This window comes from Olea europaea, chromosome 18 (assembly GCF_002742605.1).
Source record: "Olea europaea var. sylvestris chromosome 18, O_europaea_v1, whole genome shotgun sequence".
NCBI lineage: Eukaryota > Viridiplantae > Streptophyta > Magnoliopsida > Lamiales > Oleaceae > Olea > Olea europaea.
This window is the reverse complement of record NC_036254.1, coordinates 14973453-15040306: the sequence shown is the minus strand read 5'-3', so window position 1 is coordinate 15040306 and position 66854 is coordinate 14973453. Positions and strand designations below refer to the sequence as shown.

General features: G+C 32.9%; 5 protein-coding genes across 12 annotated transcripts in view; all 5 read left to right on the top strand.

Moving 5' to 3' along the window:
- LOC111367587 (la protein 1-like) overlaps window positions 1-2486 on the top strand; it is a 20967-nt gene extending 18481 nt beyond the window's left edge. For 2 of the 8 annotated variants that reach the window (XR_002697850.1, XR_002697844.1), the window contains exon 5: window positions 694-1451. The gene's annotated coding sequence lies outside the window, so the exon portion shown is untranslated. Of the gene's footprint in view, window positions 1-693; window positions 1455-1741; window positions 1802-2246 lie in introns of those variants that run through there. The other 6 variants (XR_002697849.1, XR_002697848.1, XR_002697845.1 and 3 more) reach the window with 6 other exon arrangements.
- LOC111367586 lies at window positions 15-604 on the top strand. The gene is made up of 2 exons (XM_022988538.1): window positions 15-268; window positions 370-604. Exons 1-2 carry the CDS (start codon window positions 97-99, stop codon window positions 576-578), a joined length of 381 nt encoding a protein of 126 aa, XP_022844306.1. The 5' UTR covers window positions 15-96; the 3' UTR covers window positions 579-604.
- Window positions 2487-9105: 6619 nt separating the features above from the next.
- Window positions 9106-10831, top strand: LOC111366784. Its single transcript, XM_022987479.1, has 4 exons — window positions 9106-9230; window positions 9391-10295; window positions 10425-10662; window positions 10756-10831. Exons 1-4 carry the CDS (start codon window positions 9106-9108, stop codon window positions 10829-10831), a joined length of 1344 nt encoding a protein of 447 aa, XP_022843247.1.
- Window positions 10832-28607: 17776 nt separating this feature from the next.
- LOC111367585 lies at window positions 28608-38814 on the top strand. The gene is made up of 6 exons (XM_022988537.1): window positions 28608-29102; window positions 29203-29251; window positions 29391-29442; window positions 36292-36458; window positions 36924-37037; window positions 38326-38814. Exons 1-6 carry the CDS (start codon window positions 28741-28743, stop codon window positions 38479-38481), a joined length of 900 nt encoding a protein of 299 aa, XP_022844305.1. The 5' UTR covers window positions 28608-28740; the 3' UTR covers window positions 38482-38814.
- A 21512-nt stretch (window positions 38815-60326) lies between these two features.
- Window positions 60327-62161, top strand: LOC111367584 (thaumatin-like protein 1b). The gene is made up of 3 exons (XM_022988535.1): window positions 60327-60524; window positions 60687-61380; window positions 61547-62161. The coding sequence occupies exons 1-3, from the start codon at window positions 60461-60463 to the stop codon at window positions 61752-61754; spliced, it is 966 nt and encodes a 321-aa protein (XP_022844303.1). The 5' UTR covers window positions 60327-60460; the 3' UTR covers window positions 61755-62161.
- Window positions 62162-66854: the final 4693 nt, after the last annotated feature.

The window sequence follows — 66854 nt, the reverse complement described above, 5'->3', positions numbered from 1 at the left end:
CAAATTATTCAGAACCGATGGGATAGTCAATTGCGTAAGAATCTTCATGCTGCTTGATATTGGTTAAAGTCTTCTTTTCAATATAATAATCCTGATATGGAAAATCATAAACAAACTATTTCAGGACTTTTAGATATAATTGAGAGATATGCTTACGGTCAACCCGATTTAGGAAGTAAATTGACGGGTGAAATGAGACTATTTAGGCAAGCACAAGGTGATTTTGGACGTTTATCTGCTGTAGCTGATCGCCATAAAATGGCTCCTGGTAAAATTTTATCCTCATATTATGTACTTTGTTATATTATATAACTCAAATTTTTAGTTTATATAACGTACATCTATTTTATTTTTATTTTTTTAATACAGATGAATGGTGGATGTGTTATGGTAGTAGTGCACCAAACCTAAAAACGCTTGCAATTCGAGTATTAAGTCAAACATGTAGTTTTTCAGGATGCAAGAGAAATTGGAGCATGTTTGAACACATTCGTTCAAAAAAGAGAAATAGACTCGAGCATCAACGGCTTAATGATCTTGTTTATGTTCACTACAATTTACGATTGCAACAACAGTAATATTGTGTCAATAATTGTTTTCATCATATTGTGATTTATTTGATTTTAAGATTTTGCATTCTTCTGCTAGAATAATAATTGATTATTTATAAAATGGACTATATACTTTGTTCAGGAATTATTTCAAGAGTCAAAATTATGTTCCTATCGACTTTGAAAGGTTTGGCATTTATGGCAATTGGGTGTTAGAGGAAGAGCCACCAACTTTGGTAGATGATGAGTTGGAGGTATTTCGTCGTGAATTGAGTGCATGTACTATACAAAGTGACAAAAATGACGGTAATTGTTCGATTAATGCTAATGTTTCTTCTTCATATTAAAGTATATATGATGTAACAATGAATTTTAAAACTTTTTTTCTAGATGAATTATATTTTGATGATCTTGATCTTGATTGTTGTGAAAGTTTTGGCAACGGCAATGAAAATACAAGTGATACAAACAATGGAAATGAGGATTTTAGCATGATCGAGACTCCGTCATTTATACAAGACGAAAGAATTGAAGAATTTATGTCCGAGACCCTAGCATGGATGCGCTCCAACTCTTCTTAATTAAGAAAATATTGATTTATCTCAAATAATTTAATTCGTTGACATGTTCTTTATCCACAAATGACTTTTAAATGATGGCTTTAATTTTGTTAGATAAAGTTGTTTTTTTTTTAATTTTTATCATTGAATGTTATTTTAATCGTTTCAAATGCATATTTAATTAGACATGATTTAGAATTTGTGTTATTTGGGATACATATTGATCTTTAGTTAACAAAATGATATGAGGTTAATTTAGTTATCACTACTATATAAAAAGGACAATGTTAGTCATTGTAGAAAGAACAATAGATTCTTCCATTTTCACACACTGTAGCAATTTTTCATCTCTCGAGCAAAAACGACGCCGTCTGAAAAAAAAAAAAAAAAAAAAGCGCAGGCTACTGTGATACACCCACTTGCTCTCAATTTAGGTGGATCTTTCTTTCTTCTTCTCCATTTTTACATGCTACTACCTGTTCTCTCCATTTTACCACGCAAATTAGACCTAATTCCTTCTTCTCTCTGAGTTTCATTGGGTCCTTTCTTTTCTCCATGTATGTATAATATTTCTGTTTCCACTCTATTTTTTTGACGTATGGACTAATCTGTTTTATACTTATTTTTCAGTTGTTTGCTTGGTATCCAATGCTAGGATTTTGATGTTTTCGGGTTGCTTTTTTCTAACAAGTTAGTTTCTTCTTTTTCCTCACTTATAGTTTGTATTATTATTTCAAGTTGATTTCTGTGGAGATTCCAATCTGTTGTAGATTTTTGTGCTTATGTTCTTCGATTGCTTGATTTTATATTTTGGGTTTGAATGTTCTTTTCTTTCGTGATCCTAAGGCATCCTAAAGTTCGAAAATTCTTTTGCGATTTCTGTAAAACTCTTTTCCGTCCGTTGTGCCTGAGCGAAGTTTGGGCTTTGTGAAATTTTTTTGTTGTTAGTTTATGAGATGATAAATGAGAATTCCAATTATCGTATACAAAATATATATAGTTGGGATTTTTTTATTCTGTGCTCCAATCGTTGCGCTTATTGTATTTATTCTCTCAGTTTGTTTGATCGTTGACACATATGTTTTTTTGGCATTTACTAGATAGAATAACATTATTTCTACTGGCCTTATTGCAGTTTGCACGTAGTGGTGGAGAATATTTTCATTATGAGTTGGGCTTCTCTTTAGTTCGTGGTAGCAGTACTATCTAGAGGTTTTTCCTGCGATGGTTTCTGAGGGGAAAATCTACTTTCATATGATTTGATTTTTCATTTTTCTTGTACAGTGTTGAACTTCGATGTCGATGTTGATTTGTTGTACACAAACTCTGGAGTAAACTAGGATTGTTTGTTGTATATTTTGTATGGATTGATTGAGGTCTGGTTGTTCCGAATTTTAGTTCTTATTCTTGTTTTTATTGAAATTTGTGGGCGTTCTGCAACTCAATTTCATTTAACGGAGTTTGATTGATTTTTTTTCTTGCATTGTGTGCGAATTGGTTTCATTTCGAATTTTTGTTGTTAATGCTTTCTTCTTTCTTTTCTTTTTTTTTTTGTATGCAATGGATCCGTATCAAAATATTAAAAAATGAAATGAAATATACACCTATGGTGGTTTTTATATAAGCGAATATAAAACAAATGTTTTGGTGGAACAATGTATCTATTTGCATAATGTGTGTGCAAATTTCTTATGAACATTATATTTCAATTAAGGAGTTCCAATGAAGGAATGGTGTTGTATTGTTCAATTTTAAATATTTGGGAATTATTGAAATGTGGATGGAATAGGTTGGTAAATAAGAGAGTAAATAGAATTGGGTGTAGAAATAGCTAAATAGATTAACATGAAAGTCAAACATTTTCGATGTATACAAATTCATTTAGAAGAAAGTAAAGAGGTATCATAGACGTGTCAAACTTCCACCAATACGGTCTTTTTTTTGTATACGATGAACATTGAGGGTTCACTGTTCAAAAGTTCGAAAATACATGTATCGCCCATTTGTAGTTCTTTTTCTGTAAAAAAAACATGCCCAGCCTATAGTCATACGTCTTATTACACCGTTCGGTTGTAAATTTGTGGCGAGCTCCCAGTTGTGATGTAAAGAATCATGGATTTGAACACTTCGCATACCTCTTGGTATGTGGTATCTAGAGAACCGTCCTGGTATACACTGGAAAACCATGAATGAATAAATTATTGACCTTGGAATCAAATTTATGTGAATGAGATAAATGTAGAATGAGATATTAAAGATGACACCTACAATTTCTCGATGGCTGTTGTGATGAGGTGTTAGTGTTATTTCAAATGCAGGGTTATCTGCATGTGAAACATTGTATTCTTCAGAAACATCGGAGTCATATGTGGCATCTAATCCAGAATGGTCAAATATGGTCATATTGAATGTGGAGTTTCCGTTATATTCAAATACCAAAACATGAGCATCTTGTAAGTTATGATGGTCAAAAAATTATTCCCATCCATCGGAAAAATACATTCTCCCATCATCTCTTTCCAATCGTATTGTGACAATTATACCATCATATGCAGTTACTTGTACTGTGTCACCAAGTTGGTGTCTCCAACCGTTGACAAAAGATCTGGGAAGCATCTATACATATACATTAAAAAGTATAAAAGAGATATTAAGAATACATCTATTCAAATGTGAGAGGAGAAACTGTTGTGTCACTAACCAGACGGGTATTATGGTTTAGTGAAGGAGTAATGATTTTGAAGAAACGATGTGGCACCTACATTCTGTCTCGGTATACTACAATGAAAATTTTGTTAGAAAAACTCTATTTTTTACGTTGTGGAGGCCCTAATATAGATTTTAAGATAGATTTTGCAGTATAGGCGAGTTAGAAAGTTTGTTAATTGAAGTTCCATGTCTATAAAATAAACTTTGTATATGATTTAAAAAAGAAAATATCTTGTATGTCATTATAGAAAAATATCATGAAGTTTGACAAGAAATTCATGATTTGTGTTTAATAGAATTGAAGATTGAAATTTAGTCCATCTATATTCAATAAACAAGATGTAAGTTAAAACTGTAAAATTTAATCCTAAGAAAATAGCTAGGGTAATCAAAAAGAGTAGATAGACACCAGATTTTCTTTTGTTTGAGCACCTGCAAGAAAAGATATGTAAGCCCCCATTTGAGCCCCATTATTTGGAGATTTAATGTTTTGAATAGTGTTTTTTTTTTTTGAAAAATAAGTGTTTGAAAAGAAAAGAAGAGAAAAGTTTTTTGTTTATGTGTAATATTATTTTTATTAAAAATTGTGTGGTTAAAAATAGGAGAGAGAAAATTTTAATTTAATTTAATGAGAAATAATGGCGGCCAAACAGGGGCTAAATATTTTATGTGAGGAGTGATTTAAGATAAATTTTGAAAAGAAGAGAAGCTATTTAAGTTAGAGGATATGTACTTCCTCTATTTTTTTTTTCTTTTTCTTCAAATTTGACAGGAGGTTCACGAGTTGTAGAAATGGACAACATGTTATCGAAAAAGTCTGATCTTACTCTGTCCAAAAACAAAAGTGAGGAGAAAAAAATTATTGAACTATCGACTTGAATGACTATTTGATCTAACACGTTTCACACATTATTTAATTGCACTGAAAAGGTTCCGATTGGAAGTGTGATTAATATGTCTATCATTTATCTACATTTCTGCTCATTTAAAGGATTTATATAATCTCTGTTTATATATAAAAAAAATTGATCTATATTTTATTTATTTATTTTAGGAATCACGTCTATTAAAAAAACTAAGTTTATTAAATGAAATTAAATTGTTGTACTGAGAGCAAGAGAAGGAAAAAAGAAAGAAAATGAAATTTGTGCCTCCGTAAGTATGGAGGCGTCGCGCCTTTTGAGCCTCCATAATTACGGAGGCATTGCTTTTTTTTTTTTTTTTTTCTTAGCTCTTATTACGACAGTTCAATATTTTTTTTGGGGGGACATAATTTTATATGAAGTTATATTTTCGTTTAAAGATGAGTTTTTTCTGTTGTATGAAATTTAATCAACGTTCGTGTGTGTGGTAGTCGGACTTTCTTAATAGTATTTTTAAAATTTTGCAATTTCTATTTATGTGATGATAAAAAATTATAATATATAATATAGAAAAATGAATAAGTCTACTTAATTCTTTTTTTTTTATTCTTCCAACTATAGTACTTAGGTGAGTATAATTTATTCATTTCTCTATCTATTTCATTTTCATTTTACCTTTTGAACGGGAAAACGACGTTGTTTTCCTTTCATTCGTGCAAGCACCTTGTTTTTGTCCTTATTTTAATCATTATCCTTATTTTCGTCGTCTCTTTCCCATCCCTCACATCCTTCTGTTTTCTCTCTGTCTTCAAGTTACGTGTATATTTTGTTCGGCGATAGATCTGTTGTTGTTGGTAGGTTTCATTTTTACTTTTATTTTGTTTTTCGATATATTTCCTATTGTTCGAGTCATAGAAGTGTATGCATTTTTTGGCTTCTTTTGTCTAAGGATATTATTTTCAATGTCCATGCTCTTAGTTATGTTTCGAATTTTATTGAGTTGATTTTTGTGGTTTCTTTGTTTCAGCAATACAATAGATAAGCAATATTGGACGCCTACATCTACACAACTTCAAGTTCTCGAATCTATATTTAATCAAGAGAATACAACCCCAAGCAAGTCAATGACATGCAGATAATCTCTGAACTATCGTTGCATGGGCAAATCTCTGATATGAATATTTATAATTAGTTTAAGAGTAGACGTGCTTATTTAAGAAGGTTGGACTTATCCACACAAGCACACGATTTTGAACTTGTAACTCAGCCAAGGGTACAAAAAGACAAATTACGTAAGAGACATATAGGTATGATTTATTGTTTAAATGTGATTTCTTGTTGATTTAATGTTTTTTACTTTCTTTTTTACATAATTTTAACATAAATATTTGATATTACAGAAGTATCTACAAGTTCTACACATATGTCAGGAAGAAGGATGAGATGCTGTCCTGAGTTCACAGCAGGTTCGTAGATTGAATATTTTTTTATAATTTTTTTTTTTTGCATCTTGCTATTTATTTGGTCATGTTGTAGTGCACTTTCTTTTATCTTGTTTTGTAAAATTATTCTTTAATCCAATTTTTGCACTTCTGTTGTCTTTTAGCGATCTTATACTAATTTTATGATTCTAGGTTCTATTGATCAGTCTGTCGAATTAGATCTTCATGTTGATGAAAGCATTGGCATGGAAAAGCAATTTGAAAATGACAATATGCAATCTCAATGTGGTTCACATGTTTCTATCAATTTAGATCATTCTAAGAGAATTGATATACGAAATATTCCAGTTGAACCTTCTATTCTTCCATCTTGTACAATTTGTAAACATTGTGGTGCAAAAAGTTTTACAAAGAAAGTAAGGGTTTTTGTTGTTGTGATGGAAAGGTTAAATTACAGCTGAACAGTGTTTTTCTTGAATTGTATGAGCTATTTACTTCTACTTCATATGAAGCGAAAAAATTGCTCGTACTTATAACAACCATTTCATATTCACTTCATTTGTTGTTAAATATGATAAAAAAATTTACAAGAATAATAGAGGTGTATATACGTTCAAAATTCAAGGACAGGTATACCATTTTATAAATCCACTTCTACCAACTGATGGAAATCTTACGTATTTGCAGTTATAATGAAATTAGTAATAGACTACAAATTCCAGATAGGTTAAGTGAATCAACTTTGAAAAAGTTAATAGATATCTTAAAGATGAATCCATATTGTCATTTCTTTTGATCATTAAGTGAAATTTCTGATTTTAATTCATGTTGTATCGTGTTGAGGTCTGATCCGGGTCTCGACCAGAGAGTATATAACATGCCATCATGTGAACAGAGGTGGCTGCAGTGTGGGTTGATGAGGATCCATCTGCAAACATAAAGACTCGTGATATATTAATTTATGGACATTTCAATACTGCACATAGAGTAAATTACTACTATGGCTGTAATGATCTACTTCAATATCCATTAATATTTACCTATGGAGAACATAGATGGCATGAAGGTTTCGAAAAACTAAATTTGAATACTTCAATAATCCATGAATATTTCTTACAAATCAATCACATTGATTGGCCGAACAGCTTATAGAGATGAAAGATCGTGGTAAGCTTTATTACCATTGAAGTTCTTTAATCTTTTTAGAGTGCATAAATGTATTGTTATTTCTAGATCTGTCTTTGTGACTTTAATTTTTTTTCCTTTCAGTTATGAAAAGAGGTAAGAAACGAATTATTGTGTCGTGCCGTGAATATTATTACTACAAACTTCAAATCAAACTTTCAGATAAGTCTGTATTCCTTCATACAAGAAGACTTCTACAACAATATATAGTGGATATGTATATTAAGATTGAAACTGCGAGATTATATTATTTTCATAACAATCAAAAGACTATACGAGGTGAACTTTATCACGGAATTGTAGATAGTATACAAAATGCTGAGAATAGAGGCTATAAAATTGACAAATCAATTATGCTGCCTACAGGGTTTATTGTGGGTTCTAGAAATTTAACTAAAAGATATATAGATGCAATGTGTTTAGTTCAAAGGTATGGAAAACCTGATGTATTTTTAACAATGACATGCAATTCAAATTGGCCCGAAATTAAACACGAATTGAAGCACAATGATAAAATTCAAAATATGCCAGATTTGTTAGCCCGAATATTACGAGCAAACCTTGAAGAACTAAAAATAGATTTAATAAAGAGATAAATTCTAGGGCTTATAGTTGCCTATATGTAAGTAATTAAATTCCAAAAAAGAGGTTTACCTCATGTTCATTTTCTCCTGATATTTAAAACGAGTTTTAAGATTACTAATTTTACGCAAGTTGACGAAATTGTTTCTTTTGAAATACCAGATCCAAAGAGAGATCCTCATCTGCATACTACTATGGTCAAACACATATGTATGGTCATTGTGGACAATTAAATCCTACAAATATGTGCATGAAAATAACCATACTTGTAAAAAAAATATCCAAGAGAATACATTTTGCATACTTCATTATGTAGTGATTCATATCCACTTTATAGGTATCGTGACGATGGTGTTACTGTTAGGGTCAGAGGGTCTGTATTAGACAATAGATGGGTTGTACCATATAATCCTTATATTTTGGCTAAGTATGACTGTCACATTAATGTTGAAATATGTTCTTCTGTTAAAGCAGTCAAATACTTATACAAATATGTATACAAATGACATGATCGTGTTAATTTTACTGTGAATAAAGAAACCAAGAGCATTATATTGATAAGATTTTGAATTATCAAACTGCTAGATGAATATCTGCACCGAAAGCTATATGGAGAATTTTTAGTTTTGATTTATTCAACATATCTCCTTACGTAGTTTCTTTGCAGTTACATATTGAAGATACTCAGTTGGTTACATATAATGAAACAAATGATTTATTAGAAGTTATAAACAAAGACATCATTCAATGAACAATGTTAACTGAATTTTTTAGAGTGAATATTCCAAATGAAAAGGCACGAACTTTACTTTATAAGGATTTTCCTACATACTTTATATGGAATACATATTTTCGAGGTTGGAGTCCTAAAAAAAGTAAAATGTTATTGGTAGAATAGTTGTTGCTAATATGAGGGCGAGAGATACTTTCTAAAAGTTTTATTGAATCATGTTAAAGGGCCTAAGTCTTTTCAAGATTTAAGAACAGTAAATAATATTGTTGTGCCTACTTATCGCGAAACTCCATTTTTACATGGTCTAATAGGTGTGAATAATTATTGTGAAATGTGTTTAAATGATGTAATCACCTATCAAATGCCTATATCATTGCGTCGCCTATTTGCTAATGTGTTAATTTTTTGTAGCCCTGCAAATCCTAGAAATTTATAGGTTAATTTAAAGTGTACATGATAGAAGATTTTTTACATGCAAGCATGACAGTATGTAATGCCGAGCTAAGGGCTTTAAGATGCATAAATTCATTCTTGGAAATTTTTGGTACAAACATAAATGATTTTGGTCTGGTAGATTTTGACGTTATTATGAACGATACTAATGTGTTAGCAAACATGATTTTAGAAGAGACTACAAATATTAATGTTTAGTGTAACATGTATTTTACAGAGAATTTAAATAAGGAACAACAATATACCTATGATGTTATTTTAGACTGTGTTGTAAATAATAAAAATGGAGTTTTTTTTTTATTGATGGTCCAGGAGGTATTGGAAAAACTATTATGTACAAGGCATTACTTGTTGCAGTACGATCTCGACAACTTATTGCATTAGCAACAACACATTGGGAGAAGCTGCTTCTTTATTGTCGGCTAAGCGAACTAGTCATTTACGTTTTACAATCCCACTTCAAACAAGTTCTGATATGCAATGTTCAGTAAGTAAACAATCATCACTTGGTCAACTTTTACAGATGAAAAAGCTAATTATGTGGGATGAAGCACCAATGATTAATAGATGTGCTTTTGAAACTTTGGATAACATGTTAAAAGATATTACTGAATGTGAATTGTCATTTGGCGGAAATGTTGTTGTGTTCGGAGGAAATTTTCGACAAGTGTTACCAGTAGTAAAAAGAGGAACAAAAGATGATATCATGAAGGCTAGTTTAGTTTTTTCAGAATTATGGCAATATTTTACACAACTACCGTTGACCGAGAATATGAGAGCTAAATTAGATCATTTGTTCTATGAATATTTACTTAGAATTGGAAATGGAATTGAAAGAGAACATACATGTCACATGATTAAACTTCCTTCATATATAATAATAGATTTTGAGAGTGAATTTGAATCATTGAAAAAATTAATTGCTATTGTGTTTCCTGATTTTCACACATATGGTAACAATTTGAATACTATGATGAATAGAGTTATTTTGACTTCAAAAAATGAACATGTAGATGTAATAAACAATATGTTAGTCAAAGAAATTCCAAGAGAGATATTTACGTATTTTAGTTTTGATGAAGTAATTGATAAAACAGAAGGATTTATTCGTGAGGACTTTTTGAATAGTCTAACTCCAAATGACATCCCTCCACGTGAACTTGTACTAAAAAGAAATTGTCCTGTTATGTTTCTTAGAAACATTAATCTTTCAGAAGGTTTGTGTCATGGGACCAGACTTATTTGTCGAGAATTTAAATGAAATATTATTTTAGTCGAAATTGGAACAGGTGAATATTGTGGAAAGCAAGTATTTTTACCTAGAATTCTATTTATTCCACTTGAAGGAGATAAGCATTCGGTACCATTTAAGAGAACTCAATTTCCCATTCGTCCTTGTTTTGCAATGACCATTAACAAAGATCAAGGTCAAACTTTAGATTTTGTTGGACTATATTTGCCTGAACCTGCCTTCTCACATGGTCAGTTATATGTCACTTTATCTAGAGCAAGAACAAGGGAAAACATAAAAGTTCTAATAAAGCTAATGGATGAAAAAAATCACACAATTGTTGCACAAAAAATGTAGTCTCCCTTGAAATTTTGAATTTGATACATACTACTTAACAAGTCTATAATTAAAAGTTTTGCTTAATTGGACTGTCAATCTATTATTAGCCTAAAAGAGGATATTTTCTCTGCTAATCCATTTTGTGTCAAGGAGAATAACATTCAGCTATACAAAGTTAGTTAATCTTATATATTATTATGTGTTTCAATTATACTTCACTTGTTAATACGATTTATTCTTCAACGTGGTGCATACAAAATGGTCAGATCATTATCTTTAAACATGTCCTTCATAATATTCCATGTTCAACTTATGTTTATTTATTTGGGTCTAAGTAGTCTTATTTTATGTACACACAAACTGATGTGACAAGATACCAAAAGAAAGGATAAAAAATACAAACTTATTACATAATATTCCAATCAGTATATTCTAGTTATCTACTACAAATAGGACTTATGGGGATGAAGAAAGTATTCGTTATTACAAATATCTATTGCAATCTTTCGTCTATAGATGCTCATCCTATCCGACGAAACTGATTCAATTGGATATCCCAAAACAAAGCATTCCATATATTTGAGCAAGAAAATTTCACAATTAGACCTGTGGAAGAAATAGTTTAGTGTTAGATTAAATGACTAAGTTCAGAAAATTAAATATTCTGCTAAAAAACAAGTCGCTTAAATGCTTACCCATTGTTTTCACAATTTAGGTAGGATATAATCTCCTGCTCCATTTTTTTATTCCTATGTTTCCTTATATCTCTTCTAGAAGAAAAAGGCGTAGTCTTCAATAATGCTTCTACCACAGTCAATGAAGCTTTTGCATGTGATTTTACTTGATCAGGTGTGTGGACGTTATTACTGCAATCATATATTTGAATTTCTATTCAGGAATATTGACAAGGAAAAGATACTAGCTATTGCCCGGATATGAGCACGGAATCAATATATACTTGCATCTCATCCAAGGACGACCAAATATAGGTGCTTTGTCATTCACATAACTTTCCAAAAGAGTTACATTCGGTTCACCTCTGGTGGTTCCCATTCCTGTGTCAATATGCCATATCATGTAACGAGCATATTTCATTTCAAATTTGAAATTCATAATTGCATATTCTTTTGAAACAAGTGAACAACCTTCATTTATGAGCCGCCTCAATAGTTTTAGCTTTAGCTCAATGTTCTGATAAAATAAATAGATATAAATTAGATTATATATATCCAATATAAAATAAAATCTATTGTAATTCATAGACTTTACTTACAACAATCTTTATGTCCTATGTTTGATCCATTAGAGTTTTTAACATGTCTCTTTCAAAGACATTGTTATTACCATCATCCAAGTATGCACTGTATGACATAATTTTAATTAATTTCAAATAAATCAAAAGAGAACTTGAATATTTGAGCTAATACAAGTAAAATTAGATTTGTTACCCAGATTGATTCTCCGATATAAAATTTCTAATTTTTAAGTATCTTTCCATAAGATAGTCTTCTAGAGGACGACCTGAAGATGATGATGACTGTATTTGTTTTTCCTTGTTTTTCTTCTCTTTTATCGACCTTTCAGAGCTCTCAATTTGTTCGGTTGTTGATATCTCTTTTAGTTTATCGCAAGGAACAACACTTGTACTGAGAGGGACATCTTATTGCATAGAACCTATGATGGCTTCCATGTTTGATTTCCAATCAGATAATGTGTTCAGTGTTTCCTGATTTTGTTCATCAACAGGATCTCATTGAACTTAAACTACTACCAATATAAGATTGCATACCCTGGTATCTATCTTCCTGCCACTTCTGTTGCTGTTCAAAAAATTACCTTTGGTTGTCAAGAATTATCTAATAATGATGTTGCATGCAATCTTCTTGTCTTTTTTTTCCTCCTCAAATAACCATTTTTGGTTTTCAAGAACCGCATGGTAGTGAGCTCTTAATTCTTTAGCAAATTCTGCCTTCAAGTTGTTATATACACCAAACATGTGTGATGCTATGTGTTGCCTGTAGATACCCAACAATTCTTCCATTTTATCTTCACTTAGGGAGTTGGAGCCACCGAGAACAGAGCTAGACCCAAATACATGTGAAGATGTAGAAGTACCGGGAATCGTCGTTTCTTGCACATATATATTGTCGGGGATTTGTTGTATTGCATTATCCAATATTCCATTTACAATCTCATCTAATCTACTGTGTCCATTATCCACTGGCAATGAAAGAGTTTTGTACTAAGGAGTTTGTAATTCTTCTTCATTAGGCTGTAGCATAGCAATCACTTGGATATGTAATCAAAATGAAATACCAAAATCGTTTATTTTGAGTTTAATTTAATTTTAAGATAATTGAATATGAAAGTAATTGTACATTCATAAAAACATACATTACGAGTAGACAAAAAATGTTTTTATCTCTTTTTCAGTTACAAATTGGTTGGGTTTCCACTTGTATATTCTTGGACTCTGTGGTGTTTATATCTACGACATCCAAATTTCTTTCCGATCTTTGGAAATGCTTCATATATCCAATACTGCAAGATAATTAAAAATAAATATTATATGTATAAATTTTTTTTATGCGAATAAATTGTACATAATAAGTCAATAAAAGAATAGGGACTAATTACCTGGAATGCAAGTGGATACCCATGTAACGCATACTTGCATTCTGTTTGTTCATTTCATTGCATCATTTGCATTCTTTCATATTGTGATGCTTTCAATGAATATAATAAGATCAAATATGCTTTGTGACCGCATGGATATGCAAGGAAGTCATCCAGATGTTCAACCATGCCAAGTGTCCTATAATCAATTTGTCTTGCAGTGGGTGTCAACACACATTCGACCAACATGACTAAACCAAACTCCAATTTATCTTCTTCATGTTCGCACAAATGGAATGCTTCAAAAAGCATTCTCATACTGAGTCGTTTTGTACCATTAAAGTACTAATTTCTAAGACAATCATTTGTATCATCAATGTCCATGGATGGTTCATAGCAAGGTAATCCAGTAATAAGACAAAATTCTTGCATACCAAACCTGACTACACGATCGTCTAACCTTACCCAAATTTCATCATTTCTCCCACAATTCACAGACCATAATATAAATTCATGCACCATCCTACTACTAAATTGTATATTTTTCCTTTGTAGAAAACTCCATAAAGAAATCCATAAAAATTACTGTACATCAAGGAAGATTGCTAATTCGAATCTATAAATTCTACAAAGTCTTTAAGATATTCAAAATTTGGATACTGAATAATTGTAGCAGAAAACCATTGGTCTGGAGAAATTATTTATTCTAGAGATATCTGCATAAATTATTCAAAAAATCATATCGTATTTATGAATGAATCTGAGAATTAAAAACAGAGAACTTTTATTAAGAGTTCGAAATAAACATTATATCTTCATAGCCTATACATACATAAATATTGTAAAACCGATAATAAAATATCTTATCTTTGTGTCTAGACAGTCCAGACAATTCGTGACATGAAATTAGGCATAGGAACCACTATATCCATAATACGGAGGCCCAAGCCTCCATATGGCCTCCATAATCATGGAGGCTTTATGGGTAAAATTGTTACCCATACACATAGATCTGTGTAGATATGTGCAAATTTCTTTCATTGTAAATTTTTGGGTAAAATTGTTATCTTTTTCAGCCAATTTCACAGCTTCTCTGGTTTAAATCTGTGAGTAGTTTCTCTTGCTAAATGTATAGACTTCTGGAACTCAATTTTTAGACAAATAATAAATGAGTTATATATCAACCACAAGATAAAAAACTGTCACATGTGAGCTGTATATTTTTGTTGTTTTATGCATTTGGTCAATAATCAATGAAATATTTTTGTTGTGTTATGAAATACAAACTATTCACACGTTTTATACAATCTCAAATCTACGTCTTTGTCTGAATTCTTCAATTTCATAAAAAAAAATCATACATTAATATATTCACGTATATTTAGATATTCACAATTCAATTTATTTAAGCTAAATAAATAACTAAATCAAGTTTTCCTTCCATTACAATGAAGGTTTGTAGCATGAACTCTTTTTCCCCAGTGAATACAACTTCATTTAACTCAGAGTCATTCTTGTACCATGTTTAAACCTTTGCCAACCCATGCCCATATTCAGTCTTTATGAATCAATAAAGTATGGGTATGATAAGATTCTACCGTGTACATCTTGATCTTTTTTCTTTTTTAATCCAAATTTTGACGACATTTTATTAAATTTATAATAGGGAGAACGAATAAAATATAGTTTTACATATTTTGCTCTAAGTGTAAATCCTTGAACTCACGCTATTTTTGTAATATCTATAAATGAATATTACAAGTAATCCCCATATCTCATGCAGACAACAAGGTATGACAGTATATGGCTAATGATAAGATTTTACACAGTATATAGTTGTATTGATTTTTATAAAAAAAAAATTAAGAATAGAAGATAAAATCCGAGAAACCGAATATGATATAATTTTACATGTCTATATATATCTTCTTTTATTTGTCAATTAGATATCTCAAAATTGTTTGCAATAGAAATCTTCCTTTTGTGTGTATTTTGCCTCTATTATTCTGTTACAAAATCGCCACAATGAAAGAACAGTACCAGCTTCTACCAGAAATTATTTCCAACAATCAAAAGTGGAAAACTAAGGTGATTGTAGTTAAAAAAAACTCATCAAAGCCTTCGAGACAAGACAATGGAAGGTACCAGCATTTGATGTTAATGAATACTCAGGTAACTCTTTTTCATATATTTTTTCTTCATTTCTTTTTGTTTTTTTTCTTAATCTAAGATCACGTATATTACAGTTATTTATAAGGTTCCTCATCATTTTTTAGGGTAATACTATTCAGGCTAGCTTATATGATTCCAATATCACTGTTTTTGAGGATCAACTTGTTCTGGGAAAAACTTATACTATTTCGAAAGCTTATGTGAAGAACAATACGACAAACTACAGATATTCGACTGGCTCTCTACAATGGACAATATCTGGAGAAACTCGTATTGAAGAACTGAATGAAGATAATCTAGAGTTTCTATTTTCAACATATCAACTGACACAGTTTCATGAACTTGAATAATACCTGGATACAGATGCTGATTTAAATGAGACAAAATTTCATAGACTTTAAATAATCATATACTGATTCTACAGAAATATAGTTTCCTTCAAATTTGTACTACTTGTGTTCAGAAAAAAGAAAATTTGATGGCTCATTTCAAATTTCCAGATATACTTGTAGTTGCAGTTGATACGATGCCCAAACGATTGATTCAATCCAAAGATGGTAGTCAAACTTGGTTGCAAGATATCATACTTCTAGACATGAATTTCAAAATAATGATGCTTACACTTTGGGATTCATTTGTTGACAGAGAATGCTTACTCATAGCAGACATTATTGACAAAAAGCCAGTCATCTTTGCAACCCATCTAAAAGTTACATCATTCTTTGGTATATTCTATTGTATTATTTAAACTCCTCTTAAGGCATATGTTACATCCTTTACACATTCTCCATATTGATATTATATAGGTTTAAAATTGTCCACGAAAGTCCGTTCCACTTTTTTCATAAATACAACTTCCAAGCAGTAAAACAAATGACAGAATGGTATGCACAAAGTGCTATATTTTATTATTCTTTTTTTTTTCTTTCCTCTCGGTTATTTTTTCAAATATTACTATTGGAGTTATTAATTATCTCTATGTCTTTTGATTTGAGTAAGAACAAATTCCATTAAAATAGATGATTTTGCTCGAAAAAAATCATACATGGAGAAAAACCCCACAAATCTTTCTTCACTTGTGTGAAGTAATTCACTCCTATTCAAAATCTTCAGGGACGCCTTCTAGCGGTAATGTTAAGATTACATGTGTTATTCAATCAGTTTGTATTTATTTTCTAATATAGAGATATATATTACAAGATATACTCAATTATATTATTTATTTTTCCTCGTAATTTCTCTAAGTATATCCATACTGGTAATAGCGAAAATTTTACTGGGTAAACGGCACAGCAACAATAGACAAAATTGATAACAAATCTTGGTACATGGCCTGCAACAACTGTTTTAGACGGTCGAATATAGATTTTGGAGAAACGTATCTTTGTATTTTTTGCAAGAATCCCAATTTCAAAGCTATTTCTCGGTAAAATATACAAATAATTAATTACTTTTCATTTTTTACTTCATTTGGTGCATGTAAAATATTTACTTATGCATGATCTTTCTATTTCCCTTTATTACTCTTCCATCTACTAACACTGATTTCTTATTCACTTTAGGGCTAGAGCATATGTGCAGCTTTTAGATGTCACATGATCACTCAGCCCAAATGTAATTGGTGAACCAGCTGAGAAACTATTATTTACAACTTCACAGTCTCTGATGGAGGAAACTAAATTTGTAAGAAATCCAACCTAACTCAAACATTTTGTCATTCAATACATATTTTACTCGAATAAATTAATACAATTTAAAATTAACACACAGGCTTCAAAGACAAACTTCGAAGCAATCATTAAAAAAATGTAGGATACTGAACGAGATTTCTACTTAAAAGTATCGCAAAATGAACCTAATTCATCAAGTTACAGATTTGATATCATCTCTATAATAGACTTAGACCATGCAAGTCCAGGATAAGAAATCCAAACAAATATTGACCATACAAATCTTGAACCAAAAATTCAAACAAAGGTTGACAGTCAAGTTGTGGTTATAGCAGTTGGGAAAAATGCTAATACAGACTATTAAGAAGATTGGTCACCTCCAGCGGAAAAAGCCCTTTTCAAATCTTCCAATGATAGTTCCAGTTCGAAAATGGCTTGTGATGAAAGTATAAGTTCAGACACAAATTCATTTGCTCAAAAAGAAAAACTGGAATAAATGGTGGTCGAAATCTTTTCTGTGAAACCAACCTTTTGACAAGAGCATGCTATTTCATTTTGTGAAATTTGTCGTCTTTGTAAATTTGGTCTTGGAATTCTATTTTGTTAAGTACATGAAATTTCCTGATCAAAAGCTACCAAACAAAAAAGTGATGACAAATGATGTATATGGAATGTAATCCCTACATCGTCCATGCCAAAAACCAGTCATTATTTAGTTTATCTTGGCTATACTTTGTAATTAACGATGGTAATGAAGTTAATTTTTATTCTCTCTTATCTATCATTGACTGTAATCCAAACATATGATTAACTACGATGAATTTACAAATCACAATCAAGCACATCAATATGTATACTATTATCTTAATTATTTGCTGGATAGTTCCTTATCAATAATTCCATCTTCACATGTATTTTCAAACATATTCAATGCATACGCTAATCAAACCATAATTCATACACAGCTCGTGCATTGCACATAGCATAGACTAGTTTGTAGAAAATGGTAAAATTTTATTGTTCAATGAAAATATTTAATAATATATTTGATAGGCATTGACCCGTTGGTTGAACCACCAGGTCACTGGTTGAACCACTAACCCATTGACCCGTTGCATTGTCCGGGCCGAGTTTGATAATTATGCTTTTAATAGAGTTACGCCCTTTCATTTGCGTCTTGCGGTCTTGATTTGGACTTCTAGTGTACTTTGTATCATGTTCACACTGTTGAATAGAATGATCATGTCGGAAACTTTAGCTGCAATTATTTATTTTTTTTATAATGATTTTTTTTCTATTTGTTTATTTAAAGAGAATGGTAAATTAGTGATTTTACAATGCTTTAAATGAGAAAAAAGATGATAATAACATTTTGAGTAATGAAGGAAAATAATGTGGACATTTTGTGCAAGAAGGCAAATGATATAAATGTTTTGCACTAATTACCTATATTTGATGGAAGAAATTGACTGGACGAGATGAAAGTGACAAATTCCGCAAGAAAAGATTGAAAAGAGGATGTAATTACCAAACTTGAAATGGTAGAAACGATTTGCACAATAAGCAAATGACAAAATGATGGTGTAATTGCCGAATTTGAAATGATAAAAAAGATTTATGCAATAAGCAAATGAAAAGCACGTTTTGCGTTAACTAGAGATGTCAATTCGGCTCGTTGGCTCAAGCGATCCGCCGCTCTGCTCATAAAATGTTCGAGCCGGCTCGACTTGAGGTACGGGCCTAGCCTCATTTTTGGGTGTTGGCTCGAGCTTGAGCCGGCCCATGTGACTCGATCGAGACATGGTATATAGGGCCATTTTGGCCCGTAGCTACCATATTTTAATCATCTATTCATATTTTAACAATTTTTTATTTCCCGTTTTGACTGGCATGATATACTTCATGCTAAATGGGAGGGGAAAAGGACCAAGTCGCCACTATCATTAGTACGGCTAAGATTGATTTCTCGTTACTTTGAGAGAGTATTTTGTAGCATTTGTTAGAATTTTAATGGAACTCTAAATCTCAAAACTTGAAAACCTAATTAATTTATTGTCAAGATCCTTTATGTCAAATCACCAAGAGAATTATTAAATTCGGAACATACCTTAATTCATTGGGAATGATTCTTAAATATTGGATTTTGATTCTAGTCTTGATCTTGAATATTGACCCCTTTTTGATTCTTGAGTCTTGATCTTAATTTTGGCTTTTTGCTCCATAGTCTTGATTTTTGAATTCTTTCATCTTGATCTTGATTGTAGATTGCATGTTCTTGATTGTAGATTTGGGATCTTCTTTAATATGATTTATTTTGTATTCTTGTATTGATGGGATGACACAAATAATGAGAAGTTGCTTATGAATTGGGGACCATAACCCTATATATAATTTTACATATGTATTTCGTCCATTATGAAATACAATTTTAAAGGAATCTAGTCTCTACACATATGCCCAAATCCCAATAACTTAAATTCCTTATTAGATCACTTTAATTTTTTGGTCTTAACATTTAGATATTCATTATACATAATTAATTACATATGTTGGTCTATATGGCAAATTAAATAATTTTTCAACAATCTCTCATTTGGGCTACATATGTTACCTTGTAAATATGTATAATCTTATTAGATCAAAAACTTTTGCTATCATAACCAAAAAATCTCCGAACAATCTTTTCTATCAATTATGTTAATATAGGATCAAAGCGGTTTGCGTCACAATTATTATAACTAAACTTTCAATGATCACATATATCAACACAATCAAATGACATAGATCAAGTGTGGATGTATAGCATTGAAATTACATGCAATGTGATCTAAATATGCTTCTTTTCAACTGGTCATACCTTATTTTTTAGTGAGATCAAACCAAAACTTTAATCAAAGTGAAACTGAACTGAATACTTTATTTTTTAATTAAATCAAATATCCATGGACAAAAAATATGTGACTAAAATAGACAACATCTGAACACAAGCTCCCACTAAACTGGCGTATCATGAAAAGATACAACACCCATGTCAGCATTATGCTCATGAAAGACTTTGGATGGCCTTGTAAATGGATCCATAATTGTAGAGTTTGTCTAATATGTTTTATAGAACCTGACCACTCTGAATTCCTTCCTTAACAATTAGGAACTTAATCTCTATAAACTTTGGCATCATCAAGCTCCTATTAGAATACAAGACTGAATATCCAATGATCTCCAATTGGTCTTATTTTTTTGTATATGATCATGTAATCCTTAGTTTTCTGTAGATACCAATTTCCATAATTGGATTCTATCCAAATATCCATCCCAAGGTAACTTAAATATCTATCTAGCATTCCAACAATGAATGCTATATTCGAAGTGTGCAATCCTAAGCAAAATTTAAACTTAGAACGACTGAAGCACAGTGAATTTTCTGTATTTTTTTTTTAAGTTTACCCTAAGGGCATTAATTGAGACTAAACTTATTTTCCATTGTAATAGGAATATCACATGGTTTTCGTATTTGCATCCCAAATCCTTTAAGAACTTTATTGATATAGCTCTTTTATAATAAATCAAAAATGCCTGAAGAATGATATCAGTGTACCTACATTCTTAATACAAAAGAAGCGTTACCAAGATTTTTTATTTCAAAATTTCATGACAGAAATCTTTTTGTTTTCGTGCAATAAACTTATATCGTTGCAGGCAAGCAATTTGTCATTGACGTGTAATACCAGAAAATATACTTATTCCTATAGAACTTGTGATATATACAATCATCAACTGAATTCATCTCAAAACCAAATAATATAATTATTTGATGATATTTGTAATGCCATTGATGAAAAATCTGCTCAAGCCCATAGATGAAATTCTTTAATTTGTAAACCACTTGAAGTAACTTAAGATCAAAATGTATCACAAATGTCATAGTAGTCCTAAAATAGTCTTTCATAGAAATCGAAGAGAATGTCTCTTTAATGTCATGCTTTCCTTTTCAATAAAGTCATTTGCAACACGACGAGCCTTATATTTCTCCATATCACCCTTCGAATCCCTCTTGATTTTAAATATCCATTTACAACCAATGAGCTTTGTACTTTCAGGCAATGGGATGAGTTCCCAAACATCATTATCTTCCATGGATTTTATCTTTTTTATTCATGGCATCAATCCACTCATGAGAATTATTCATTTGCATGGTTTGATGAAAGTTGAGTGATCATATATTCTTTCATCAATTCAATGCCATGCTTATTTTCTTGGAGAAGATTATAAAGTCATCAGAATTGCCTTTCTCTTTTCTCGAGTGGATTTTGTTAATGGTATTTGCTGTTGAGTTTGTTATTTTTGAACAATATCTTGATTGTATATAGGGAATTTTGTAATATTGTCTTGATCTAAAATTATTTTTTGAACAAAATCTAAAGAAAGAATTTGTCCCTGATCCTGATCATTGTCAATTGCAATAGAAGAATTATATACATATTCTTCCTGCAAGACAAAATCTTTAACCTTATCTCTTCCCACAAACTCTACATCCTCAAGGAATTGGACATTTTTAGTTTCAAAAATTGACCTGATAGTGTGATCTTTTATAAATTTGTAATTAATTGACAGTTGTTTCACTTGAAACTTTATTGAGAATTTAAGCTACAGTCTTTAGTGCTTCTTCTTAGAGAAATTCTGGTAAGGTGAAATGACTAATCACACTTCTTACCGTGTCCTTAAATGCTCCGTTTCGTCTCTCAATAATATCATTCATGTTAGGGAACCCTAGCATGGTGTACTGTGGGATGATTCCATATTCCTCTAAAAAATTTAGCAAAAGGCTCTAGACGTTGTTCTCCTGATCTGTCATATCTGCCATAGTATTCTCCATTACGACCAGATCTGACGTGTTTTATTCTTTTGGTGAGTTGGTTTTTACCTTGAGTCTTGTATGCCTTGAACATGTCCAGTGTTTCGAATTTCTCATAGATTAGACAAAGTTAGCCATAGTGAGAAAAATTGATCTATGAACAAAATAAATTACTGTTAACCATTCCAAGAAGTCAAAGGAAATGACCCACAGATATCCGTATAAATTAATTTTAAGATATTCGAAGTCCTGGTGGTACCTAATCTCCTTATGTTTATTTGTTTCCCCTTAATGTAATTAACATAAACACTTAAGTCTGAAAAATTAAGAGGATCAAGAATTTCTTTTAACACAAGATTTTCAATTCTCTTTTGAGAGATATGACATAATCCTTTGTGCCATAACGAAATAGAATTCTAAATAGTTAATTTATATTTAATACCACGTGAATTCATATGTAAGATTTCTTTATAAGAGGCAACGGTGTTAAGCATATATATGTTATCATAATAGAATAAAGAACTAGTACCCACAATATTTGAATTAAGAAAAGATCAAAATGACTATTTCCAATTGAATAAGAGTAACCAAATATGTCCAATGTAAAAAATGAAAATCAAATTTCGTCTAAAAGACCGTAACTTAAATATCTTGCTCAAATTCAAATGATAGCCGGTCTTTAATGATAACCTAAAAGGCCCTATAGCCTCAACTTTAATTGATTTGCCATCACCCCATATGGATGAATCTTTCAACATCAATTGACTTTTGACAGGTCAGGCAACCCCATATAGACACACTTATATAAGTAGTGGCACTAGAATTATCCACCAAATATATCTTTGATATTCAAACAAAATTAAACACAGAACAAACCAAAGTGAGAAGTGTATTTTTCTTTACACTCCAAGCGTGCTATTTAGTACAATCTCCTTATTGTATTCTAGATTTTCACAAAAGTAATAGTTAGATAAGTTATCCTTTTCAGGCTTGTGCTATTTCTTTTGAACTGAACCAGATGCAGCTTCCTTATTTTAACCTGTCCTTATAGGTACTTTCCAAATGAGTACTTCTAGTTCTATCTTGTTTTAGACTTTCTTCTTCTTGCAAACAATATGAAATGAGCTCATCAAAGTCCACTTCCCCCTTTTGACAGATGTAACTAACCTTAAATTAATCAAATTGTGCATGAAAAAAAAATCAAACTAAATGCACAAGCAAGTTATTAGACAGCTCAAACTTTAATGCCTTTTGTTTTGAAGCGAGATAAGACTTATCCTTGATGTTCTCTCTTATTTTTTAATTGGCCTTATACTTTATGAAATCAAGTTCGTCGGAAGCGTACTAGTTTTAGCCTTATTACCTCTTGGAAAGCGTTTTTTAAGTTTCTTTAAGACATTTCTTTATAGTAGTTACCTTATCAGACACAACACCCTGAATATTGTAGAAATTCCACGCTTCATGATCATAAGACTAATGCAATTTGAACGATCCCACTTATCCAAGTCCCTTTTTATTAGTGAAACTCTTATCAATAAGAGTAGTGGATTGTTTAGCTCTTAACTTAAGGTCCAGATCCATGTCGTCAAGAACGATGCAAATGTTCTCTTTCCAACCTTAAACTTTGGTTCAAACACATGAATCGAATTAATGTTGGCAAATATTGCAGAAGTTGATAGATTAAAAGAATAGAGAACATAAGCCTAAATAAAATGTTCACATTAAAATCCGTACTCGACAATCAATAATTTCAACTAATGATGCTCCTCATCACGAGAGACTGAGCACAACATTGATATTTAGTTTTGAACAAAAATATCAACTTGTAAGTAGTACTCTTTGTGTAGTAATCAAATGTTCACAATAAATCCGATCAAACAGCAAGCCTATCTTTGGACCGATTCAATGTTCACATAATAAAAACTTTACAATTATTACATATTTATTATTACAGATGTGCAAATAATTTGGCCGAATATTGACATTCTTTTAGAATTACGTACACAATCTTTCCAATATTCCAAATAAATTAATTTAGAATCGATTCTTGAATTTCTTCATCTCGATTCTTAATTGTAGATTGTCTGTTCTTGATTGTGAATTTAGAATCTTCCTCTTCAAATGCTTCCTCTTATATTTTTGTGTTGATGGGATGACATAAAAAATGAAAAGTTGTATATGAATTGAGGATCATAAACCTATATATAGTTTTCATATGCGTTTCACCAAGCATGAAATACAATTCTAAATGAGATACCCAAAATCACAATAACTTAAATTCCTTATTAGATCACTTTAATTTTTTGGGCTTAACTTTAAGATAGTCATTATATTAATTACATATGTCTGCCCACATGACAAATTAAATAATTTCCAAACAGCATTTATTTTGCTTGTGGTCTCTATTTGTAAACACTACATGTGTGCATTTCACTTGACAACATTGTCAAATAATACAAGCTAATGGCCAATGAAGATGTCACCGTAGATCCACGGTTCATTCAGAGTAGCAAGTTTGTTAAACTCAAATCTAGAGGCCACTAATTGATGTACATAAACATGAGTGCAATCATTATAATTTCAAAAAAGATATAATAAAGTGGGAAACTAGATTCTGCAGCCTAATCGATGCCCAAAATTATAGTCTAAACAGAAGCCTTACTGCTTCTTCATTTGTTTTTTTTAATTAAAAAGCATACTTCAGCTAACGATTTTTCAAGTTTGATTATGAAGGCCAAAGAAATCATTCTTTTAGATGTGCAAGCCATTAACTAGAATTCTTCTTTAGGTTCCGTTTGGGAGTGATTTTTCATCTCAAAAAATCGATTTTTTTTTACCCTTATTTCACTATTTTAACCCCTTATTTCACTATTCTAACCGTAATTTTTGACTTCTTCTCTCACAAATGACCTCACTTTTCTTCTAATGATAAAAAAATTAATTCTCAAAATCACTACCGAATAGACCCCTAGTCTTATTCTATTCAATTTCCTCTAGAGTTTAGAGGTCAAACTCCCATTAATTCTACACTAAAGGGTGATGCTACAATACATCAGGGTGTTTATCTCGATATCCATCACCTCACATGGAGGGGAATCTATTTTGAATAAAATATAATTTATCCAAAATGTGTCCGCCTCAACACTTGAATGGATATCACATTATATAACAAGTGGTATATTTCAACACTAAAAGGCTGCTAGCTACTTGTTGCGTGCAAGCAGGTAAGCATGTGCACGCAAATGCTTGCATTGTTTAGGGATGCATAAGGATGTCAACGAGCTGAACCGAGTCGGCTCGCTCGGGCTTGGCTCGAGCTTTTTTAAATGAGCTTTTTTCGAGTTCGAGCTGAGCCGAGCAAAATCTTGGTCGAAAAAACAAGGCTCAGCTCGAGCTTTGGGCTCAGGCTTTGTCGAGCCGAGCCGACTCGATTTTTTTTATTATTATTATTTATAATAACAATATTACGAATCTAACATTTTCTTATAAAATTAAAAAATTGCATAATTTATACGAGTTACAAATCAAATAAAAATTACAACTTATAAAATTGCATTACAACTTACAATCCTCCTCCTTTTTTGGGTTTGGGACCGGCTACATGACGTAGGCGGAGTTAAAATTGTACACGAATAAAATATTTCGTGTACAATTTTTATTGAAACAAATAAATTTAAAAATTACGTATTGTTTTGAAATAAATTATTTTAAAAATTTACAACATTCTATGTTTGGATCTGCTGCAACTCTTCGACCAGTATACTGTCAATATGTTCCTGAACACGTAATTATGCACATTCCCAATCATTCAAGCATATTAAAGCTTCCAACATATTTTCTTTTAGTTTTGAATGTTCATCTGATAAAATTCGACCACCTAAATTGAATGCAGCCTCTGATGCTACCGTAGACACCGGAGGTGTTAGTAGATCACGTGCAATTTTTGATACAATTGGATACTGTTTTTCATTACACCTTCACTAATTTAAAAGACTAAATTCCTATAATTCTTTTTCAGGTAATACACTGCGAACATCCACGCACATATACCTAGCTAACTCGGAGGAAATTTCAAAATTTGTAACACCGACATTTATCGCTCTAGACATTGATGAACTAGAACTAAACGAGGGAACACTTGTATTGTGTTCCAAAAAATTTCATAAATTATCTGAATTTATTGAAATATTTCTTGAAAAAGAATTTTGAGAAGTAGAACTACATTGGTCTTCTTTATCAGCATAATAATTATACATTTCAGATAACGTAGATTCTATATTCACATGTGATAATTTCATATTCATGAAATTTGAAATCCCCTTTACAGTGGCTATTGTGCCATTTAAATTAAGTCGAAAGTCCATTACTGAAGCTAAAATAAATAAAGAGGGAAATTCTTCCCAATATTTATTAAATTTTAATTTCATAGAGCAAACTAAGTCAGAAAAAAGGGCAAACTCCTGTATTTATGAAATGTTTGTGAAATGTAAAAAAAAAATGTTGTAAAACAAGTAAAGATGTAGGGTAATATACTCCACTACATTCCTTTGTAGTATCGAAAAAGGATTTTAAAAAAAATTTCATGTTAAATGCAAGAGACCAGTCCCAATCTTCTAAATTATGTTCAGGTCCGTATGTATGCCTATCATTATGATATGATGAAATCACTTTATCGTAATTTTCACACGAATGTAACATAAGAGATGTAGAATTACATCTATGTGTTACATCAGTGACAAATTATTTCTCCTGCAAGTCATACTCTCCACACAAACTGTTAAATTCTTATTTTCTTGCCGGTGACATAGTAATAAAATTTATTGCTTGTCTAATTTTATCTAAAGGAGAATTTATATGTTCTAATCCAGCTTTTATAATTAAATTGATAATATGACATACACAACGTTTATGAAAAAATAAAATTCCAAATGAAGGGTTAAGTTCATTAATAAATCTTTCGATAACACCTTTGTTCACACTAGTATTATCAAAAGTAAAATTTCGAATCATATCTTACATACCATATTCCTGTATAATATTTTTTAAAATCATGTATATGTTAGTGGCATTATGAGGATATTCTATACATCTAAATGCAATAATCATTTTATGTAAAAGCCATAGGTAATCAATATAATGAGCCGTAGCAGCAATATAACATTTTCTATTACCACCGGTTCATAAATCAGATGTAAATGATATAACACTATTAAAAGTTTTTAGACTTTCAATAGCAACTTGTTTTCTTTTGTTATATAATTTTATAGTATCTGAACAAAGAGTATTTCTACAATAAGAAGAATACTTGGGTTGGAGATATTTCTGCACAAGTCGGGTAAAGTGTACTGAGTCTATCATCGTAAGCGACATCTCCACTGTAGCCACGTATGCAGTCATTCCTTCACGAAATCTTTCCTGTGAATATACAAAGGTGGAAATAGTAGAACAAAAACCACCAAAAACTACTTCGGTCTGTTTTGAGTTAAGATCGACTCGTTTCGTTTTGCAACTCCTTAATATGTGTCTATTCAAATGTGTTGTGCTCGAACCGAGCTTCTAACTAAGTTCTTTACTACAGTAATTGCAACATGCTTTCCAAATATCCACTCCATTTTGAACACCAACTTTTTTACGTGTCATATGTTGTCAATAATCGGATGATTCTTTTTTCAACCTTTTAATTTCGAGTACTTCTTCCTCATCAATATTCTCCAAATCAATTGGAATATTTCGAGATGTATCGTCGTAACTGGATGGAGTACTCGAGCTACCCGTAAACTGATTAAACTCTTCACTAGTAAAATCCATCTATAACTAGTATAATATAAAATAAATAATATTAGAGTATGACTGTATGAGAGTGAAAGAAATTGAATATGAGATTGAGAACAAAAAAATTAGAGTTGAAACTTGAATATATAATACCGCAAGTTAAAATCGATTGAAAAAATTGATTTGAAACTAAAAAATTTACCTCATATTTATAGCAAAAAAAAAAAATCAATTTTACCTCCACATTTGAAATTCAAATTTGAATTTTGAATTTCAAATATTAACGGACCTCGTAAATTAAATTTCATCAGTAAAAAAATCGATTAAGGTAGCACCTAGCTCAGCTGCTGCCTAAAGGCAGCTGATGCCATCGTTACAGGCAATATAGATGTCTGTAACGACAGCTTGACTATGTACATATATATTAATTTTTATTTATTTATTTATTTTTTACGAGTCGGCCCATTGTGGCTGGGTGAGCCACACGGGCCGACTCGGGCCAACGCCCCAAAATAAGGTTCGGCCCGAGCCTATGCTTGCTCCATCCGAGCCACAAACCGCCCGAGTCATCGAGCCAATTTGACATCCCTAGGGATGCATAATGCTGCATACGAGAAGGTTTTTTTAAAAAACAAAAAATTAACTTAAAAAAAACTTTCAAATTTCATGAATTTTTTATTATTATTATTTTTTTAAAAGGAGGCGGCTCAAGCGCCCCATGGCTCGGCTCAACAAGGCAAGACTCAAGTCGATCCTTACTTTTCACTGAGTGAACATTTTTTGCCCGAGTCGTGACTTTTGACACGTGATCTGATTCGATTCGACTCGGCTCATTTACACCTCAATTACCTTCAAAAAAAATTTCTAAGACCATGGCTGAAATTAACATTCAAATCGTTAGTCGCAGGACAGCGACTTTGAGCTATAGGAGTAGAAAATTGGATTCTGTTTGAGCTTCGGAAAACACGGTAAAATTGCATCCACCGGAGAGACGACCACAGGACGGAGAGATGGCTCATGTATTGAGGCCGCTAATACAGCTGCAGCGGTGGCACCACCATTGCTCCGCCGGCGCTGTATTTTATCGTATCCTAAACCACCACTTCCGTTCACCACGTTCATCCAACGAGCTTCTGTTCTTCACAGTCTTTCCCTCTATAAATCACCGCGTGCATTTCCGCTCACGCGCTCTTAAACAGCGTGATTTTCCTTCGCCGTCCGGTTCAAATGATAGCGGTAGCGATAGCGATAGCGACTCCTCCGAAATAATGAAGAAGAGCCGTAATGAGAAGAAGCGCGAGGCTCGCCGCGCCGTCCGCTGGGGCATGGAATTGGCCAGTTTCTCTCCTCTTCAAATCAAACGCATTCTCAGGTACCTTGTACGATATTACGAATTCACAATCACTCTTCGCTGCAAATTATGACAAAGTATCATGTTAAACTCTGGCTTTGGCTGGTTTATATGAATGCAGGGTGGCGTCGCTTGAACAAGAGGTTTTTGATGCTCTCATGCTAGTAAAGGTAGTTCTTTTAAGTTTCATCTATCTCAATAAACATGTATTTCATGATCTGAGCAAATTTAGTTTTGGTGTGTTTTATATTTTCTGTAATTTTGATGAGTTTTGTTTTGGTAGATAAATTGTTTGATTGTTTGTCTCAGAGACTAGGTCGTGATGTTCGAGAAGGGAAGCGAAGGCAATTCAATTATATAGGTGAGCAATGCCTAAAAGATCATTTTTTCTCGCACTTTTGGAGTCTTTACTCTTTAATTAATGATAAACTAGAATCCTCTGTTGCGTTTTCTTGATTAATAAAGCTTATGCAGATAAAAAAATAATAAGAAGAAGAACTATAATGTCTGCTGTGACTTGTGAGAAATTAATGAAGCCTTTTGAATGGATTTATCAATTTTCTAACATCAGTTGTGCAGACCAAATGTTCCAATATGGATGGCAAAAGCATGACATTTCAAGATATATTGAATAGAACCAAAGACTTCAGCTGGGAATTTGGCAGAATGACTGAGAGAAATTTTACTGAATTGCATTGCATTTGTTCTTGTACATTTAACCAGTATATATACCCATTATACACTCCTGTACAAAGATGTAAACGAATATTATACACTGCCATTGGCATGTGGGGAAAAAAAATAGAATTCCAGAAATGCCGCTGCAGAAAAAAACAGAAAATTAACTACAAGATTCTTCTAGAAAATCCTTCTACTGAATGTGCTGCTGACTAACGTGATTCTCCAACTCGGCAGCTTCATCAGCATCTAATAGCTCCTGCAAGATGGGGAGTATATGTCCATTACTCCCATCTTGAGCATACATGAATAAAAACTTTGAGAACTTAAGGCTTTGGTTAGAATGTCAGCTATCTGTGATCTGCTGGGCACATGTTTAATGATGATGCTTCCATCTTGAATCTTATCTCTTATTAAGTGACAATCAAGTTCTATATGCTTAGTCCTCTCATGAAAAACCGGGTTTGTGGCAATATGTACAGTAGATTTATTATCACAATACAAGAAGGCAGCTTGAGGATGGGCTACCTCCAAGTCTTTGAGAAAATATTGGAGCCATGTCAATTCACAACACAAATTGGCCATGGCTATACTCTGACTCTGAAGAAGATCTGGAAACAACCCGATGTTTCTTGGATTTCCAAGACACTAGTGACTCACCAAGTAAAACACAATATCTTGTCACTGACCGCTTGGTGTCAGGACAAGCATCCCAATTAGAATCGCAATATCCATGTAGTTGCAGCCTTGAATTTGTTGGATAAAATGACCCTTGGCCTGGAGCTCTTTTGACATAACTTAAAACTTTGTGTGCTGTGTGTAGATGTGGTACCCGAGGATTATCCATGAACTGGCTCAATAGCTGAACCGAGTATGAAATATCAAGCCTAGTTATGGTTAAATATAGTAATCGTCCAACTAATCTTCTGTAGAGTGTTGGGTCAGGAAGAAGCTCTTCTTCATCTTTGGTCAACTTTATATTCTGATCTGAAGGAATTCTAACGGGTGCTGAACCAATTGTCCCTAAGTCACTTAATATGTCGAGGGCATACTTCCGTTGGCATATTTGAATACCCTGTGCAGTCCTTGCCACTTGTATGCCAAGTATTTTAATTTGCCAAGGTCTTTGATTTTAAATTTGTCATGAAAGGAAGCTTTGAGGTGATTAATTGTATCAATGGAGTTACTAGCCACAATGTTGTCAACATATACTAAGACAGTAGTAAAGGAATTACCTGTGCTCTTAGTGAATAGGTTGTAATTTGCCTTAGATTGGATGTACCCTTGTTCAGTGATAAACTTAGAGAGTTTAGAATACCATTGGCGTGATGCTTGCTTTAGCCCATAGAAGCTCTTCTTGAGTCGACAAACTTTCTTGCTATCACCATTTGAATATCCCGGGGGATGTTCCATATACAACTCTTCATCTAACTCACCATGCAAGAGCATATTATTAACATCAAATTGGAAAAGATTCCATCCCTTTATGGCTGCTATAGCCAACAAAGTTCTGATTGTGACAAATTTTGCTACCGGTGAAAAGGTCTAATGGTAATCAAAACCTTCTTGTTGTGTATACACCTTGGCAAAAAGTCTTGCTTTGAATCTTTCTATGCTACCATCAGAATTTGATTTTGTACAACCATTTGCACCCTGTTGCTTTCTTATCAGGAGGTAAGTCAACTAGAATATAAGTGTCATTAAGTTCAAGAGCTTTAATCCCTGCTTTCATGGCTGCACACCATTCTGTTGAATTTTTGCTTCCTGGTAACTTCTAGGTTCTGATTGTGTAGTGACAGAGGATACAAAAGCTCTATGTGAAGTTGACCAATTTTCACATGAAACACTAGCACTAAGAGGAAACTGTTTACCTGGAAAATTTTGTTCCTTTTAGTTTGTCTGACTCTTGAGATGGGTGAAGACAGGCAGTCTGTTCACATATGAAGTCTTGGAGGTGTGCTGGTGCCCTTCGAATTCTTACAGACCTGCGGGGGTAATGAGTAATAGGGCTGGTGTTTGATGATGTATCACGAGTATTAGGACTTTAGGAATTATCTGTAAACTCAGATTGAGATTCATTATGATCAGAGATTTGTGGAACATCTTCCAAAAGGATGTGGGCTTTGAGGTTCTATTGGTGGTGGAATATGATTTTCTTTTGGTATAGATACTGGAACTATACTTTCATTGTAAGATATGGGATTTTGAGTGAAGTTTTCATTGTTTTGATTTGGTTGTGATTGGATGATGTTGATGGAATCTTTGAAAGGAAAAATTTTCTCATAGAAAATTACATTTCTAGAAACAAAAATCTTTTTGGTTTCAAGATCCAACAAAGTATATCCTTTGATCCCAAAAGGGTAGCCTATAAATACACATCTTTTTGCTCTAGGATCGAACTTTTGTCTTCCATTAACAATGGTTGATGCAAAAGCAAGACAACCAAAGACCTTGAGACGTAGATAGTTTGGCCTTTTGTTGAAGAGAATTTGATAAGGGCTTTGGTTATTCAATGTGGAAGATGGTGTCCTATTTTTGAGATATACGGTAGTTAAAACACAATGGTTCCAATATTTTAGATGAATTCCACTTTGAAACTTTAAAGCCCTAGCCGTGTTAAGAATGTGCTGGTGTTTCCTCTCAACCACAGCATTTTGGTGTTGTGTTTCAACACAAGTTTTATGATGTATGATACCCTTTTTGAGGTAAAAGTCCTTCATGTTGAATTCACCACCATTATCAGCTCGAATTATCTTAATTTTGGTTTCAAATTGTGTTTCCACCATAGCACAAAAGTTTTGAAGAGCAACTATAGCATCAGATTTTAGCTTCAACATACATGTCCAAGTGCAACGGCTAAAATCGTCCACAATGGTTAAAAAATATCTAGAATCATCACTCCCAATCTCACTGCAAGGGCCCTAAATATCACAATGTAATAATTCAAAGCAATTTTCAGTTTTATGAGTACTCATGGTAAAGGTAATTTATGCTATCCAGCTAGGGGACATAGAGCTGACTGTGTCATTGAAAGATTTGGAAACTGAATATCACCATCAATGCTAGAAATGGAATAAGAAAATTGCCCTAATCTAAAATGCCAAACATCAAAACCTTGTGCATTATTAGTTACTGAGGCTGAAATAGAAGTGGATGACAAAAGGTTTAATTTGGCCAAATGGTCTGATAAAGCTTAACGAGAGACCTCACGCTTCGTATGGTAGAGTTCTTCCTTAACTTCACCCATGCCAATTGTTCTCCAAACTGAAAGGTCCTGAATATCACAACAATAAGAAAAGAAAATCAGGCAAAAGTTGAACATTTGGGCTATTTTCTTGGTAGAAATAAGATTGTAAGAGAAGTTGGGCACACGGAGAACATCTTGAAGACTCAATGCATTTGTGATGTTTACTGTTCCTATGTGGGTGACAGGAACTTTATTGCCATTTGGTAGATCTACTGAGTAGCGGACTTCTGCTTGAATGGAAGAAAACAATGAGGTTGAACAGATCATATGATTTGTTGCCCCTGTGTCTAGAATCCAAGGTGTGTCCAATATGTTAGAAAATTTTGGTTTAGAGGCAGACATACACAAGGACATATTAGAAAGTTGATGTGCAGTAATATCAGAGGAGGAAGGAGTAACAATGCCTTGAACATTATTGACTGAGTAAGTGGGATATTGAGGAGTTGTGATAGATTTGAGGAGCGCCATAAGCTGAGAATATTGTTCCTGACTTAATGACACCCTAGATTTGTCATTCACCACTTCCTATGTAGAAGGCAAAGATGCAATGGACTAATTTGTTCTTCCCTCGAATTTGTGGCCTGATGGGTAACCATTGAGCTTGAAACACTTGTCTGCACCATGACCAGGAACTTGGTAGTAGGAACAAATTGGTTTTCCTGGGTTAGCTTTGAAGCATCTTTCAGTGGAGTGCCCTGAGATTTTACAAAAAGTGCAGTAATACCTGTCTTTATTCTGTGTTGAATTGTTTTGCTTCCCCCTTCTTTGTAATTGCCTCTGGTAAAGAGTGCCATAGACACAGATGTACATCCTTGAGTCCATATTTCTTTTCTCTTTTCTTCCTGTTGTATAATCGAATAAACCTCATTTAAACTAGGAAAGGGCTTAATCAATAAGATTTGTGCCTTGATCCCCTTATACGTATCGTTCAGACCCATTAGGAACTTCATCACCCAGTCCCTCTGTTGATTTCGAACCACAGTTTTTAATCCCCCGCAGCTGCAATTGGGAATGGCTCGTAATTCATCAGTTCATCCAAAAGGGTTTTGAGTTTAAAGAAATAAACACTTATAGGATCTTGATTTGCGTGGATATGCATTGTTTGATTTCGAAGATCTTAGATGCATTTTGTTGGGCAAAACGCTGCTCCAATTCAATCCAAAGCTGATGCACTGTCTCAGCGTAGGTGGTGCTGCATTTGATGTCAATAGCCATTGTGTTTTGCATTTAGGTAATCATGATATCGTTGCAACGTAGCCAATGTTCCATGAGCGGATCATTTGGATCTTCTGGCTTGTATATATTCCCATCGATGAAACCTAATTTGTTTTTGATCCATAATGCCCTTTTCATAGATGAAGCCCATGAATAATAGTTGCTGGCATCCAATATATGTAACCAACATGGCGATGGCGACGGCGACGGTGACAATCCCATTCGTTGCTTCCGATGAAATATGGGCTACTTGGTTGGGTAGGATCATGAGCAACAGTGTTTGAGCTACCAGATTAATAGATGTTTGGGTTTTGGCTTTGGGTTTGGGCTTGGATTGAGCTTGGGTTCCCGGCATTTGAATCTTGCATTTCTGGCTCTAATACCATTTCAAGAAATGTTGAATAGAACAAAAGACTTCAGCTGGGAATTTGGCAGAATGACTGAAAGATAAATTTTATTGAATTGCATTGCATTTGTTCTTGTACATTTAACCAGTATATATAGCCACTATACACTCCTATACAAAGACATAAACGAATATTATACACTGCCATCAGCATGTGGGAGAAAAACAGAATTCCAGAAATGCTGCTGCAGAAAATTAACTACAAGATTCTTCTAGAAAATCCTTCTGCTGAATGTGCTGCTGACTAACGTGATTCTCCAACTTGGCAGCTTCATCAGCATCTAATATAACAAGCTCGGTTGGTGGATTTATAAATTAAAACTAATACATAAGTGGGGTTTGTGAATGACAATTTGTCAGTCTCCATTTTATGGAGGCTGGTGTCTAGTATCATAAAAATTTGGGAATGATATGTCGTTGTGAATTCCAACAATTTTACCAGAAAGCTCTATATAAGCTTCTGCGATTCACATGAAATAAGATGGTATAGTAAAATTATGTGTGACTAAGAAATACTTGTCAGATGCACATTTCAAATGTCATATTAGTTTTAAGATACAGTTACATTAAGCTCCAATGAAGTTGAAGCGACCTTAAATGATTTGTGTTATTCATTAAATGTATAAAGTTTTATTTAGAACAAGACTTAGTTCGTTGTTTGTTGTACATGTTTGCAGTTTCCTGTCGAAAACATCGACTTGACAAATTTTTTATTGAATATTAGGATCCTCTCCGTTTGTCGTCACTTCATTTTTCTTCCATTAATGGCCTAAAATCAAATTGTAGCACCATTACAAAAGATAAAAACTATCCACATTCAAGTTCATGATTTGGAAAATAGGTTTCATATAGTGATAATTGGGATATTAATACATAGATATTGAATGGAGAAAGGCTAACTAAGAGGGTACATATCTGTGTGAATGTGTCTATACCTCTTTATTTTAATGTAAGAAGCTTTAGACCGACTATAAGTTCTAGCATCTTCTAATGCCAAAAGTTTCATTGAAATAGTTGAAGAGAAAAATATGGATGCTTGTAAAATTTCCAGGACACATGATTGCAAGGTTATTCTTCTAAATATGATTTGTGGAGCTCTAATTTTTGAAAGTCATGATCGATATAAATTTAAAGTTCGAAGGATACTGGTCTGCTAAAAAGGCCTACCCCAAGTGAAAAAGATCAAGTCCCAAAGACTTAAAAGGTTCTATTCAAGTCAGAAATGACAAATAATACACTAATTTTCTCGTATTCTTCAGTGGATTGAACAAGAAAACATAAAATGTTCCTGATATCTATGTACTGATCACTAATTAGTTAACAATATGTTGTTCAGTGGTACTGTTAATCTTGGTAGCAACAGCGGTTGTAAGATATCTCTTCTCATGACTTCATGTTATGGCATGAGTGGACTAGCCAGATAATTTTAATTCTTATTCAGCACAGTCCAATTGTCTTTAGTCCAGGGAAGCAGAATGCATTCTTGATGCTCTTTATAATATGTAGTTATGTTGCATGTTTGGCTAAGCATGTCAAAAAATGCATGTAGAGACATGTTTTTCAGAATAGATTTTTATAAGAACCTTTTAAGCTTATCCAAGCATGCTCATGAAAATGATACATTCTAAAAATGATGTGAATAACATCTTCCACTTCCGTGGTAGGAAGATTGCTTCGAGATGTGGAGCCTGAATTAATGGATGGTTTGATTCAGGCCACAAAAGATGGTGACCAGAGTAAGTTTCAGGAATTATGTGGTTCAGAGACACCGGAAACCAATGAAGAAGATGAACAACAACAAGAAAAAATTGAATCTGAGAATGATGACGAGGTATTTCTATTTGTTAACATTTTTACAACTCTTTTGTTGCCCTTTTAACTAGGTTGATGGTAAAAAGTAAAAATTCATATTAAATTTTTCCTCTTATAGTTCTTCTTTGTATCTAAAAGAAACGGATATACATTTTAGTTTTTAGGTAACATAAATGTGTTTCGTGATCTTGTCCTCTTTCTTCCAACATCAATGGTGGTTTCATCAATCTCAGCCTCCATGGTCAGGCACTCAGGTTACCTTCTGGTGGTTATGGTTGTGTATGTTTGGGAATTCTTGTACTGATTGATGTTCCTTGGTGCTTAATCCTTGCAAAGTGTTTTTATTGTCAATTCAGAGGTTGTTTAATTTGATTTATGTCTATTATAGACCCAATTCGATTTAATCATCATTTCATCAAAATTTGAAATATAAATAAATAATAACACGATACTTATCCTTACTTTCTTTCCTTCTTGTTTACAGGATTCTGAGTACAATGTTGATATAGCAATTAGATGGTTCGAGGGTCTGGTTAACAAGGACATAGGCATTACCAATGAAATTTATTCACTTCAGGGGGTTGAGTTTGATCGTCAGGTCAGTTTCTCCCCCCATTTGAAGCGTCAAGTAGAAACCACAAGCAGTGATACACTACTCTTGGTTATCTGAGAGAAGATATTAAATTTCTGGATCTATTGCTTTTAAGATTTATCTTGTGATGTTTATTTTGTTGTCACTAACTCTACAGGCTGATCCAAATATGTTGAACCACCTCATCTAAAATTCAAACGGTTAGATAGGCGACAAGTTTATTCATTTAAATTTTGTTCAACAAAATCAGTCAAGGTGTTAATTTATCTCACCTATCACACTTGACCAATTGAAAAGTTCTGTATTTGTGTGTGCACGGGCTTTTGTATCACTAGATCCTGTAAAACAAATGAAGTTGGCGCCTGATGGCTGTTGACTCTGCTGAACCCTACTGCAGGATAGCCAAATAGAATTTATAATCTGAATTCTGCACTTCTAGTTACAAATAAAAAATCAGCAGTGTTAGGATCTCTGATACTGCAAAGGCTCTTTGTAGTACCAGATTTTAGAGAAAAATGGTATCTTCACCTGATTGCTTCTTACTACCTGAATATCTGGTGTTTGTGACTGACATGACAAAAAATATCTGAATTTCCTTCCTACAAGGATTTAGAATTATAAAAAAGTGCTGAATGCTGATTATTGGAGGTATGGCTCATGTACTCATCTAGGGCTAGGTAGTTTATGGTTCATTGGTTCTCATCTTCCAAGCAGGAATGTCAGTGATGTAACGCCGAAGATGGTGTTCTGTCTCCTAAATGTTGTACCTCTAGGACCTAGTAAAACTAATGGAAGTTTGCCATGCAATAAAAGCTGGTGCTTTGATTAGGTTGTCTCATTTCTGTTTTTCTTTTCCTTCCTTATTTTTTGTCTCTGTCCTGAATCAACTAACCAAGATTAATTTCACCTCATCATTTTAGTAAATTTCTTGTGCACACTTAACTGTATAAGCAAACATCTACTCAATTACCTAGCTCTAGCTGCAAATTGATAGGCAAATGTGTTTCATTTTTGACTCCTGATTATATACTTAAATTTATTTGCTTTCGATTTTGGAGTACTTGAATTAATTTACAGTTTACAGGTACGTTTGTATTTAAATATGAATTATGTTATATATTGGTGTTGAATGGATTCCATTTCTTTACTCGACATGTGGAATGTTTGTAACAGTAACAGCATAATTTAGTCACCATAATCACGTTTAGTAGCATCTTAAAATGTAGTGTTTAAAGGTGTATCTTGTAGAGTTATTCTTGCTGATGGGAATTATTCTCCTGTCCTGCGACTCCAGGAACTACGGAAACTGTTACGTAAAGTACATTCTACGCAAGAGCAAGAGGGTCGGGTCAGTTCAGAGGGAAATGGTAAACCAGATGCTACAGTTGTAAGTGCTAGAAGATCCCTCGACCATTTTCTTCGGGGCCTTGTGAAGCAGCTTCCTGTTTGAATAAATATCGATTTCACTTTTGGATGCTTATATTCCACACCATGGGCCCAGGGAAGAAACTTGAGCACAAAGTCTACAAAGTTAGATGCTGCTTTTGCCATGTCTTGGGTTTGTTGCATTTCTAAGGTTATAGTTTGAGAGCTCATGTCCGGAGCGTCAGTGTTATTGACTCTCTTTTGATATTTCAGAACATGTGTTCTATTCTTTGCAGGTTTGTCTTATAATTACATGTTTATCAAATATTGAGTGAAAATTCTCGAAATGCCTTGGGACATGGTTTGACGAGTCATATATATACGGGAATGATGTACTGAGCACCAGTGCTTTTAAGTACCGATGATGTGTCATATAAATGCAATGGTGAATAAACTTATCACTTATGGTGGGCCTTCACATTTGAATTCAGTTTAAAATTCGTCAATTAATTCATATGACACATTATCGGTGCTTGTGAGAAATATGTATGAAGTTATATATGTATTTTAAATTCTAACTTGTGAGAAATTATGCCCTCAACGGCCGCAACAAATCATTTAATTAGATATTGCAACACTACAGACAGGAAATTTTTAGAAATTAAGACATTTATCTAAAAAAAAGGAAAAAAGAAGAAGAAAAGTCAAACATCACTTGAGAAGAATAAATTGATATTTGAAACTTTGTTTGATTGTTACTCAAAAAATATCTCAAAATATCTCAATGAAGTACAGTATCAAATCCAAATGATTTCACCAGAGATATTCAAGAAGAAAGTTACAGAAAATAATTGATTTTACTAAAGAAAGGTAATCAAGATATAATCATAAATTTTTTGAAAACTTTAGTAATTATTCTCGATGACGTCATACATGTATCTAGATAGCAAAATAGTTAAGAATTTATTGTCTTTAGAGAAAAATACAAGGGAGATGCTTAATAATTCAACCCCTTATCATATGATGACTTTCTTTCATTTATTCCCATCATTTTCCCTTTTGTACATAAGAAGCAAGGCATCTCTATGAACATTGCACCAAGAATATTGCTATCATTTCACTGAATGAAAGTGTAAATGGGATGATAATTTTTTCTTTTGAAAAGACAATTTTTATATGATTATATCTCGTCCATCCCGTTCTAAAAGTATCAAAAGGTATTGGACAATCTAAATCGCTAATCACATCAAAATGGGGTCAGGCATGGCCCATTTTAACGATCGAGTTATATTGGCTCGACTCTAGTGACTCATGTCCGGGTGGACTACCATTTAGGAAGCAAAAAGTAAATAAGAGAACTTATGTCAAAAACTAAAAGAAAAGAAATCCTAACTCTAACATGACTCAACTATACCGAGTCTCAATATAACATAAATAGATTGTGTCAGTTCAGAATCTGCTTGACTCAAACAAATTCAAAATCGAGTCCTGTTGATTCTACCTGGACCACTTGACACCCAACTCCCCATCTCCGTTCACAATGTAAAACCTATATGATAAAGCAGCAACAAAATATCCCCCACCCACTATGATTTGATGCCAATTTTACTTGATATGAAATGTTGTGTCCTTTTCAGTAATGCCATTACTTTCAACATACGAATAGGTGGGTGGTCGAATCTTGAAATATCTCTTCCTTTTTGTTCACAAATCAAAATAAACTTGTGGAGTTATAATAATATTGAGTGAATTGTCCAAATGATCACTGAATTTTACAAATAAATTTCAAAAGGGTCATTGAACTTTAAAAATCACCTAAATGATCACTGAACTTTGTAAAAGATTTCAACGAGGTTATTGAACTTTGCAAAAGGTTTTCCAAGGGAACCTTGAAATTCAGTGACCCTTGAAAAATCTTTTACAAAGTTCAGTGACCATTTAGGTGATTTTTAAAGTTCAGTGGCCCGGTAGAAACCTTTTGCAAAGTTCAATGATCATTTAAGTGATTTTTAAAATTCAGTGACCCCTTAAAAATATTTTGCAAAGTTCAGTGACCATTTGAACAATTCACTCAATTATATTAGTTAGAGCTATAAAGTAAGTTTAATCGGAAGTGTATGTTTTATTTTTAGAAGCTCATTCCGGCAAGATTTTTGAATCATGGGCTTGGCCATGTCATCTACAATATCCTCATTATAAATTAATCGTACGGTTGTAATTTATTCCAAGAAAAATAATTTTTTTGACACTTTAGTACGTTAAATAAAAGGGAAAATTATAGCAGTGGTCCCTAACCTTTTCATTTATTGTAGACTTTACCCTAACCTTCATTTTGTACTAACGAAAGTTCCTAACCTTTCATAAATATGCACTTGAGGTCTATTTGAGCGAAAATCGTCCAAAACACTATTAGTTTACCAGGACAATTAAGGAATCAATATCCAATAAAACCGTCCAAAAACATCGTTCAAAAAGATATGAACATCTAATAAAACCGTCGTGGTAACAAATAGTTGAAGGAATTTTTCCGGTCAACTGACGGTGTTTGGAATGGTTTTCGTCCAGATGGACCTCAAGTGCATATTTATGAAAGGTTAATGACCTTCACTAACACAAAATAAAGATTAAGGTAAAGTCTACAAAAAATAATAAGCATAGATGTCACAAATAGTTAAAATTGAAACTTTTAGGTGAGAATGCATGTTGAGATATGCACGTTAAAAATCTTGCAATGTACTGTTGCTACGGATGCTATGTTATTAAACCTAACACTAATTTGACTAACTATCAGTGAGTGGGGGACATAGAGATAAGATAGACCCACCCATATTTAAAGAATGCCAAATCTTATAAAAAAATATTGAATTTTGAAGAGTTTCCTATTTTCTTTCCGACTTTTTGAAGTTAAAGATGTTTGAAGTTTCACTTGTTTCAACATGTGAATGTATAAAATTAGCTTATTTGATAGAAATTAAATTTTAGATTTTAATATAAATCAAAAACAATAATTAATTTTAACTAAATATTTTATGAAATTTGTCACTTTCCAACCACCAAACAGAGACTTGAAATATCAACCTTAAAATTTACCTTTATTATTTACCGTTGTCTTAATATGAGTTATTAACATTTACGATCGTTCAAATAATTAGTAAAACCCTTTTGCCTATATCTCACTTTTTGAAGATAGGGTGTTTCGGAGTTGAGTTTTAGTGGAACTCTAGATTGATAAGGTTTCAAGTTATCATAATTTGTCTACTCCAATTTTGATTTCATATCTCATTTGAGACGAAAAATCCATTTCTAAGCGACTACATTTAGCGCTCTAACAAAATGACTAGCTGTGAGTATGCAAGAATTCTTTTTCTGTAAAACGTTCTTATAGTTAAATTATTGTAAAATTATAATTTGTCAAGCATGCAACTAAGGGCTTCTTCAATGGTTCAACAAATTGGTGTAAAAACATCAATTTGGTGCAACAATCCTCTCCTGTGATGTGCTAAAACACCATGCTAATTTAACTTTCTTTATATATGTTTTAATTTGATTATTAATTTTAATTAATATTGGTTTGTAAATTATAACAAGTAATAAATTATAGCTAGTTGTAATTTAATTATGTAATTTTTTGTGAGTTAAATGTTTTTTTTTTCAATTGTTGTATGCAGTTTTTTTTCAATTTATTACTAAATGTAATATTTTAGTTCATTAAATATTTTTTTAATTTAATAATGAGTAATAATATAATTTTTGATTAAATAATTTTTTAAAATAAACTAAATGTGAAGAAATAAATAATAAGGAAACAAATGAAACACGATTAATTTGGTGTAATATTTTGCATAATCACGGAAGATGACTTGGCAAAATGCCGTGAAAATTAAATCAATTTAGCCTCTATCTGTCTGAATCTTATTATATAAAGATTCATTTTTCGTCAAACTCATTTTCAACGATATATTTTCCTCTTAAAATGATTTTAGACGTAAACTTAAAATTTTAACTACTTTTAATTACACAATCTCTTAAAATATAAAAAATAATAATAATAAAAAATGGAGAGAGACTAAATTTAGAGGTCAGCTTGAAGGTTAATATAAACCATTGAAGATATGGTCTGAAAAGACATAATTCGCATAAACCATTAGCCGTCAAGTTGGACTACAGTACATATCCAAATGATCAAACATTGCAATTCCGACCAAGCCAAGAGACGTCTTAGGATTACTTCAACCTTATTGACTTTATAGCCACAATTTGCGGCTAAGTGATTATGATTGTTTCAAGCTTTAAAAGTAAGTGGCATCGGCATCGGCATCGGCATCGGCATCGGCAACGGCAACATCAACATCTGTTAGTATTAGACCATAGTTTTTGACCTGTTTCTTTTCTTGTAGCCATTTTCAATCGCAATCAGAAAAGAGATGTGCTTCATGTACAGGGTATGTGTTCACACTGAACCCGTACTGAACACTTACAGCATCGGAGGTGGGGAGGGTTTTTGAAAATTTTCTATACAGATGGGTCCCGTGCGAGACCCACTTGATGTGAGTGTTGGTAGGAGTTCTATTCTATTAACCCAGCAATATTCAATTCAAAAGGCTGCACAACTTCATAAAACTTATTTATCTATTTATTTCACCTTATTACCTACACGACAGAAATAAAATATAAATAATGTTGAAACCGGTTGAAAAATTAGAACATATATTTGGACCATTTTTTGGCCATCAATGGTCAAACTAAGTCCAAATTTATGGTCGGAACGATCCCTACTTGGATTTTTTGGCTCGAGACATCGCCAACCTAGCGATAAATTAGCAGAAGTTAACTTGCTCATTTGACCTACACATTAGTTTTAAGCCCCTGTTTAGTGGGAGTTAAAATCAAATTTTTAGCATATCAATAAAAGTAAATGTGTGATTTAAAAGTAATGTATCCAATAAAATACGTAATTAAAATTAATTGTTAACTTTAACTTTGATAAATTTTATTTTTTTACCAAACAGGGGCTAAGTCAAGGGTAAAATAGAAAACCCATTAAAAATTCAAAATAAAATAAATAAATGCAATTTTATAAACAAGAGTAAATGCAATTTTGTTTATCTTCCCGAATGGCACGAGGATTCCCCACTTGGTCGGGTTTTTTAGGATGTTGACATAGTTAAAAAGTCTACCCTGAGTTCAAGATGGCATAGGGAGAATGCGGCCCTCACCCCCAAGCCACCCAAATAATTTTTTTAAATAATTTTTTATTAATTTCACTATTACTTAATTATTTATATACATAATATATGTAATCAAGACGATTATTGACATATTATATTAAACGGTCAAAATTCGCCTCATGGCCCATTTATTTCAATTATTTAACCCTTATTTGGTGATGATTGAATTGGAGTTTTAATAAATTTTGATGAAATGTGGGGTTAAAATGTTATAGGTCCATGAATTGTGTGATTAAAATTAATTATTGATTTTGATTTAAATTAAAATTTTGATTTTAATCCATATCAAACAAGAATTTAAATGAAGTGTATCACTCTTTTTTATATACTACTTTTTCAAAACATTTTCTTTAAAATTCCAATGTGGAATTCATTTTCATAAAATTATATAGTATTTACATGTGGACTTTGCTTAGGATATTTAGTACATCCAAAAATATTGTTATGTACTGAAATAATTATTGTCCAACAAAATTCTATATCGGCCATAAAAGGACCCTATTACATGTCCACTTGTCCCAAAATGAATATAAGCATACCGGCTTTCAAAGCATGATAAACATGTACCTCGACCACTTAGCCTCTCCTTATCAAAGGAATGCAATCCCTCGATCACTTCGCTAATAGACAATTAAAAGCCTCGTCCAAATAACGAAATTAAAGGACTCGGCTCACCCTAGAACATAGACCCCATTTAAGGGCAAACTATAACATAATCAAATTATCATTAACATCTATGCAACAAAACCATAAGAAACATATAACTCTTGTGCACTAAAGCCAGAGTTCAACTATAAGCTCTTGCCCACATCCAAATCTAGCTCTTGATGGTTCTTCCTTTGAAGGCCAACGTTCACTAGTAATCAACTTAGTAAAAACAATTCGATATTGGGCGGCTAGTGCCATAAATGAATATGCTTCGATCGTCTCTATAAGCCCTCGACACTTTGACCATGATCATCTAATGATAAGGAAAAGGAACGACCATATGATCATGGTGATTTACACAAACCGCCTAGCCCCCAAGCCTCGACATCAGATCATCAATATCAAAGCAAATGTAGTGGAGCTGGCTTACGATTCTAGTGGTCTTATCTCCCAATGAGATGTTCAATATTCTACTTGAAGATCCAATAAAGTAGTTGAGGATCTCTTTAGGCCTCTCTCCATGAATTCATTTGATTTTTGATTTTCTATTATGGTTGAAGTCGCAATGGGGGAGTTAAGGTCCTATTTTTTAGGTCTCTCTCCATTAACCCACTTTAGAAAATTTAGATAAAGTCTCAACATGGAAGCAAAGCTAAGAACCCAAATAGGACTTAACTTTGTTGGCCTTGTGCTACCTAATTCTCTTGAGGATTTAAAGAATATCTCCAATTGAGGAAAACTTCGGGATGGAGAGTGTTGACCCCAAAAAGTGCGCCAACGGATACCGGTCCCACCCGCTCTTGCGTGGGCGAATGTCCAACACGCTAAGATACGTGGACGGTCTAAAACGAGCGGTTCAAAGGGGCGTGGGAGTAGCCCAACGACACGGGACGGTGATGTTCAGAATCCGACGGGTTGTTCGTAATCCGATTGTACGATAATTACCAACCGGTGCTCGTAGATGTATATGTAAAAATGTATGGACTCGATTTGTGTATTGCAAGTAAATGAGAGAGAGTTGAGTAAATGTAGTTTTTAGTATTGATTCTTGCATTAGCCTATTACATTATACAATGGGGGTATTTATAGTGATACTTATGGAATGGGAGCCCTTGGATGAAGTGGCACGTGGCCTCATCTCCTTAGTTCAAATGTCTGTTCTTAGGCATGGGACTTGACTTCCTAGCTTACGGAGCATTTATTGCTTGTGCAGGGCCTCCATGCTAGTTACAAGACTTGACATTTATGCTTATGACAAACGTTCCATCAATCATTCGAATAAGATCTGTGCAGGGGATCTCTTGGGAGAAGTGACCACGGAGGATGTTCCCTTGTGGTTCAGAGGCTCGCGCATCAGTTTCGGGGCTTCGGACTTTTGTCATGATACTTCCACTTGAGGGCCTCAACTGCTCTCAACAGGTTCCAGCAGCCGGGCTTCGGTTCGTAGGCCTCGGTCAATGGACCTCGGACAAAGAGGAGCCTCGGCAGATGGACTTCTGCTCAAGGTAGTTCGGATGTAGCCCCACCTCGGCATTGTATGCCACCTCGGCAGGAATGCCACGTGGATCGCCATGAGTGGGCCATTGTCCCAGATAGGTTGGCCAGGTGTGACAACACGGAACAGAGAGAGTATTTCCTATAAACAAAAACTTGCATGGGAGATGAGCTAAGAACCTACGACAAACTTACTATTTTAACTAGTATGGATAAACTATCTCTGAGATTGAAAGAGAATCTCTTATAAACGAAAAATTGAAGGGGAGATAATGAAAGAACTGTCGTTAACTTAAGTTTTAATAAGTTTTAAATTTCAAAATTAAAAGTAATTTTCATTTTCATTTTTAAATTTAAATTTTAATAAAAATTTGAATCTCATAATTTAGATTGTGACTTATACTTAAATGTGATTTATTTTCATGAATGGGAGAGGGTTGAATTTCTCCCAATAAAAGGAAGAGATTTTCATTTAGTTAAACATAACATGGAAAAAATAATTTCATTATAATGTTCTCTATACTTATATATTATTTTCTATAATTTTGACAACTTGATAAGGGTTCGTTCATTTATCTCCATATGATCGTGCCCATAGAAGGAGAATCGACTGTGAATCATATGTGTTTTATCTTGGAGACATGTAGTGTGGAAAGTACTCGCACGAAGGGGAGTCAACATAACTTTAGAACAACATCTTCGACCTAACTCCCAAGGTTTGCATTTCTAACACTTCTTCTCGTATATTCATATGATTGTTGAATTATTTTATTGTGATATATAAATGGATTATGTTAATTGGTAAGTATCTAAACACAAATCATCCAAATTTTCTAACAAGAACCTATTACCAACTCATTCCTTTAACCTACATCAGAAAATTACCTTGGAATTGAAAGAACATCCCCTCAAAATAAGCCACGGACAAAAAGTCTCTCCGGATCAAAAAATTTTGGGATTAAAAATCCCTTATAATGGCCTTTGATTAAAGAGAATTTGGGGTCGAATTTCTAGCCAAAATATCAGGAATTTAAAGAATATTTCAAATTGAAAAGGCAATATATTTCGATGTACTCTATTTCGATTGGATTTCTTTTGTATATAAAGCCTCCATTTATATCAGTTATTTTCCATGGGCTATTTATGGCATAAATGCCTCGATATAAATGGGGTTCTTTTATTTTTCTTTGGCCTCTATTATTAGAAAGTAGAAATAGGCGAAGCGATGATTTGGAACAACAATACAAAATTTCAGCACTAGTAACAACAAAGTATTGAAAATCCTTCATTTCACATACATATGAAACTATAAATTTGGGGAATGAAAAATATTATGGAGCAATACTACAGGAATAGATTCAAAACCAGGCTAAAAAACAGATCGGACAGGTGTCAATACACTATTGGATAGTTTGAAAATTTAAAAAAAAAAAAAACTGTCACAGACAGTCTGCCAGCTCATTCTGTTTTTTCAGCCCCTGTCCCTCATCCTGTTCAAATGGAATTGTCCAATATTACGCGCTAAAATAATTATTGTCCACTGGGATTCCACCTAATTGGTAGAAGGGCCCCATTACATGCTCACATATCATAAAATGAAAAGTTATACCCCAGCTTCCGAGGCAAAATAGGCATGTGGCTTGGTCATTGAGCCACTCCCTCATCTAAGGAATGCATACCCTAAATCACTTGGCTAATAGACAATTGGAAGCCTTGTCCAAAGAGTGAAATTAATGGCTGCTCGACCTCGAACATAAACGTCATTTAAGTGTGAATCTTGACACAATTAAATCAACATGAATACCAATACAAAAAAAATCATGCATGTGCATAACAAGTGTCAAGAAATCACAATCCTCAAAGAGAATATTGGAACATGATGATGAAAGAATGACAACTCACTAAAAATCGAAATGTGATAAATCTAAAGATTGAAAGTCCAAATATCCAACCTTTAACTCTCTAAAAAGTTATCTCGAATCAAGGCAAAACTTCAGGTCGACAAATTTGAAAATCTTGGCATTCTTCAATTAAAGTACCATTTCTGACCAAAATGACGGCGTAACATATTCTTTCTTCTTTCTACAAAAACCTCAACCACAAACATATCATACCCTACCTACACCACCAAAAAAAGGGGGAAAATTATGTCAAAATTTTGACAAAAACTCTAAAGTTGGTCAGCAAATACTATTCATATTAGAGAATGAAGATCCATAAAAAGTGTATTTTTTTTCTCCCTAGTGTCTCAATCATTAGTTAAATTTAATTTTTATTTACTAATATTACAATTTTAAAATAAAAATATATAGGCAATAAATGAGGGTCGGGTTCCTCATCCAAGACCCACATTAGTGGGAACGGGTAGGGACGGGAAATAATGTCTCGTTATGAATACGCCTAATTGGCATCCCTAACACCTAAATGAGGTAATAATTGTACTTTGACGCAGAGCTTATTTACTAGCGTGATGTGAAGCTTTGGCAGCTGAAATGCACAGTTTTGAGGATAGGTAAATAGTAAAAATTTAAGTTGGGATTTTGACCTGATGAGGCGAATAGAGCAAGAGAAGATGATTAAGAGCATGTTTGATAGAATTTATTTGAAAATAACAAATTATTTAATAGTATTTTTTGAAAAATGCATGGTTAAAAAGTAAGAAAATTTTATTGATTTGTGTGTAGAATATCTTATAGTGTGATGTGTGGTAAAGAATGATCTTGTATCAAACAATTTAATTTTTTAAAGGATGACAAACAAGGGCTAATTTGATTTCAAATGTTGGATTAGACTCGGATAAAATTGTTCGAGAGTCCATGATCCTTTTAATTTAGGATAATTTTCAGGTTTCTCCTTGAATACTTGTATGAATGAGATTCAGAGCCTTTTCCTTAGGAATTATTAGCCATTTCTCTTTTGAACAAATCTTCTCTGTATCTCTTATTTAAGTAATTATGTTTGGTCTCTAATCCTTTTCCTTCGCGATCACCATCTCCACCTTGATCTTCGTATCGTAGTTGTTGGTGACCTTTTTGTGGTTGTTGCTGTTGATCTTATGATCATACAATACTTTGCAACTTGTTTTGGGATTTCGTGGAAGGGTCAACAAGGGTTTTCAATATTGTGAAAATAGCTAAAGAGAAGTCCAAAAGTTTTGGTAGTGGCGACCATTTAATGGTGAAGGAAACAGAAGTATTGGGGGGAAGCTGTGGATGATGACTTGAGAGGAAGATGAACATTTTTTTTTCCCTTCTTTCTATATTTTTCTTGTTATAAAATTAAAGGAACAAAGGAGAATTATAAGAAAAGGAATAGATACTGTCCAAACTCAATTGTATATTTTATTGGGGTAATTAGCTCATAACGTCTTTTCTTTCACCATTATTGTGCATTGTTGGAGAATACACCGATTCAAATGTGCATATTATATTCACAAATCGTTACTTACACGTTTATGAAATCGAAACAAGGTTTCGACTTACCGAAATGTAGTTTGAGAAACGAACCAATGATTATTGAATCTGACTATTCCTATTCTTGAATTAAAACATGTAATTCTTTTTATTGAACCTTGCATAAATCATATAAATAAAATTAATCATTTTCTGAAATCAAATATGAAGAAATGAAATCAAAAATAAGAAAAAATTAGATGCAAGTGATGCGATTGGCTGAGGGGAGTATAACTCTTTTTTTAAAATGAATTTGCCCCGTATCGGTGCTAACGATTTTTCGACAATTATCTCCCAAGATACAACGATCACGTCAAGCCATATGAGCACTCCAAATGACTTCGACCAATGAACTCGAACGGAATTCCCTCTCTATCATAACAATGATTTTGATACAAAAGATAATCACTTTTACAAAGTGTTTTATGTAACTTAACATGAAATAAATAATATGGAATTATGGAATGAATTGGAATTACAAATACACATCCAAGGGGTCCTATATATAGAAGATAAAGGGTTGCCCCCAGGGCATATCTCCCAGTGGCAAAGGGGAGGGCGGATAGGGCTCAGCGCGGCAGTGTGCAGAGTTCGATTCCCCGCAAGGTGGAATTAGCTTTGTTGCAAGCGGGAGTTACCATATGGGTTAACAGCCTTGGTCTATCCATGTGCTCTCCACCCTAGCTCCTGGGAGGCACATCCTGCGATTTACCTCCTCCACGATGGCCCAGAGCAGGGTCGGTGGGGGCCTTTAAGGTTGGGGTTCAACCTTTTTTTTTTTAAGATAAATGGTTGTGGGTGAAGGGATACACTCCAAATCCAGCATTTTTCATGAAAAGTTGCAACATTTCATTTCAAACTTGATTTCTTTCAAAAAATTGCAACACTTCATTCTTCCAACTTTGAACCGCAATTTTTCATTCATCCAGAATTGGTTTCGAGATTTCAAATATACCACGACGATCTACTCGACAAGTAGAATAAGTTGGTCTATTTACTTTTGTAATTTGACCATCGAATCAAGTTCGAACATTCGATCGAAGTCGCGCCTTTTTATTTTCTCAGTTTTACACTTAACCAATTTTTGGTTAATTTTTGAACCAATTCCAACAATCCCCCACATGAATGGAAATTCGAGTATGTAAATGTAATGCTATGATGTGATGCAAGTAGAGAGAGAGCGAAAAGCCACTGCATCGGGGATAGTCGCTTCTAGCCTTAAACCTCCCGTAGTGAAATACCATCAGGCTTACTCGACTAATTGGTGAACGTGATGTCTTGAACCATTCAACCTTTAGTGTAAGCTAAGACAACGATACTCACACAGATATATTTCCTAAATCGTTCAAGGTTCTCATGACTTGGTTCATTTTGGACCTGAATCCTTCTTGGTTCTGCAAGTGTTCAGAGAATTCTAGCATTGAATAATTCTCATTAAAGCGGCCCCATTTCACACTTACATAGATGACCTCCTATTAAGAATATTTTACCCTATTCCACTTGACTTAATCAAAATATAGGAATCATTAAAAGATTATCTTAACCTCTTACAACTCTGTAGAAAGTACTTTAATATCATAGGAATGATTTAGGAAACTATTTTCCTTAGTACTTCATGGAATCTTCATAACTTAATTGTCCCTTTGAACCAAGATCTTGGGATCTCCAGTCAACAAGGTAGGGTTAGCATTACAAGAACTCTAACGTAGTAGGCTTTACCTCATTCCATTCGATATGTAGTATTCTTGATCTCTCTTAGTAAATCTCTTTAAAGACACCACGAGCTTACACCATTGAGATCAATTGCTTAATAGTATTATGTCTATGACTTATACGTCTAGATCTACCATTACATGTGACTTAGTATCTTATCAAATAATGCTAGCCAATGATCAATTCATTTGATAGATACAAATTGTCGCCACCAAGAAATCCTCTCGTGAAGCTATATGCCTTATTAGCTTTCTCAATTTTCAAACACGATTGGAGGATATATATTAAACACTACACTAGTCAATCACTTTTACTAGTGGACTTCAGAATCATGGGTATTCAATATCATCATTGAAACATTACCATGCATTTGAACTTTATGAATATTCTTCATATATTCCAATTGTTCTTATATGTCTAAACAAACGTCATAATCGACTTTACAACCCATTTCATCTACTTTAGACTTAGTATATATTATCCTTATAATAAGTGTAAGGGTTTTCTATCTTTCCACCTTCACAGATATCATTCTGTGATTATAAGATAGAATCAAACGTAACTGTTAAATTAAGTCACCCCCATAATTCCTCAATTAGGAATACATATGCAATCTAGTAATGTTGCATCCACAAGTTTTGACCTTTCTAGTTCAAGTTCACAAGCATTAAGTTTAACCCCCCCCCCCCCACATTCTTGGGTTATACTTAAACTTAGAGTTCATCAACTCTTTTATAGTTTTATTCATTTATCTCTTAGATAATATCCGTATCGACTGCTTCGTGAAAGTCTAAATACTTTCAAAATAGTAGTCATTGACTCAAAATTTATTTCAATTAAAGTTGTATATAACATACTTCAATCCAATTATTTTAATTTGATTATCCAAATTAAATCAAGGCCATCATATAGATCAACAATGCTTTCTAAGCATAAACTAATTTAATTGGTCTCACGATTGAAGTCAATTTCAACAGTGAAGAGGGCTAAGTATCTTGATTCACAAGAATTGTAACTTCTCTTATCACATTGTAACCTTTCACATGATAGTTTCATTTCATGTCAAATAATAAGGTACATATTCACCATATTCAAATTTGAACGAACGAATCAACCATATATTGAAAAGTTGTGCTCTCAAAAGACACAACCGTACAAAAGGACTCACCTCTTGAATTAATCTTTATGAAGAGACATACCCATTGGAAAATAATTATATCAAAAGTCATGATTTTTCATATGAAATGATGCACCTTTTCATTAAATTGATCCTAGAATATTTCATAATATTCTACATAATTTTTCCACCAATTTCAAGTAATCAAATTAGGACAAATTACATTTTGTCATATTTCTATGCAAATATAATTTTGCACAAATCATCCTATTTAATTTTATTAAAGTCAGAAATTTAACTAAATCATCACATTCAAACTTTTTCAGATTTAAAGGAAGTTCAGCACCATTGCCAACTTTAGGCACAGTTTGTGCTCTACAAAGTATTTTCATATCTTAATATTTTTGCAACAATTTTCACTAGAACAAATAATAATTTGTCATACTTTATGCAAATATAATTGGCATAAAAATCATCTCACTTAATTCAATAGGATTAAATGAGGCTATCAACATTAATCAAAGTTAGTATAATTTTAACAAGATATGAAACTTTAACCAACTAATTTACCATGTCATATTTCATATTCCAATAAAAGAATAGTCATGAAAGTTCATATACTCTCACAATTAGTTGGCATCTATTCCAGTAACATTGGAGTTGTACCAATGACTAACATATATAAATCATATTTAAATACATATACATGCCATATTATTTGATAAGATAATCAAGTTGATGATAGATTACGAAATTGGATTTGAAAATGTATTTAGAAAATGAAGAGTCATCATTTAATAAATTGTCTTAAAAACCACATGCACTTTTTTCCAAATAAACAAACTTCATAGTCCTTGACTAATTTATGGAAAGACACGTATTGACAGCTATATATATTGATTAACAATTGCAACCATGTACAATATATAATACTTCACTTTCATCATATACTAAACAAATGGATGACATAAACACTTAAGACACAATTCGTATAATAACATAATAGTTTCTTACGTATGCATCAGTTCTTTTTTTCTTTTTTCTTTTAAGAGTTGCATAGAACCCCACCGAGCATAAAACATAAATCAGTGTCGAGTTTATACAATCAAATTTTATCATCAAATCCATTTAATACTTTGTTCATGCAAACAGAATAATAAAAAATATAAATGCACGCAAACATAATTCATCTTAAGATTGTTGGGGAATACACCGATTCAAATATGCATATTTTATTCACAAAACGTAATTTACACGTTCATGAAATCGAAACAAGGTTTCGACTTACCAAAATGTAGTTTGAGAAACTAACCAATGATTATTGAATCTGACTATTCCCATTCTTGAATTAAAACATGTGATTCTTCTTATCGAACCTTGCATAAATTATATAAATAAAATTAATCATTTTCTGAAATCAAGTATGAAGAAATGAAATCAGAAATAAGAAATAAGAAAAAATTATATGCAAGTGATGCAATTGGCCGAGACAAGTATAACTCTTTCCTTAAAATGAATTTGCTCCGCATTGGTGCTAACAATTTTTCAACAATCATTTCCCAAGATACAACGATCACATCAAGCCATATGAGCACTCCAAATGGTTTCGACCAACGAACTCGAATGGAATTCCCTCTCTACCATAACAATGATTTTGATACAAAAGATAATCACTTCTACAAAGTGTTTTATGTAACTTAACATGAAATGAATAATATGAAATTATGGAATGAATTGGAATTACAAATACACATCCAAGGGGTCCTATAGATAGAAGATGAAAGGTTGTGGGTGAAGGGATACACCCCAAATCCAACATTTTTCATGGAAAGTTGCAACACTTCATTTCAAACATGTATTCTTTCGAAAAGTTACAACACTTCATTCTTCCAAATTTGGACATCAATTTCTCATTCATCCAGAATTGGTTTCTAAATTTCAAATATACCACGACTATCTACTCGACAGGTAGAATAAGTTGGTCTATTTACTTTTGTAATTTGACAATCAGATCAAGTCCGAACATTCGACCGAAGTCACACCTTTTCATTTTCCCAGTTTTACACTTAACCAATTTTCGGTTAATTTTTGAACCAATTCCAACTTTCATAACTTTTATTTTTTGACATTTTCATCCTCAATTACACATTTGATTGGCAAAACGTCCTTTATGTCAATTTCCATTCAACTGCTCCATTAATTGAAGGGTGTTTTCGTCTTATGACACTTTTGCACTTTCTACATCATTAGAATTCATTTTCTCCTCTATCTTATTTTTTACTCTGAAAAATAACCATTTCCATGATGAATTTGGTAATTCCCATATGTTAGTTCTCTGTACCCATCCATAATTTGGTAATCCCAAGAGTTGCGAATTGCAAATAATTCTCTGACTCCAACTTGGAGTTGACTTGCTTTCTCAATTCACCCCAGATCTGCTTCGATCCGAGAGGCGCATCTTTGGCTTTAATTCTTACTTGGGATCTTATGTTTCTGTTAATTAACAATTGGCCTTTGGTCAAATTTTCATTTAGTTTGAATCACAATTGTCATTTCGGAAATCAGCCCTTGCCTTTCACCATTTTTGTTTTTAAAGAAATCTTCAATGCTGATGTAAGTTCTTTTCAATTTTTGCAAGCATTTTTATGATTTTGGGAGTTTCAGTGAAGAAAAAAGAAAGGACTTCTGGATTAATCGTTCAATAAAATGTCTTAGCTGCATTCAATATGCCGTGATGAAGATCAAATTAACTGGAGCCCGGCGAGTTATCTGTTAGTTCTATCTTCCCATATAAATTTGGTAATTTCCAAGAGCTGCCAATTGAATTGACCGTGCAATTGGTGATTTTCAGGAGGAAAAAAAAGTGGGTTCAAATGGAAAAGAAAGAGGAAAAATGTTATAAGACGAAAATACCCTTCAATTAATGGAGAAGTTAGATGAAAATGGATAAAAATGACGTTTTACACAATCAAATTTGTAATTATTGGTGAAAATGTTAAAAAGTGGAAGGTAGGGGCATTTCGCATAATAATAACAGTGAAATTTAAAGACGTTATGTGTTAATTACCCTTTTTATTGAGAATTATATCTTATGAGAATTACAATCAAAATAAAATAAACTCTTCTAAACTAGATATGACTTATCTTTGTAACATGAAAAAACTAAATTATCGTCAATAAGCCCTTATTTGACACACATTATAATGAGAAATTTTGGTAAAATGCATTATAGAATAATATTTTTTGGTAGAACGTATGGTTAAAAAAGAATGAAAAGTTTTTTAGTTCTGTAATATTATTTGATTGAAGAATGTATGATAAAAAAGAGAAGATAGAAAAATGTATTCAAATTTTAAAGGGTTTCAAACAAGAGCTAATTATATCATAGTTTTACAACACTTTCACTTTGATGATTGTTTGCACAATAATTGCTTCATTAAAAATCTAGTTTGGCAAAAATACAATGGGAAAGAATACCAAATGATGAAAGAAAGAGTACAAGTATTTTTAGAGTAATAAAATGCTATCTCGTTAAAATTTTGTCAAGAAAATCAAATGAGAAAAAAATTGAGTTAAGGAGTAGAGGACATCTGCTCTCCCAAATATTGATGAGTGAAAATTTTTGTTTCAAGTCATCTAAATGTTTTAACATTATCACAATTCTTGAAATTATGTTTCTTATTGTCTTGTTATAACATTCAAGCACTATTATCTTTGTACGAAATATTCATCAACCTTCGATGACTATAATAACACGATGATTTAGAAACGGTCCTTATTATTCTCTCCAAAAGTCACATACATATAAGAGTATTATTTAAGGGTAAAATGTCTTGTAAGTTATGAACATTTATTATACAAAGAATATGTTTTGTTAAAACCTTATTTTGTAAAATCATGTAGGGAAAATCCTAATGAAGGAAAAAAAGTACATTATTCATTTGAATACGTCACAAAAATTACCTTATTAAAAGCCTTGTCAGGAAACCTAATGGGACAAAACTTTAGTCAAAGGAAAAAATAGTACGAAATGTATTTATTTCCCTCACGATACTATCACTCGAATTATATGTTTCAACCATAATAAATCATTCAGAGATAACACTAATAATCATGTTAGATAAGTTGGTAATAACTACATTTCAAATTTCATGCATTGTTTGAATAATAAGATATAGACTTGTGATTGTATCCACCACGATCTTTTTCCTCGTGTAATACATATTATGACTTCATTTTTCTCAATTCTTTTCCAATAAGTATACACATTTAGATTTTCGGTTTGCATGCTCAAAAACCTCAAGTTTCTCAAATATATTCGATTTTACTAGAATTGCGTTCCTTTATTTGACCAATGATTTCTTCGATTGATATGCTTTAACGATTTTATTTAGAAATCTTCAGTATTGATAATATGAAACTCTACATTGTGTACAAAATTATTATCAACAACTTTTTCATTTTGATTCTATTTCTTTTTTTACAACGACATAATTTATTGAGATATATTTTACTACTATCAATATTTCAAGTACTAAAACCTCTTTTGAAGTTCTATAATTAATTATGTCTATATACTCTCCAAATGTATACACCTCTGAATGAGACCATCTTTACTATTTACTTCAATTCCCTTTTTGGAAATTATGTCTTGGAATCGAAAGTCATCATGTTTTATGCGTGTCATTGACTTATAAGGCATAATGCCAATGAAATGTCTTTCAAGGACGTCAATTCAAATTGGAACATTTAAAAGCTAATGTGTGAGATATTATTATATTCTTCTTGATCAGTAAATGCATTTAAGTGAATTATATTTATAACTTTTAGATCGAATTATCTTTTGCGAGGATCTACATGATAAAATAATGTATTATGTATATAACTTCTCAGCTTCTTAATTTCTCCTCTAATGCTAGGAAAATTGTTCAATCAAATTGACAATCAGCAAAACACGTCATAAAATATCACTTGTTAGATCTTGAGATATCGTATAAGGATTTAAATTAAGCATTTATTCTCAACATCCTTTATTTTTTTTTATCTTAGTGTATTGTTGTGGATTAATTATACACATGTTGCACTATCAATATAATTAGATGAAAAAATTAGTCTCTGACCATAAACCAGATACAATGGGTAAAAACTTTGTTATTAGCATGATGCTAATAGCATTCTCAAGATAGAGTTAGGAACACTTTGTTCTCAATAGTAATAGTTTAGGAACTAATTGAAGGCGTTTAATAAATAATAATGTTAAATTGTCTATCATCATCTCAACTAACATCCATTTGCATAAACAAGATACACCTTATTGGGTGTATAATCTGACAAATATACTCATTATTTATAATTTGCAAGGTAATTTTACAAACTCTAGGTTATAAGCACCAAGCAATTATCTAATAGATATATCATTTTGTTAGATACAAATAATATCTAAATAGTGAACATGGACCCCATATATTACCCTAATTAATTTTGAAGATAATAGATTATTTTTCAAAAAAACTTTAGTTAGTTATGATCAAGACCAATTTATAATACAGAGAGCAAGTATTATATGAAAATTCAATAAATTGAAAAATCTTCTAATTCTTCATTGAATGTTCATTTAAATTCACAGTTGCTCATCATTATTGTTCTAGAAATTGTCCAACTGTTTATGCATAATAATACATTCATCAATTGAACTTTTGATTCAATATAGTAGTTGTTTCAATTGTACCAATATCTGTATAGTATTAATCATAACACAAATTTAGAAACTTTATGTTCTCTTTAGTTTAGTGTTTATACTAAGAACTAAGGCCCATATATATACAGTCCAAAATGAAAGTTAGGAGTATAATAAATTCTTCTAGGCTAAATAGGACTTACCTATTTAAAGACTAAATAATCATCAATAATTATCTCATAGTCTTACAAATTATTTTTTTTTTGGATCTATTTAAAGTTAACAAATAAGCCTTTAAGTGTCTTGACCATTTTGCCCTCCATTAAAGATGGAATGCAGTCCACATAACTCATTTAGCCCTTATTTGATCCCCATTTTGGGGAAAATAATGTATTTTAAATAGTAGATTTATGATAATGTGTGTCAAAAAATTAAGGAAAATGCGTATAATATTATTTTATTGAAAAATGTATGGTTGAAAATGAATTTTGAAAAAAAATGAATTTTTAGAAGAATAAAAATCAAACAAGGGTTTAATGGAAAAATCTATAGATTCTGCCACTAGGGACAAGTTTTGCTAAATTCTAGTTGGGATTGTCTAGAGTAAAAAATCGTAGGTACGAAAATCTAGAGCAAAAATCGTAGGTATGGAAATCTGAGAATTTTTGAAAAGGTTGTTGAATAACATAATTGATTTTCTGTCCACCGTGGGTAGAATAATAATTGTCCACTGTAGTCGTAGCCATATCAACGATCAAGCCTTATTTTTAATTTTTTTTAGAAATATCTAACTTACTGATGTGACAAAGTAGATATTATAACTTGAATAATTCTTCTCAAACAAGGTCACTCGGGCCCTGTTTTTCCAATGCCCCCCCCTATTCGCAGGATGTTTGTCGAAAAAAGGACTCATGTGGCCTTGTTTATGTAACAGCACTTTTATAACTCTTGTCCACAATGGAGTGGGATCAATCCTATGTTAAATAAAGCCGATATTTACTTGAAGTTGAAACATACAAGTTGAAATCCCACTTGAATTTTTACTCTCCTCATAATTTCCCAGTTGAATAAACAGGACCACAAGGGTCCTGTTTATGTAACAACACTCTTATAACTCTTGTTAACAATGGAGTGGGACCATTCCTATGTTGAATAAAACCAATATTTACCCGAAGTTGAAATATACAAGTTGAATAAACAGGACCAATGTGGTCCCGTTTATGTAACAGCACTCTTGTAACTCTTGTTCACAATGGAGTGGGATTATTTCTATGTTGAATAAAACTAAAGGAAAATTGCAGCTGAGATATCAAATATTTCGTTTATTAGCAGACATTGTTCAAACCTTTCGTTCGTGCCACCGGATGTACCAAACCTTCAAAAAATTAGTACTCGGAGTTCAAATTGATAGAAACCGTTAGTTTGACTGTTATTGATCAAAAATTAAAGGTCTGACCAATTGTTGACTGATTTTTAAAGGGGAAAATATGTAACTTTACATTTTCATATAAAAAATTTAAATGAAAGAATTATATTTAAAACCAAAAAACAAAAAATTTATATAAAAGAACTATATTTAAAACCAAAAAACAAAAAAATAAAAAACTCCAATCATCATCTCCACTCACCCCCCCCCCCCCCCTCCCCACCCCCAAGAAAACCAAAAACCAGTTTGGTAAATGAACAAAACCAATTTGCACTTCCAGAATGACTAGCTCCGATGAGAATGGTCACTGAGAGGAGAAATGGGAGGAGAAGAAGATGATATAGTGGGAATATTTGTAGGATTTGAGGGGTTGTTTGGGAAGAAATGGAATTGAGGGTTCCAGTGGAAGAGAGTAAAAGGGGGCCCCAAAAAAAAAAAAAATACCAATAAATGAAATGGGCATTCGATGGGTTTTTATTTTCTTTCTCCCAAAAACTAGTCCATACAAATGCACTGGTATTCGATGGGTTCTTGTCGATGGGCAAAGAAGGATTTTAATTTTATTTCTTCTAGATTTTACTGATTTTTGGAGAGTGAGGAAAATGAGTTACAAGGTTTGAAATTAGCTTTTGAGATTTCAGTTAAGCTTTCGGCGAGGGTGAGGAAGTCAGTGAGATTCCAATTTTTTTATTTTATTGGCAGATATGTGGTTTTTTATTTTGGGTGGGTAGAGAAGATGACTTTTAGTTTTGGGTGGGTGGAGAAGATGATTGTTTTTTTATTTTTTATTTAAATTTTTAATATGAAAATGTAAAGTTATATATCTGTCCCATTAAAAATCAGTCAACAATTAGTTAGACCTTTAATTTTTGGTCAATAATAGTCAAACTAACGGTTTCTGTCAATTTGGACTCCAGGTGCGAATTTTTTGAAGATTTGGTACCTCTGTTGGCACAAATAAAAAGTTTGGATAAAATCTACTAATAAATGAAAGATTTGGTACCTCAACTACAATTTTCCCTAAAACTAAAACCGATATTAACCTGAAGTTGAAATCCCAGTAGGATATTTGCTCTACTCACGATTTCCCAAGTGAAAAAGACGGCGGCATTTTATGGCCCCACAACTCACCTCAGCTACTCTGCTCTCGTTCTCTATATATGCATCATCCCAGGGGTTCCTAGAGTCCCCCCAACCGCCATACCCCATTTCCACAACCTCATTTAGGGGAAGAAACCACTTTCCTCCGCCACCGCCTTCTTCCTCTATTTATCCATTTCATACGCACATACATTTACATAAAACTTAAATGGAACGCCTCCGCCTCTGCTCACGAGTCCTCCTACTAGCACTCACAAATTTCCTCATATCAGGTAAATTGGGGTTCTTTTCTTTCCTTTTTCATATAATTGAAGTGCAAACAGTATCGAACATGATAACTCGTCTTGTCCACTACTATATACTGCAAACTGTTTAAAGAATTTTATATGTTTTTACGTGATTTAACCTTTTAGTCTTGTGATTTTGTAATGCAGAAGTGCATTCATCAGCCACATTTACAATAGTAAACAAGTGTGAGTTCACAGTTTGGCCAGGCATTTTATCAAACGCCGGGATTGCACCACTTCCTACCACTGGTTTTGCTCTGCAAAAGGGGGAGACAAAAACCATGGCTGCGCCGTCTTCCTGGGGTGGCCGCTTCTGGGGTAGGACACACTGCAGTGAGGACTCAGCAGGCAAATTCTCTTGTGTTACTGGCGATTGTGGCTCCGGGAAGTTGGAATGCTCTGGCGGTGGAGCTTCTCCTCCGGCTACCCTGGCGGAGTTCAAAATCGACGGAGACGGTGGCAAGGACTTCTACGACGTTAGCCTTGTAGATGGGTATAACCTCCCAATGCTTGTAGTCCCCCAGGGTGGATCCGGCGATAACTGTACAACCACGGGATGCGTGGTGGACATGAACGGCGCGTGCCCTTCCGAACTCCGCGTGACAGGCGTAGGCGGAGAGAGGGTGGCTTGCAAGAGCGCGTGCGAGGCTTTCGGCAAAGAGCAGTTCTGCTGCAGCGGCGCGTATGGTACACCCGACAGTTGCAAACCATCGACGTACTCGCAGATGTTCAAGAGTGCATGTCCACTCGCCTATAGCTACGCTTACGATGACAAGTCCAGTACCTTCACATGCACCGGGGCCGACTATTTGATAACCTTCTGCCCATCCCCAAGTGCAAGGTAAATTTACTAATAAACCCATGCATAACCTAATTTTTAGTCATTTTAGAATGGGTAGTTTTGTCCGTTCGGAATTCATTAGGACCAATCAGTTTAGAGCTCAAATTTTCTTTACATTAATTATTTGATTTAGATCAAATTCCTGATTAATATTGTTCTGGTGCAGTCAAAAATCATCATCGGATGGGCAAGGCCCGGAATCCGGATCCGACGAGAGCAACACTTCACCATTTGACAACAGCTCAATGGTGTACGAAGGAGCGTTGGAGGTGAGTGCAGCACCGTCTACGTGCATAGACGTGGTTAGGGGGCAGGCGGTGGCCGTTGCCGTCGCCATCACGGCAGCGATGTGGCGACTGCCTCAGCCATTTTAGCTTTTTCTATCCCTTTTTATCTGAATCATCCATCCACTGCCGCTCATTGTGGGCCCATTGGAACTTGTCGGATGTTGGGTTATGCGTCAGATGTGGCCCAGCCCTTTCTTCTCATGGGCGTCGTGATGTTCAAGTGGCCCATGAATATGGTCCATGTGATGAGGAAATGAGTCACCTTGAAAATCATAGAAAAAAGATGATCAGACAGAAAAATAGGTAGAAAGTTGATACAGATCACGAGATGAGAGGCGGTGGCTGAGAATTTTTTATAATTATGATTTCTTATTTTATTATTTTAATTAAGATAGACGAGACATCTATTTAATAGATTAGAAGTTAGAACAATATAATACTCGAATATAGTTGAACGTGGCAAAAACGAAATCATTTATCATTAAAATTTTCTTCTACGTTCTGACCATTAATTTGAAGTTCATACTACCTTCGATGGATTGGTAGGATAATTTATATTATTCTGATTGATGTAAGGATAACACATAATTTTTTGCACATTATGTATTCATACACTCATATGGGATGGCGTTCACTCGAATAAAATATTCGAGTGGGCTTCATCCCATGTGAGTGTATGGATACATAATGTGCAAAAAATTATGTACAAGTGCTATCATTACATTTATTCGAGTGGGCTTCATCTCATGTGAGTATGAGACACCTTGATGTAAAAAAAATTATATGCACCAAACAAAACCTTTAATGTAAATATTCGAGCAGGTTTCACCCCATGTGAGTGTGGAACATTTCAATGTACACAAAAATTATGTACACCAAACAAAGCCATTTGATGTAATTGAATGAACGGGATTAATTCAAAATGATAGAAGAACCTAGCAACAAAAGAGCCCTGAAAATAAGGGATAATGTCACTCGATTGGTGAAAGGGATGTCGAATATAATTTTCTTATCATCTTTGTCTTTTTTGTTTATGCATTTTTGTCAAGAAATGAGAAAGTAGCTTGTTTTGTAGTAAAAATTGAATTATCAAATAATTGGATAATGTGAATTAAGCATTGGGGTGTCATCATAAATGGGGTTGGGTCTGCTTGCACTTCACTACCTAGCGACTTACCAACAACTAAGCACAATGTACAATTATTAGCGTCATAAAGTTATTCTCTCCCATTTTTGTAGGGGACAACTGCAAATTGACCTCTGTGCATTAAAGTTGGAACAACGCACAAAATTAGAAACATTATGAATTGTCAGTAATTAAGTAACAACTGTGCAGTTAAATTACGAATAAATTAGGAACAAAATTCATGCTCAATTCAATATCTAAGGCCCACTTGAAATTTGTAGAAGAGAAGGGTACACTTTTCACGAGATTCCAAGAATAAAATGTCTGAATCATCACTCAGTAGCTATTTTTGAGTGTTTCATTATATCCAAATAGATACACTATGCTTACAGGAAATTGTGAAACAGGTCCCTATCAGGCAAGAAACAAGTGGAGGTGGGCCTCACATTTAAAAAAATAAATAATATATATATATATATATATATATATATATATATATATATATACATATATACACACACACACGTGAGGGCGGCCCCCAAATAGTGTGAAACACTGCACCTGTAAGTGCAGTGTTTTTCTATCCATATCTTGACCATGGACGATTAACACATTTTGATTATGATGATTAAATCATTTTGGCAAGTGAAAATAAAATTTGGGTCGAATTTGAGATTTTTTTGACCGGAGCCGAATTCTAAAATTTGGCCTCAAATTATATTGTGCAATCAATTTTATTTTTTAGGAAAAAAATATAACTACCAAAGCTTTAAATATGCACTTTCAAACTCGATAAATTCATGAAATTCTTTCAAAAATTCGGGTGGAATTAATTAAATCTGTAATTAATTAATTAATTAGGTAATTAATAGTTAAGATCATAATAATATACAATTTATAATCGCAATTACATGCTAACCACAATTAGAAAACATTACAGTAACAAACACATAAAATGTGGCTTACAATTGCTAATTTAGATATAAATCGTATATTTTTATAGGACCAAATTTATTTATCAATTAGAAATTATCAAATTGATTGGTCAACTTATTTATGGATTACAAAGACACAAGTTGAGGTTTACAATTATAATTTTACAAATTATACATTTTTCATTCACATATTAGTTATTGGTCACAAATTACCCATTTTATGAATTGCAATTACCCACCATTATCTAATAATTGGTCACAATTGCTTTTCATCCACCATCCTTCTACCGCCACCGACACCACCCAAAACATCACCATCACAGTTGTACCCAAACGCTGTTGCCACATCACTGTAGCCGCCGTCACCACCACCACCATCACCACGCCATGACCAACACGATGTCGATCTATAAATCCACCGCACCACCACCTCCCAAGTATATGCATCCACCTCACCGTCACTATCAACCACCACCACCACATCACCTACACATATCTATACACCGCCAAAATCAACAAGCATATTCGCATAGAGATTTAAAGAGGCAAGTATCCCAATGCACTTTATTAGACCCCTTTTGGTCAGATTTTAGTGCAAGACCACCACCAGTGAACTCAAAAGACTCAAAAACCCCAGAGGTGAAGCCGTCAGCCTCCAATTTGATCAAAAATTTTGAGAGAATAATTTGTAGAGATAACTCAACCGTGATATTTGAAATTGAGCCTTGATGGGGGTGGCTAGGTTGTGGTGGCAGGGGGTAATAATAATAATAATAATAATAATAATAATAATAATAATAATAATAATAATAATAATAATAATAATTCAAGCCCTTGTGTTAAGTTGAGTCGGTCTTTCCCCTTTTTCGTGCAACTATCCAAGTTAGAACGCATGCCCCAGGCACCCTAATTAACCAACTGGTCTCTCTTGTCATTAGCTCTAATCTACTCAAAGGGAAACTAGAGAAATTTGGTATGTCAATGTCTTTGTCAGTCATTGATAAGTTGAAAATCATAAACTGCTGTATAGGAATTTTCTTTTATCAACCCCTATTCTTGAAGTGAACTCTAGTCGCTCTCTTTGTTAAATTCCTTTTAGCAAGAATCATGTGAAAGCTATCTCATATTATTATTATTAAAAATTTGAATTACACATGATTTTTTAATTAAAAAATAAGTCTTATACCTGATTTTTGAAGTTGGAAGTTAAAAAACAATGTATGGGTGTTATTTCCACATTTTCTTTTTTGGGGAAATCATAGTTATCCATACATAATTATGAAAATAATGCAAATGATTTCTTTTTCCTTTTTTTTTTTTTTATACATTTGCAAATAATTTGTCATAACCGAAATATTTGCACTCTCCATTCATGTAAACAACCTCTATTTTCGACTCATGGTGAGAGGTTGCAAAATGCAAATGTCGTAATCGAAAAAGTTTCAAAATATTGATTGAAGTAAAATTTTAACATCGTCTAAGAGTCTATGACAGAGGTTGTTCAAGTAATTTGGGGACCTTAGTCAAAAGGTCAATGAAGCCTTTTCGAAAATAATAATAATTAAAAAAACTAATGGAGGAAATGATCTGTAACGCAACAATCCCAAAATTTTATAGAGTTTCACAATGACAATAGTTTAATTACTTTCAAAGGAAAATAACATGATTCAACATATCTCAGTTAGTTCATGTGATTGTTTCTAATGGCATCCATCAACTTCATGCATCTCTACAATACAAAGCATATACGCATGAGCAATAATATCCAGTAGATATTTTGGTGCATGACATGTGCATCTACTCACGCATAGGGCTAGAATCTTCTTTATAATCTAACAGATGAATTCAAATATTATTGTGGTCAATAACAAATTTGCCACCGCAAGTGTCTTTGACATCACATAATCCATTCAAGATCCCATAGTGCATCCATCAGCTCTTCCCAATGGCTCTTGGCAGGGGCGAATCCAAGAGTTTGAGTCAGCACGGGCGGCCGTTGACCATTTACCGTCGATCGCAATAAAATATTAAGAGTTCGTTTAATACCCTTTTTTTATTTTTATTTTTTGTAAAAAATGCATTTTTGAACAGTGATTTAAAGGAGAAAGTGTTGCTACAAATAAAGAAAATTTTTGAATTTGCGAAAAATATTATTTTATTGAAGAATGAGTGATGAAAATAAAAGAGAAAAATGTATTTTGAAAAAAATAAAAATCGAATAAGGCCTAAAGTTTAAATATAACAATTATTTTGTTCAAATTGAACATATATAATTTTGTTATCAGAATAAACATGACTCATCAAATGACATTATTGCCAAGTTTTGTATAATTAAAAGGAAGAGCGCGAATTCTAGTATTTACAATTGAATTTGGCTTAAACCAGTTAAAACCTAATAAATATTTTTTGGTCAAATACCCGGCACAAACTAAGAAGTACCACAATGGCTAGGTTGGTAACTACTTTTGCATGGGTGTACAGGTTCGAATCCTTTTGTCTCCATCATTACAAAAATTTTGGTAAATTTTGTAGAATAAGAATAATGCACCAAAATCCTTAAGTGGGAGATTCGAACCTTAGAAATTAAATATAAATATCCAACCTCCAACCAGCTGGGCTACAAGGAGTATTGATAACAAAGGCGACTTCCAGTAATATATTGTAAAACTTTAAGCTGTTGCCAACAAAAAAAAATTTCCCCTGGCGGATCCAGCACGCGCGGCCGCGCCTGCTCGTCGGGTGCTGGATCCGCGCCTGGCTCTTGGCATTGTTTACATACCCAAATAGCCTATCCTTGGCTACCCTAAGTGACCATCGAAACGTCTCAATCTAGTATGTCTATCTAAACACAAATAGTACAATACAACTTAAAGAGATTCCACTCATCATCCACATGTCCACATCGGATAACATTATAATAAATGAATGTAATCTGAGCATACCACCTACTCAATCATCATTACGCTATCATCAAAGATAAGTCACATAAAAATGTCATATAACATAATAGGGAACAACATAACACAATGCTTTGTACCGTAATTGGGATCTTTGATATTTACCTAAATTTGTTGAATCGAGGATAACACTTGAATGTTTTGAGTACTCACAAGTTAATTACCATAT

Excerpts from the sequence above, each read along its gene's own strand:
- LOC111366784 (XM_022987479.1), top strand. The coding sequence starts at position 9,106 with ATGACAGTATGTAATGCCGAGCTAAGGGCTTTAAGATGCATAAATTCA. Across the intron at positions 10,296-10,424 it reads AAACATTAATCTTTCAGAAG|GAGATAAGCATTCGGTACCA; the intron begins GTTTGTGTCATG and ends TTCCACTTGAAG. Across the intron at positions 10,663-10,755 it reads ACAATTGTTGCACAAAAAAT|CCTAAAAGAGGATATTTTCT; the intron begins GTAGTCTCCCTT and ends ATCTATTATTAG.
- LOC111367586 (XM_022988538.1), top strand. The coding sequence starts at position 97 with ATGGAAAATCATAAACAAACTATTTCAGGACTTTTAGATATAATTGAG. Across the intron at positions 269-369 it reads TCGCCATAAAATGGCTCCTG|ATGAATGGTGGATGTGTTAT; the intron begins GTAAAATTTTAT and ends TTTTTAATACAG.
- LOC111367584 (XM_022988535.1), top strand. The coding sequence starts at position 60,461 with ATGGAACGCCTCCGCCTCTGCTCACGAGTCCTCCTACTAGCACTCACA. Across the intron at positions 60,525-60,686 it reads CACAAATTTCCTCATATCAG|AAGTGCATTCATCAGCCACA; the intron begins GTAAATTGGGGT and ends TTTGTAATGCAG. Across the intron at positions 61,381-61,546 it reads TGCCCATCCCCAAGTGCAAG|TCAAAAATCATCATCGGATG; the intron begins GTAAATTTACTA and ends GTTCTGGTGCAG.
- LOC111367585 (XM_022988537.1), top strand. The coding sequence starts at position 28,741 with ATGGCTCATGTATTGAGGCCGCTAATACAGCTGCAGCGGTGGCACCAC. Across the intron at positions 29,252-29,390 it reads ATGCTCTCATGCTAGTAAAG|AGACTAGGTCGTGATGTTCG; the intron begins GTAGTTCTTTTA and ends TGTTTGTCTCAG. Across the intron at positions 29,443-36,291 it reads AAGGCAATTCAATTATATAG|GAAGATTGCTTCGAGATGTG; the intron begins GTGAGCAATGCC and ends CTTCCGTGGTAG.